The 60,948-nt window shown below is 55.6% G+C and overlaps 2 protein-coding genes across 4 annotated transcripts in view; both read right to left on the reverse strand.

Annotated features, from left to right (window-relative positions):
* PEF1 (penta-EF-hand domain containing 1) overlaps nt 1-2,456 on the reverse strand; it is a 17,347-nt gene extending 14,891 nt beyond the window's left edge. Inside the window, exon 1 of the mRNA XM_058553501.1 lies at nt 2,142-2,456. Within this exon, the coding sequence (XP_058409484.1) occupies nt 2,142-2,165 (24 nt within the window). The 5' untranslated portion in view covers nt 2,166-2,456. The remainder of the gene's footprint in view (nt 1-2,141) is intronic.
* Nucleotides 2,457-9,385: 6,929 nt separating this feature from the next.
* On the reverse strand, nt 9,386-59,688 carry COL16A1 (collagen type XVI alpha 1 chain). Of its 3 annotated transcripts, XM_058553503.1 has the most exons (72): nt 59,365-59,688; nt 57,651-57,757; nt 55,622-55,696; nt 55,398-55,515; nt 54,477-54,600; nt 53,901-54,167; nt 53,212-53,292; nt 52,916-53,041; nt 52,070-52,123; nt 51,755-51,781; nt 51,162-51,197; nt 50,085-50,111; nt 48,922-48,984; nt 48,628-48,669; nt 48,459-48,503; nt 48,325-48,360; nt 47,877-47,939; nt 47,455-47,499; nt 47,274-47,369; nt 47,052-47,090; nt 46,375-46,419; nt 46,181-46,216; nt 45,561-45,671; nt 45,118-45,153; nt 44,860-44,895; nt 44,673-44,783; nt 44,267-44,311; nt 42,386-42,421; nt 42,197-42,241; nt 41,773-41,904; nt 40,974-41,009; nt 40,661-40,768; nt 40,224-40,346; nt 40,064-40,117; nt 39,817-39,858; nt 39,451-39,486; nt 39,312-39,365; nt 39,075-39,143; nt 37,120-37,173; nt 37,004-37,030; nt 36,168-36,227; nt 35,935-35,982; nt 35,750-35,803; nt 32,299-32,352; nt 32,058-32,090; nt 29,862-29,978; nt 29,734-29,775; nt 29,554-29,640; nt 28,681-28,725; nt 27,713-27,757; nt 25,916-25,969; nt 25,272-25,325; nt 24,684-24,737; nt 23,081-23,125; nt 22,912-22,965; nt 22,553-22,588; nt 22,148-22,210; nt 19,972-20,043; nt 19,715-19,768; nt 19,040-19,084; nt 18,779-18,823; nt 18,407-18,460; nt 17,905-17,958; nt 15,769-15,819; nt 15,332-15,421; nt 13,786-13,821; nt 13,134-13,178; nt 12,011-12,199; nt 11,586-11,652; nt 10,680-10,856; nt 10,456-10,533; nt 9,386-9,735 (listed from the first exon to the last, which is right to left on the reverse strand). In XM_058553503.1, exons 2-72 carry the CDS (start codon nt 57,721-57,723, stop codon nt 9,533-9,535), a joined length of 4,878 nt encoding a protein of 1,625 aa, XP_058409486.1. In that variant the 5' UTR covers nt 57,724-57,757; nt 59,365-59,688; the 3' UTR covers nt 9,386-9,532. The 3 variants fall into 3 exon arrangements, with proteins under 3 accessions (XP_058409486.1, XP_058409488.1, XP_058409487.1); XM_058553505.1 differs by lacking the exon at nt 35,935-35,982; XM_058553504.1 differs by lacking the exon at nt 27,713-27,757.
* Nucleotides 59,689-60,948: the final 1,260 nt, after the last annotated feature.

The following is a 60,948-nucleotide window of genomic DNA, read 5'->3' on the forward strand; positions in this document are numbered from 1 at the left end:
TAAAATGTAGACACCTGGCCATTCCTGGGTGCAGAACAGGTCTGAGGTGGAACCCAAAAGTGTGTTTTCAACAAGCTTCTAGGTGATTCTGACGCAGGCTGACTGTTTCCCCAGTGTTCCTCAGGAATACTAGTGTTACCGAAAAATGACCAGACATAAAAAAAGGGAGGAGGAGGGAATTCCATGGTTGGTAAGTTTAAGAAATACTGCATATTCTATCCCTTGTTAGCAGATTTACAATGTATATTGACAAATCAAGAATTCTGAGATGACCTATGGTGAACCAACTTATTCAGCTGTATTTAACAGAGTATTTCCCTGATGCATTTAACCACAAAAATCCTCCTCCATTAGCAATACCTATCAACATCTCACAAGACTCAGCAAATGGAACGGAGCTTGGGAAACACTGCTCGATTATACTTCTTCCTAACCCTCGCCTAGGCTGGCCTCTCTCTTTCCTACCCCTGCTAAGTATGCAATGAAAGGATTTCTAAGTTCTAGCCCGGGCCTCACCCCCTCACTTGCTATGTGTGACCCTGGGCAAGCCACTTAATCTCTCTGGGCTCGTTCCTCAGCTATCAACTGGGGGTAATAATCCCTGCCGGCATGCCTCCAGGGCTTCATGATTGAGATAATGGAGGTCCAATACCTGTACAAAAACTGTACAGGGCTACACTCCCTCAGAGCGCTCTTGCCACATCCTTTGCCATGTGACTGTACTCATCGACTGCTTTGTAATGTCCCATACAATGTTGTCTTCCAATTTTTCCTGCATGGGTTTTATCTCCTAAATTAGCATGATCTTGGGCAACTCAGTAGCCCTCTCTGGGCTTCAGTTTCCTCCTTTTAAAATGAAGGGAGTGGGCCAGCCCCGCTGCTTAGTGGTTAGCTGCTGGCAGCCTGGGTTCGGATCCCAGGCGCGCACCGACACACCGCATCTCCGGCCATGCTGAGGCCGCGTCCCACATACAGCAACTAGAAGGATGTGCAACTATGACATACAACTATCTACTGGGGCTTTGGGGAAAAAAAGGAGGAGGACTGGCAATAGATGTTAGCTCAGAGCCGGTCTTCCTCAGCAAAAAGAGGAGGATTAGCACGGATGTTAGCTCAGGGCTGATCTTCCTCACAAACACAAAAATAAATAAATAAAATAAAATGAAGGGACTATTCTGAGGGCCCTCCCAGCACTGACCTTCTAAGAATCTGGTAAAAATCAAAACACTGAGAGGTAACACCTGTTACACTCTTAGTAGTACCAAATGCTTTACAAGCATCACTTCATTACTCTTCCCAACAGCTCTATGAGGTAGACTCTATTATTTGGTCCTATTTTACAGAGGAGTTAACTTCAGCTCAGAAAGGCAAAATACCTTGCTCAAGGGCTCCAAACTAGTTAAGTGATGGAGCTAAGATGTGAACCTTCCTCTGACTCCAAACTGCACTTACCCCTCCACACTTCCGTCACCCAGCAAAGGATTCTGGCCACAGAACCACCTCGCTGCGGTGTTCTTGGCTGGATCGAGATGGGTTGGCAAGTGGGGAAGAGGCACTGGCTGACAGCTCTGGGTTCTGCTGCCTAACTGCCTAGTCACTTCAGCTAAGTTCCGTGTCTTCTCTGGGTTTCATTTTTCCTATGTGTGAAAGGAGGCGGGTGTTGGACGAAGTCAGTAGTCAAAGAAGCTCACCTGTGGAGCCTGCTAAGCCACAGAGGCTCCTGATTATTCGGATGCAGTACGTCTGGGGTGTATTTTTATCCGACGCCCCAAATGATACCGACGGAACTAGCGTCTAAATGTTCTACTGGCGTTGATGACCCCGCTCAGGGTCCCCGCCGGAGACCTGGGAAGGTGTGGGGCCAGGCCGAGCCCAACCTGGGTCTATGAGATCCAAGTCCCCCAAATCCTCCCGTGCGCCACGTCAAAGGGGGCGCGACACGACCTCCCCGACGTGCAGTCCTACGTGACGTGACAGACGCGACCGACCGTCCCCTTTCCCTTCTCTTCCGCGCGAGACCTCGCTGAAGCCAACCGCAGCGTGGGAAGGGCGCGAAGAAAGCGGGGAGAAAGGAAAGCGAGGTCCCGAGCCCGGACGTAGCGAGGCCCCTACCTGGATTCCCCCGCCCCTCACGCACTCACCTGCCCATAGGGATAGCTGGCCATGGCGACTCTGACGTAACACGTCGACGAGGGGCGGGGCTTCCTGGTTTCAAACCCGTCCCTTGTCTGGGCCTAGGGGCGGGACCGCTTTCGATTGGATGTCCGCGACTGTCAATCCTGGGCGCATGTGTCGACGGAAGTGACGGTATAGGGCGGTGGTCGAGTGACTCCGGAGAAGCGGGAGGGGCTTCTCCTGAACGTCGGCGTCCTGTTTCCGAAATTTTGTTCGTTGTGTTGGCGCGGATGTTTCTCCCACTGCTGCCCTAGAGTAGGCCACAGGGCTGGTCAGTCCCGGATATTTAGTGAGAGGCTTGGGTGGGTGTTGCAGCAGTGGCCATGTTGTAACCTGGCAAATGGGACGCATGATAGTGGCGTCGTTGCTGTCGTCACTTCAAGTTTCCGCCGCCGGAGGGCTTAGGCGGTTGCCCTGACAACGGGGAACCGCCTGAGGCCTCGTGGAAAGGCTAGAGGCAACAGCGGAAGTACAGATGTTCCTCTTATGATGAGGAACCCATCCTAAGTTGAAAATATCTTAAATCAAAAGTGCGTTTAGGGCCAGTCGTGTGGCGCAGTGGTTAAGTGTGGGCGCTCCGCTGCTGACGGCCTGGGTTCGGATCCGGGCGTGCACCCACGCACTGCTTGTCAGGCCATGGTGTGGCGGTGTCCCACATAAAGTGGAGGAAGATGGGCATGGACGTTAGCTCAGGGCCAGTCTCCCTCAGCAAAAAGAGAAGGATTGGCATGGATGTTAGCTTATGGCTGATCCTCCTCATAAAAAAAAAAAAAAGTGCGTTTAATATACCTAACCTGCGTTTAATATACCTAACCTACCCAACATTGTACCTTACTTAGCCTAGTGTACCTTAACCGTGCTCAGAACACTACAATTGGGCAAAATCGTCTAACACAAAGCCTATTTTATAATTAAGTGTTGAATATCTCATGTAATTTGTTGAATACTGAAACTGAAAAAATAGAATGGTTTTATGGGTACAGAATGGTTGTAAGTGTATTGGTTGTTTACCTTGGTGATACCATGGCTGACCCCTTTGACTTGTGGCTTGCTGCTCCTGCCCAGCATGATGAGAGAGTCTCATACCACGTATCCCTAGCCTGAAACAACATCAAAATTCTAAGTATGGTTTCTACTGAACGCATATCACTTTGGCACCATCGTAAAGTCGAAAAATCATTAGTCAAACCATCCGAAGTCGGGGACTGTCTGTACTTACTCTCTAATGTTGACACCACATGCCAGTTAGTACCTTTGAGTAAGATCTGTGGTCTTTGGAGAAGAAAGTACCACACCGTCAGAGTGGGAGGAAAGTTAGATCATCTAGGGCCTTTTCTTTCATAAATGGGAAAATTGTGGTCCAGAGAGGCTTGCCCCGGTTCGCAGTGGGTTAGGGCAGAGTGTGATCTAGAACTGAGGTCAATGGATGCCCGGTTCTCAGCAGAGTCTTGACTGGTCCCCAAAGTAGGTCAGATCCTGGTTACAAGTGACCTCATAGTCAAGTACTTAACTTGCCTCTTGGTAATTCGGGCTCTACACTTATTTGAATGCTTATTCGACTATTTTGTTAAGTTCTTTCATGTGGGCACAGATTGTGTCTGTTTTTACTTGTTGTTATATCCCCAGTACCTAGTACAGTGCCTGACACTGTATTTTTTAAAAATAAGTAAGTGAGTAGTGTTATGAGGTGTTATCCATTCCAGCCCAACTTTCTAACCATCTAGCCAGGCGCTTTCCAAAATCACAGAACCAATCATGATGCTTGCCCACTGGACAGCCTGCAATGGCTCCTCTTCATCTCCACCTAGAAAATACGGCCCAACCGCTTTATTCTGGCACTCCAGGCCCTTGACCTTTGGCCCAACCTCACATTTCCAAACTTATATCTTACATCCCCTGCCCGTCTTCCCCTCTGTACTCCTTTGTTCAGTTCCACCATCCAGCACTCTTGCTTTGGAGTGAGGATCTTGATTTACTGCTTTCTAACTGTACGACCATGGGCAAGTTATTTAACCTTTGTGAGTCTCAGTGTCCTGGCTGTCAGAACAAATATGTAAAGAGATTTGAAAAAGAGGCTTATCACACCTGCTCATGCCCAGGCTTATGCCCAAACCACTCCTTTCATCAGATCAGCAGCCTTCACATCTCCAGTCTTTCAAAGCTCAGTTCCAACCCCACCCCGCAACTACCCCTCCCTCATTCCCGCAAGTCCAGAGTTAGCCACTCTCTTGCCTGCCTCCTTTTGCACTTGGTACTGTCACTGTGCTATATTCCAGCCTGCCTTGTGTAAGAGTTCTCTTTGATATTTTTCCCAAAATCCATTCCTCTCCATCTCAGAAAATCCACCCAGTCTCTCAGGCCACAGACCTAGGATCACTCTTGTGTGGTCTCTGTTTTTCCACTAACTTCCCCACCCCCATTTGGTCTAGTTCAGAAATAGACCCTGCTCTATTTCTGAAATAGTAATACTAGAAATAGTAATACTAGTAACTAGTATTACTAATACTAGAAACTAGTAATACTAGAAATAGTAACATCTGCTCTTTTCTCCCTGTTTGCGCGATCACCCTAGCCCAAGACACCATCCTTTACGGCCGGGATCACTACAATAGCTTCCTGACCCATGGCCCTGCTTTCACTTTCCCCCACACTCTGTTCTTCGTAGGGCAGCCAGAGTGATTGTCTTAAATGTAAATCAGATAATGTCATTCCTGGGTTTAAACTCCTCCAGAGGGTTCCCGTAACTCTTATAAAATCTAAACTCATCCTTATGACCTTCATGGCCCTATATGACCAAGACCCTGCCTGCGTCTCTGCCTCACTTCCTGCCACTGCTGTCCTCCTCAGTTCACTCCAGCTGGCCTGGTCTCCACACCAAGCTCATTCCCACCTCTGGATTTTCAGATTAGCTCTTCCCTCTGTCTAGAATGCTCTTCCCTAGGCACTTCACTGGCTGGCCCCTCCTGGCCATCCAGGTCTCAGTTCAACTATCACCTTCTTGGGGGAACATTCCTTGATACTACGTCTAAAGTAACATAGCCCCCACTGCCACCACATTCTAGTTGTCATATCACTGTGTCTCATTTTTTCATGATACTTGTTGCTAGTTGAATTGTCCTCTTTAAAGTTTACATGTGTATTGTAGGATTGTCCTTTTCTTATTCACGCCTCTATCTCCAGTGCCTAGAATAGTGACTGGCATGAATTCAATAAATGGTAGTAGTTATTATTATTATTATCCTGTATTGAATGCTTACTAGGTGCCAGACATTGTGCTAAGTACGATGTGTTGTTTCATTTTCACCACAGTCCTTTGTGATAGATTCTATTACCCATTATAATGAGGAGCTGAGGCTGAGAGAGACTAAGTGACTTCCCTACTATCAAAAAGATAATAGAGAAGTCAAGATTTGAACCCAGGTCCACAATCTTTTAACTGCTGGGTACTTAGTAGGTCTTGTGTTCTTTACTTTTGTAACCACCTCCCCTCCAAGTCCCCAGAATAGGTGGAATCGAATTGCAAAATCTCAGAAGGGGAGAAGTCCTGCAGTCTGGGCTGACAGTCAAGGGATATTTGCTGGGAGAGAGAATAGTGACACTTGGCCTGCAAACTGGGGTAACATGATGCACATTCATTTTATTCCACAAACGTATTAACTTAGTGAGTTCCCATCACTTGCCAGGCTCTGTTCTAGGTGCCGAGGATTAGACTCCTATGAGAATTTCACACCCCAGCCCTCTCTGCTCAGCAAAGGGCTCTTAGGAGAGCGTTCTGTGGGATATCTGTGCTCTCTGGGGGCAGGGCATCCCAGTCATCTCTCGGGCAGTCAGAGACCAGCCAAAGCCAACGTCCTGGGCTACACCTCTGAGGACCTGTGGCAGGCCCAGGTGTGTTTATTTTGGAGAGGAGTGGAAAAGAGGGAGATGGGGATCTTCCCAAGACTGAAAAACAATCAACTCATTTCCAAAACCTCAACTACCTGAGGCCGACAGAGGTGGGTGGGGAAGTTCCTGTTATTGTTTCATCTTTAGCCAAAGGAGAAAGCTTGGATTCCAGCCCTTTTTAGAGCACAGAGCACTTTCCTGAGTTCATGGAAGCACTGTGGTTGAGCCATTAGAGGGGAGGCAGAGCTTGGTAACGGAAGCCCCATCCCCTGGAAAACATCGCCTCCCCTAGAGACATACCATTCCTCCCAGGCATCCTGGCTCAGCACCAGGCTCCAGTATCGCTTATTGAGAAGGAATACCAACACCCACTTAATTATTATGGAATTAATTCTCTTTGATTCTGACTAGCTCCAGTTCTGAAATTTAAATTCCAGTTGGATGCTTTGGATCAGAGGGTGATTTGCAGCTTTCCACAGAACCAACAGAAAAATGAGAACAGCAGACATGGCAATTTGGCTGCACTCCCCTTCCATTATGGGATCATATGGAGAGTACATTGATATGTTCTATTCCCAGAGATTATTCAGGACAACGACCTTAAGATCTAGCCTTTTAAGGGGTTAACAGACCTCATGTGAAGAAAGAGTGTAAATAGATTCTGTTGAATTCTGGTGAAAGGGGAAAATATTATGACAAAACGGAAGATTTAAATTCCAGAAGGCATCAAATTTTGGGATTTTTGTTTGCAGAATAAATATGCAGCAATTTCTCCATCTTACAGAGTAGAAGGTCTCTTCAAATTAAGGACCCTCCAGTCCACTCTTCACACTGTCGTCAGTGAATTCTCCATTAGGCAAACCTGACCCCACACGCCCTCTCATAAACCTGTGCTTCCCACTGTCCCCCTGCTCACGCTCCGCATTCCGACTGCACTGTCTCGCATCATCCAGCACGCTGTGCTCCATCATCTCTGGACCTTGGCATGTTGCTGTTCCCTCTGCCCTACATCAATTTCTGTCTAGACAAGGTTAGGACCCTCAGCTGTGTGCTCCCCTGGCGCCTGTACTGCCCCATCATCCCACTTTATTGCAAGTGCTTATTTAACTCTCTGGTCTCCCCATAGACACTGTGGGGGCAGGGACCATAGCTGTCTAGTTTGCCTCTGAATCCCCAGAGCCTAGTACAGTCCCTGGCACAAAGTACAAAGAGGAAATAGACTCATCAAGTTAGACGTTGCCAATCTGAATGATCGGCGTGTTGCCTTAAAAGCCCGGAAAACGCTCGGAAGTGAAGACAGAAGAATAACAGGGCGGGAATGTAAGAAAGCTACCTAAAAGGAGTGGAAGGTGTGCACGCCTCCTTCCTTTCTCTTCAGCTCACCCAGCTCCTGAACTTATGAGCAAAATCCATGGATTTTTTTGCTGACCACAGTAACAGAAGAGACTATAACGTTCAGCTTTCCATCTGGTTCTTCATGGTCCAAGAAAATAAAGCAATTTCAAACTCCAGGGAGACAAGCACTCAAATCATAAAAGCTTAAACCTCGTCTGTCGTAGAATCCCCTAAGAGCAGTATGAATTTGACTCAGGAAGAAAGTGAAAAAAGCATCATTTGCTCTGGAAGGCTCTTTTCCCTAGGGGTCCTCAAAGAGGATGAGTTTGATGTTTCCTCAGTGATTTTCCCCTCTGGCCTTCGAAGCCAACCCACTCAATTCAACAGCTGGTCCTTGCTTCTCTTTCTTTCTACTTGCGCCAACCACTCCTTACCATGAGGCCCATCATTAGTTAGCACTTCGCAGACTGGGCTGAAAGAGAAAGCTGGCCTTCCAATGGGAGCGCTTTAACATCTGTCCTCATCCACTGTCCAAAACTGGCTGCTACTTCAGTGCAAAGATGATGCATTTGCTTTTTAATGTCTTATGTTAGAACCAGGGTTAACCGAGAATTGCTGGTGAGAGATAAAATAAGAATTGACTCCTCCTTTATCTAAAAACATCATCTGAGACACCCAGGCATGTTCAGGAGTCTGCCTGATTTCACTCCCCTGGCCACCGGGACACCTGCGCTCCTGGCAGGAAAAAAATAGGGCAAAGGTTCTGAAAAGCCATCACTAGGCTGCTCTCCTGATATTCAGGGCCCAAGCGGAGAGGGGGGTTTTTAGAACTGTGCTGGAAATGCCAGCTCTGGAGAGAACTGACAGCCAGTTTGATGGCTTCGGGAATTTTGGATAAGCATCTAGACTTCGTACATTTCTGAGCCTGCTCTGTGATCCCTTTGAAGTGTATCCAACTTGAATAAACTTTCCAGAAAGCAGGAGCCAGTAAAAAGGCTTTCTTTGGAAGTCCTCTGGATGTGCCCTATTGCTTTCTCACGGGGCAGCCAGGCCATCAGGACAAGAGATCTGAAAAGTAGAGAAAGAAGCAGCTTAAAATGAAATATTTCTATGATATTCAACTTGCTGTCTTTTTTTTCATAGTCTTTACATATGGAAAAGGAGACAGCAGGTAGATCGCCAAACTCCTTGTGGACTTTGAGGAGCATGAGCTTAGCTCTGATTGTGGCTTGCCATAACCCCTTGGCACCGATGCAGCCTGTCCTTGGAGGGCCAGGCTAAGATGTACAGAAAACTACACATGTTGGATCAACAAAGAATAACAAAAGATGCCGTTTGCAGTCCAGGAGAGCTGGTGACAGGGCCATGCATTGGTACAGACAGGAGGTTCCATCTCATTTCCCAGAGAAGCATTCCCTGGTTGCCTAGGCCAGGGGTTGGAGCCGAACTTTCCTCCTGTTGGCACAGGCTTTGTAATCACAGAATTACTAGAGCAGCAAGAAGAGACTGCATGCTGGGAGGTGCTGCCAGGCAGATGAACATACCTCAGCACTGAGAGCCATTTCCCAAGGTGCGACCTGGATTGGCTTTGGGTCACTTTAAGAAGCAAAGAGGGTGGGCAGAGGATGGGTGCGGTACCAAACACTGATTTCTTTAGGGAAACAACTAGGGAGGGGGTGTTATGAGCTGGAAGTGAGATCTTCAAACCTGCTTTTGGCCCATATGTGGGGAGAGGCTGAAGTGATGCCCCTTCTCTGACACTGTGCCATGAAGGACAGGACACAAGGTCCAGAGGACTAAAGGATGACTCCGAAGCATCTGGAGAGGGGAGCTGAGCTGGGGGCACCCTATACAGCAGCATCCCACAACTCCACTGGGTGACCACAGACAACGAGGGAAATGCCCTTTCTTGACCCAGGGACCAAATGACAAAAGGAAGATGACAGGGAGATGCAGCTGCAGCCTCAGACAAACCCCCTGGAAGTAGGATTACAGATAGTTTTGTTTATTTATTTATTGATAAAAAAATATTAATTGCAATTAAAAAAAAAACAAACATTCACAACCCATCACAGAGTCCTGTAAGGTTTAGCCATTTGTGCCCAGTGGAGTCCTTCATCTAACGGAGATGGTGATTTCAGCCAAAAGGCCCCTTCATGTTTTTCATGGGTGGGTACTGCTCCTCCATTGGCATGGCCCCAAAGCAGTCAGATGGGCTACAGTGGCCAGCCTTGCCTGGCTGGCCCATGGGGCCTGGGGGGCCAGGAATGCCAGGAATGCCTTGCTGGCCCATCGGTCCCGTTGCACCCATCTTGCCATACCCTGGAGGACCCTGAGGACCTAGGGAGGGAGGAGTCAGAAGAGGACAATCAGGAGACCCAGATCACAAGAAAGGAAGAAATAACGGTCACAGTAAAGAATACCTGACATTTGATGACTGTCTCTCAGGTTACAACATGTCTTCATGAAGACCTGATCTGATCCTTACATTAATTTGACAATAACAATACTACTGGCTAGTGTTACTGAGAGCCACCCTGTGCCAGGCACAAGGCAAGTGCTTTTTATGCATTATTCATTGACTCGTCACAACAATTATGTGGGAAAGGAACTAATCTCATTTTGGAGACGAGGACGTGGGCTCAGAGAGGTCGCACATGTGGTAAGCAGTGAAGCTGGGTCTTAGACCGAGGCCATCAGGCTTTGGTCATTCTCTTTTAGGCTACATAGCCTGGCTTAAGTGACCTTGTCAAGGTCATACAGCCAGTGAGATGCAGAGCAGGACCTGAACTCACATTCGCTGGCCCCACCACGTTCTGCTTTTGTCCACGGCGTCATGCTAGCCCAGTTTAGGACTTGAGGGCAGGCCCTGAGTCTTCCACTGGCCTGCCTCCCCACATGCCCTAGGAGAGTGTCTTGCACACAGCGGCATTACTATAAGTGTTGGTTGATAGGCCTGTAGTTATTTGAGGGTCTACACAACTAAGTTATTGAAGGAACATAAAGAAAGGAGGTCTCTGCTACTCTAGATTCATGGTCTCACATGTTGGCTTTTCCTACCTGGGGGACCGGGGAGACCATTTTCTCCTGCGATGCCAATACCAATGTCCCCCTTTTCACCTTTGGTACCGGGCAATCCTGAGACAAAAGAAATAAAATAAGAAGTCCTATCCTGGAGCAGAAAATGACAAGCCCAGTCAGATTATTTGAAACACACACATACACACAAATATCATATTCACAACAGACCTCATGCAATGCTCATGTTTGCCCCAAAGAGCTACCTCTCACTCCTGGCAAGCCCTGCCGTCCTTCTCTGCCAATCTGACCAGGGAGCCCAGGAGATCCTGGAGCGCCTGGCCGGCCCGGAGCACCGTCCTTCCCTGGGGGCCCTGGTCGTCCCGGAGCTGCCGCCATCTCCATGGGGAACTGCATCCTGGAGGTGTAGTAAGCCATCCTCTCTGTAAGAAAGGACAGGGACAAGTCACAGCGTGGCCCAGGGACTCAGAATGACTGTAGATGCTGCAGACAGGCCGCCAGCTTGAAGTCTGAAACAGCCTTTCTTCAGAGGGACATCAGAGCAAGGAACATGGGGGTTGATCTCCTAAGTGGTCTCATGTGTCCTCGCCTCCACATTGCTTTCCACAGTGATCTTTCTGAAGCACAGATCTGATTATGGCCTCTCTCTTCTCCAGCACCCTTCATTAGTTCACCACTGGCTTCAGAATAAAGACCAGACTCCTTGCTTGGCATTCAAGGTCTGCTCCCCAAGCAAGATGTCTAGCGCCTTCAGCACAGGGTCCCTGCTTCCCCCAGTCCCTAGCATATCACTGCTGGATGAACAAACGACAGGAAGAAAGCCTAAACTGAAACCACACCAGCCATCTTACGGCTGCTGCTCGCCCCTCGATTTAGAGCTCGCTCCATGCAGACTCATTTGATATCAATTTTCTTGTCTGTCTCCTTTGCTCCAGTGGGGGCTCTGGGAGGGCAGGAGGGAATCATTTCATTTCTGAAAGAGCAGGTGACAAGGAAGGTCTGAAGTATAACTGAACATATGCCTGTAAGTGAGGGGGCGGGTGAGGTGGGGGAGGATACTAAGCTTTAAGGAAAAGAAGGCCAGGGCGGGGCGCGGAAGCAGCTGGGCAGGGCAAGTGGCCCCCACTGCCACCCAGCCGGCTGCCAATTACCATCAAACATTTTAATGATCTCTTGTCTGATGAACCTCTTGATTTCATCATAATTCATCATGTCTCCCTGAGGAAAGAGAATAAAACCTGACTCAATTATACTTCCAAGCCTGGTGCTTTCCCCTGGGAATAGACTTTACGGAAATAAAGGATGGGGAGAGGGGTAAATGTCCCAGGAGCCTCCCACAGATACTTAAAGTCCTAACCCCCCTGAAATGGTACAAAAGATTTTGTGCATAAGTGCATTTTTCTGGAGAAAGGATCCCCAAGTCCCCCAACCTCCCATATACAATTAAGAACCACCCATATGGGGGTCATGCTCTTTCCCACAGAATGTCAGCAGGAGCTTCTAAAACGGTCTGTGCTGCACCCCTCATGCCTGCTCTGTGGGACTGTGCCCATGGCTGCCAGCCCCCACCCCTTACCATGGAGCCAGGCACCCCAGGCAATCCAGGGCTCCCCGCAGGCCCCGGAGATCCAGGGTGGCCTCTCTCTCCTGCAGGACCCGGGGGCCCCACAGGCCCCATGGAGCCACTCTTGCCGGGCCCACCAGGCATGCCAGCTCTTCCCTTCTCTCCGGCCTGGCCCTTCTCTCCTGAAGGTCCTGGATCACCCTACAAGGACAGGAAGTCACAGTCTAGCATTGCCAAGTACTGCCAAGTCTACCTCATGATGTCTCAGCAATCTGCCCCTTCCTCTCCGTTCCCCCACCACACCCCCAGCATTTCCCTTTGGACTACGGCGACAGCATCCTGACAGGATGCCCTGCCTCACTGCCCCCCAGAGCGGTCCTTCTAGAAGACAGCTCTCATGGTGTTACTCTCTGCTTAGAAATTCTGATGGTTCCCAAATGCCCTCAGGATAGAGACCTAATTCCTTGGCCAGGCATTCAAGACCATTCATGATGTGGTCCTGATCACATCTTCTCCAGCCTCAGCTCCCTGCAAGGAGGTCTCCAACCAGACCTCACTGGTTATAATTCTCTGATTCGGCCATGCTGTGTTAGGCCTCCCTGCCTGGAATGCCCTTCCCCTCCTCTCTACCCCGGACACTCCTCCTCCTCAGCTGAAACGTTCCTATTCTTTGTGCAGCCTCCCTGACTCCCTAGGCGGAGATGAGGGCTCCCTATCTCTGATCCCACAGTGCTATGTCTAACCTTCTTCTGGACTTGCCATGCTCTAGGGTAAATGTGACTGGACTAAGTAAGCACTGATTGTTCAGGGACCTCTGTTTACCCAAGGCTAGGACAGAGGGCCTGGAAATGGAAACAAGATCAGGCAGATGCTTGCATCAATGAATGAATGAATGAATAAGTCAATCAATCAATGAGTGAATGAACTGGAGATTTCCATTCTCCCAACCATAGCTAAGAACCCTGAAACAGCCCCATGTGAATTTTCAGAGATGAGATTACTCCACATTCTGCCCACTTTTTTCCCTGCCCAGTGGCCTTCTTTTGTCTCCCCTCCATGGCTAAAGTCATTGTTCGGAGCTGGGCTTAACCAACTCATGAGCTTCCCCTCTCAAACCCAGCCAGTGCCCACTCACCTTTGGACCAGGAGGTCCATAGAGTCCCTGTTTTCCAGGGGGTCCCTAGAGGAAGGCAAAAGTCAGAGGTCAAGTCTAGGCAGCATCTCTGAGCTGTCCTGGGGAAGTAGGTGCCAGTGAAAGGACCACCTTCCACAGCCCCAGGCCCCCAGGCTGTGTCCAGCTGGGCTCTGTGTGAGAAAGAGCGACAGCCTCCCTGCCAGCGGAGGGGTTGACAGCTGGAAGGGAGAATGATGTCCCTAGAGCATGGCCTTGTGTGATCATGTTGGTCAGGTCTCTTGTCACAGGCAAAAAGAAGTGAGAAGTCAGAATGAAAGGGCTAGTCTGTGGCATACTGGAGGGCCTGGCAAGAGCTGGTGCCAAGGAAACGTTTGTTTGGAATTTTTTATCATCATCATCATCATCATCGTCATCATCTCTTTCTCACCAGGTACATGGTAAAAAAAATTAGTGAAAAACGAGTCTCGCTCTCATCCCTGTCCGCTAGTCCCCAATTCCTCTCCCCAGGGACTAGTAATTTCCTGTACATCTGTCCAGAGCTAGTCTGTGCATACAGGGAACATTAGCTGAATGGACAAAGAGGGGTCAGGGCAAGGGAGGAGCAAAAAGAAGCATCCCCAAGTGGAAAAGGAGAAGCCCAGCACATCGGTACCTCTTTTCCAGCTGCACCATCCGCTCCAGGTTCACCCTGGGGAGTAGAGAGCAATGGAGATACGATGAATGCCAACCCAGCGTCATGTCAAGCACCTCACCTTGCCCACCAGGCATGCCCAGCCCCCTGTTCCACCAAGGAGCCACGATCCCCCACGCCAACACTCTGGGCACAAGCCATGGAAACTTAGGCCCCCATCCCTGACTCCGGCCTGGTCCCAGGGCCCCACACTGACAGCTCCTGGCCACCTCCCTGACTGAGCTCTACGAGGGAAGAGCAGACTGTGCCTGCCTTGCTCCTTGCTTGAGACCCCAGCATCTCACACACTCCCTAGCTCTGAGTGCATGTTAAATGTTTGCTGAATGAAGGCATGAACTGTGAACCTCTGAAGTCAATGAGGTCCCCAGATGGGCCAGGGCGAGCCTGAGCCTACTCCCTCCCCAGGACAGGAGAGGCTGCTCCTGGGCCCAGCCCACTTCTGGTGGGATGCCGGGCAAGAGGAATCTGGGACTGCAAGGCAACGGGCAGATTCATCCAGGGACCCTGGAGGCTCCTGAGCCCGTAGGCAGGGAAGGTAGAGGGTTGGAGGGACCTGCCTGCCCAGGTACCATGGCAGAAATCAGAGTGAATGAGAGGCGAGACTTAGCCTTCCTGGCAGATGGGCCCACCGCTCACCCCTGTACTGGCTGGAGTCATCCACCCCATTCCAGGCCACCAGCCCCAGGGTCATTCCTACTGCTTTCAGAACAAAGTCTGCTTTGGTGGAAAGCACCCTGAGCTGGGGTTTAGGAGACCTAGGTTCCTGCCTCAGCTGCCCAGCAGACTTTTCATCCCTGAGACCGGCAGTCAGCTTCACCTGATGTGGTTCACCTGTCTGGAACCTCTGACAGAGGCAGTACTGCAGACTGGCTAAGGACACGAGTTCTAGAATCAGCCAGGCTCTTCCACTCACTAGCTGTGTGACTCTGGGCCACCTACTTAACCTTACTGAGCTTTGGTTTCCTCTGTCAAATGGGGACAATCCAACCAACTAAATAGGGTCGTGGTATAGATTAAGTGACAAAATGTCAAGCACTTAGTGGACCATTCAGCACGTGGTCCGTGACCCATATATTATAGCTCTTAGCGTTCAACACTAGCTGAGACCAAGGAGCGGTTTCTGAGTTGCTGAGGGGGCTACGGCAACGGCACTGCAGTTATGGTTCCTGACATTTACAGAGTTTCTGTGGTCACCAACGAGCTCCCCTGGGGAGGGGGCGGGGCAGAACAGGGCCCGGTCTCGCCTGTCTGACATCTAGTGGAGGGCCCTGCATGAGGGGAGCTGGCACGTGGTCAGAGGCAGTGGCCTGGTGTACAGTTGGCACAGTGCTGGCTTACAGAGCTTGTCTTTTCTTCCAAATATGACGTGATCCTCAGGCACAAGCCCCATGCTACCATGTTCCACCCAACAGCCTCTCCTTCCCTGGAGACCCCACATGTGCAGTGCTGTGCTCCAAGCCAGCTGGCCCTGTACCCCAGGGCTGTGCCGTAAGATGTAGGGTCTTACCGGGGGGCCAGGGTGTCCAGGTGGGCCAGGCTGGCCTGGAAGGCCTAAAAGGCCCCTTTCTCCAGTGGCTCCTCGGTCTCCTTTGAGGCCCTAGAGAAAACGAAGGGGGATGGGGAGAGCGCAGGGGAGAGGGAAAAGTGAACCCACACACAGCCAGAGGCAGATAACCCATCGCATACCAGGGCCCATGGCCCCCACCCCCAGGCCCCACAGGAGGAGGTGGCGCTGCCTGAACTTGGGGCAGGGCCCCGGAATGGCCTCTAGTCCTCTCTGAAGGCCTTCACCATATGCTGGTTGTGGAGATCTCTGGAGGCAGAAGAGGCCGATGCCAGGGAAGCAGGAGGATGTTCTCCATCCCCCGGCTCCCTCTGAAAGGAGCCCACACAGAGCAGGGCCAACCTCCCGGGAGGGATGGATGAAGGGAGCATGTCACTTACCACTGCAGAGATCCCAGCTGGGCCTGGCTGGCCTGGAGGCCCCGGTGGCCCCTAAAGAGAGATGCAGTCAGTGGGATGGAAAGAGGCTCCGGTAATAAGGCCCCTGGGAGGCAGCGAGGGACCAACAGCAGGATCTAGCCCTAAACTTCGGCAGCTCCGTTCTCTTCCCTAAATCCTCCTTCTCTTCCGGTCTCGCAGTGGCACTTCTGCCAGAAGATCTGTGCCAGAGCTGAGGCCTGGCGTCCCTGAGTGCACAGGACCCTCATGCCTGCCACATGCCAAGTGGTACACCTGGGACTGTGCTGAGGGGATGGCCTGAGAGCTATAACCAGAGCCAAGTGCAGAGGCCAAAGGCCCACAGGAGTTAACTATGTGGGCTTGGGTTTCTTCTGAGGCCCCCCCTTCCTTCTGTTCTGTGGGAGGAGCAAAGATGGGGAGCTAGGGCTCTGCATGCAGCATGGGGAAAGGGCCGGGGGGCTCAGCACCAACCCCAGCGTCCACAGGATAAGCTTCCAGCTCCCAGCCGGTGCCCAGGCCTCCCTGGTCTCCCGTGGCTCCCCTACCGGAGGGCAATGAGACTAACACGCAGCAGTGCTCCCGCCCCACCTGGGCTGGGCTGTGTCTGAAAGCCCTCCCCTATCTCTTCACATCCGCCCCTCTGAGGCACAGCTCCAAAGTCACCTCCCTGGTCAGAGCCACACCTTCTCTGAACCCCAGGGCACATAGGTCTCTCTCAGAGCACTTTCCTCCACACTCCCAGATGGAAAGTTCCGGAGGCATGGACTCCGTTCTAGTCATCTCAAGTCTCCTGGGGCAGGAATGTCCAGCATGGGGACTGGCACAGAGCAGAGGGCTGGGCTGGACGGACAGAGGTGAGAAGAACCCTGCGCCGCCCTCATCCCCAGCCCCTCAATGAGCCTGCAGTGGGGACACAATTCAGAGTGTATGACTCCTTTCATCTGTAACACGAGGGGGGACTGGGCTAGACCTGGGGTCCCCAATTCAGGACCTCTGGACCCCCTGAGATCCATAAAAATAGTGAAGAGGGCCCAAGAGTTCCTTTTATTGGCCATGAACTATTTTTAACATTTCCAAAAGCCTCCTGGAAATTGTACAGCCAGTCACAACACGTCTGCAATAAAATGCCAGCGTATTCGCTTCTCTGGAACCCCACCAGCTCAGCGCATCACACTGATCAAAGGCACCCATGGCAGTTGTCTACGTTACTGATGAGGAAAGGAGACGGGAAATCCATTATTGCTGAAGAAATATCCTCTCCAAGGGACCTTATCTCAGTAAATACGCCACCCACTTACCCAGTTGCTCAAGCCAAATGCAGGAGTCACCCTTGATTCTTCTCTTTCTACACCTCCCGCCCCCTCTACCTCCAAACACATGCCGGGTGTGTCCACTGCTCCCCTGCTCCCCCACCACCATCCTCCACTGCTGCAAATGTCTCCTGGTCGATATCTCTGCTTCCATGTGCCCACCGTCCCCCCCTCCCGACCACGCCTCCAAGGTCCTCCACCATCTATCTGCATTACGTCCTCTCTAAGCTCAGCTTTCCCATTCCCACACTGACCTTGGGGTTCCCCAAACACACCAAGCCCCTCCCTGCCTCAGGCTCTTTGCATCAGCTGCCCCCCACCCCACCCCAGCTGGCTCCTTCTTATCATTCAGGCCTCAGCTCAAACGCCACGTCTCCAGTAAAGGTTCCTCTAAAGTCACCTCCCAGTCCCTCCCTGTGACATCACATCACTGCCTGATGCTTTCACATTAATTCTTTGTTTGTTGTGCCTGCATGGAAGCTCTGGGATCAGGGGCTTGTCTGTCTCACTCACTGCCATAGCCCAGTGCTTGGAACAGCGCCTGGCACAGAACAGGTGCCCCACAATTGTTGAATAACTGAATGATCTTTGTTTGATAAGTAAACTTGAATGTGCCCAGAATATAAGAAAATGGCGAAAAGCCTGGGAGCCACTGGATTGGGTGAGCCCAAAGCCCCTTATGGCTCCACGTGGCTGTGGCTGCTCCTGTGGCCAGTTCTTTCAGGTCATCACCAGCCTGTCCACCACCACCCAGGCCCAGTGGAATCCTAACTCTCACAGAGGCAGAGAAAAAAGCGGTTTAACTCACAACATGGCCAGGGGGGCCAGGTCGTCCCTGGGGTCCCATGGCACCAGGCTCACCCTGCAGGAGCCAGAAAAAGGAAGAAATGACACAGAACAGACTTACACAGACGGGCTGTTAGGTGGGAGAAGGCTGAGCAGGGCAGGGGGAACACCAATGGTCAGAGGAGCCCAGCTGAGCCCTGGCCTCCAGGCCTAAGCCTTCCAGGGCCTGGGGACCAGCCCCGCCCACGAGTCTTGGTGGAGAGAGAAAGCAGAGCCCCAAGCCTGAGCAGGCCAGGCCCTGCCCTTTCAGGTTAGTGACCCAATAGCCTGGAGGGAGGGGAACCAGTTACAACCCTTAACAGGAGGAAGAAGGTCAAGATGCGCAGGGTTGGGCAAAAGCTCCCCCGGAAGGCCAAGGAGAGGGCAGCCACTTTGCCAGTGAGCAGGAGGAAGTGGCTGCGTCCCAGACTCAGCAGAGCCCAAAGGCTGTCTACAGGCAACACGTGCAGACCCCAGGCCCTTACCTCCGCTCCCGGCCGGCCACTGCTGCCTGGGGGACCTGGCTTTCCACAGTCACCCTGCAAGAGAGAGAGGCAACCGGAGCTCCCCAGACCTCCACTTGGCTCCCGCACCCCAAGTTGACCCCACATCAGAGGGGTCCTGCCACCTGCCCCAGCTCTGGCCAGCAGCCCTCTGATGTCCCCAGGCTGGTAGACGGCGAAGCCCTGAGCCAGGCTACCCAGCACTGGTGGCCTCAGGAGGCTTGGAGGCTGAGATGGCATCTCAGCCAAGGGTCAGGTGGCACATCCACTCCAGGTAGGCTGCCACGTCTGCCTGGGGTCAGGCCTCAAGGAGCACCAAGAAAACCTGCTTAGCAGATGTCACCAGGCTCTTACCTTTGGCCCTGGAAGGCCGGGATGTCCTGTTTTTCCCTTGAAGCCCTGGAAGAGAAAGCAGGGAGCTGCCACATCCCTCGCCTCAACCAGAGTCCACTTCCCACTCCTCCTGCCTCAGGCGAAACAAGTCAAACCATCCAAAGTCACAGCATGGTCCACAGGGGACCTGGATTTGAGCTGCTCCACCCACCAGGGCAGAACCTGCACCTGCTCAGCTTTGGGACTGCCGAGCTCCCCGCTCCTTCCTGCAGTTCAACTTACCGGGGGGCCCATGAGTCCGGGCGGGCCAGCAGGACCAGGGTCCCCCTAGGGAGAGAGACCAGCGGCACTGAGACAGGAGCTTTGTCCAGCTTGTACCCGACTCATTCACCACTGTCTTCGCCTTTCTCCAGCCCCTCCCCCAGCCATCCCAGGATGGAGGGAATGTCACGTGGGGGCAGAGGGAAGACTCCCAGCTGGGCTCAGCCTGGCTGCCTGCGAGAACGCTGAGTGAATCCCAGGCCCTCTCCAAACCTCAGTTTTCCTTCTTTTGGGGACAGAAGGGGGTTGGCTTTGATGCTCTGCCCTTTGCCATGTTCCATCCCACTTAGATTCCCCAAGAAAATCAGACCCAAGGAGCCAGGGCCGCTCATGTCCTTCCATGTCTGCAGCCTGTTCTTCCTGACACCAGCCTAGTTTCTTTAGTTGCCTGAGTTTCTGGCTATAAATTTACTCCCTTCACTGTCGTGCATGGTGAGGCCCAGGTCATCCAACCTTGCTAAGGCTACCAGGACAACTGAGAAACCAAGGGGCTCTGGGGCCATCAAGGAGGTGGGATATGATCAGAGCCAGACTGAGGGAAGCCGTGGGCACTTGCTGACAGAGGTGGGGGGGTTCCCTTGACTTTGGAGAAGGAAGGAGAAGGAAGGGGATGCCCTCCCGGGCCCATCATCTCACCCTCAAGCCAGGTTTGCCGTCCTTCCCATCCAGACCATCCAGGCCAGCGGGGCCCTGAAAACGGGAAAAAGGCATTTGCGCAAGCCTGCGCTGGAGCCCTGGGGGGCCGGGGACCTGACCCAGCCCCTCCACCTTCTCTACCCCACACCCAACTCCCACCCCTAGCAAACACAGCCACAAGCACACCCACGCATGCACATACATGCACACACACACACCCCCCACACACCTGTCAGGCTAAGAGGGCACACACTCACCTGGATCCCAGGAGATCCTAGTGGCCCAGGGGGACCAGGCATGCCTGTTGGGCCTCGCATCCCTTCGCTGCCCTGGAAGTAAGCCCCCCAACAAAGTCAGCAGGGCCTTCCCCGCCCTTTAAGATGAGGCCCTGGGCCAGAGGTTCTGGTGACTATCAGAGGTCAGGACAGCTGGCTTCTAACCCCATCAGAAGCCTAACTGGATACATTCCACACACCACAGTTGAAGGCAACGCAACAGTCCACGTGTTCTGTGTGAATAAGGGGCTGTGGGAGTTCAGAGGAGGGAGCGGCTCACCGGGCCGGGGTCAGGGAAAGTGTCACAGAAAAAGAGTCACCAGATGCTGGACTCTGAAGGCTGTCTGGGATTTGGGCGGATGGAGGAGGAGAGAAGGGCACGCCAGAGGGAAGTCCAGAGAAGGATCAAGATTTGGCAGTGGTCACGTGCCTGGCCTAGCCAGGGTATGTGGGGAGCCCCTGTGATGGGCAGGGTGGGAGAGGAGGCCTGGTTGGGGTGGGCTCTGAACACCATGCTAGAGTTTATCAAACAGACCAGTGGTTTTCACACTGTACTTCTCAGAGCCCTTGAAGAGCCTCGGAGACGGGAGCATGAAGTGGGGCCCAGAGGGTGGGATTCCAGGACCCCTACCCTTTCCTTAGCCAGAACAGCTCCACTTGCATCTGTTTTATAGATCGAGGGTTTACATGAGCTTCTGTGTGATGAAAAGGCTCAGGGACTACAAAATAAAATCTGAAAACCGCTGCTACAGGCACTGGGGAGCCACTGATGGTTCAAAGCAAGGGAATGATGAGAACAGATGAGTGAATTAGAATGTCTACTAGAAAAGGGGGGAGGAGGCAGGCAGATTAGTGAGGAGGGCTGCCGCATTCCCCAGTGGGGAGACGGTGGCTGCCCTGGAGCAGTGGCTGTGGGGGTAGCCGAGGGGAAGGGTTCCAGCTAGAGACCCCACAGAGAGGGAAAGAGTCCTGGGTGGTATTGCAATGCAACCAGCTACCAGGAGGGGTCAGCACAGCCCCAGGAAATGTCAGCCCCACAGGGAGTGGGGATGGAGAACCACTGGCCAGAGGTTTGGGATTCTCTGCAACTACAGGCCCAAGGAGAACAGGCAGCACCGGGGTATAGAGCCAGCACAGAGGGTTCTGGCAGGGGCTGCCACCTGGCGTGCCCACCGAGAAGCGAAGAGAGGTGGCACCCACCACTGCCTCAACCATGGCTGATAGGCACTGGCTCTGGGAGGCAGCAAGGGCCCTGGGGGCTCTCCCAGGCAAAGCGGGAAGTCTCAGCTCTACTGCTAACTTGCTGTATGCCCCTGGGAGGCCCCTGACCTCTCTAGGCCTCAGTTTCCTCACCTAAACAGTGAGAAGTTAGACCATGATGATGCTTCTATAATCCCTTCCAGCTCTGAGAGGCTGTGCTGTGTGCATCCAGAGGAAAGAGGCACCCTCGAGGCTGTAGGCCTCCTGCCCCACCCTCTGGGCCATGATCTCCCCCTATCCCAAGCTCAGAAGTTAATCTTAGGGCCTCTTACACCACCTACCCATCATATTTGGGGGGCCCAGAGGTTGGGCTGAGACAAGCAGGGCAGAGCTAGTCTGCAAAGTTTATCAAGCCAAGACTGCTGCTCCTTCCCACCCTGTCACCAGGTCACAGGCCTTGCCTGCCCTCTCTGGGTCCTTGGGGACCACCTGAGCACAGCTGCCCGGGAGGCCCTTTCCTGTGTTGTCAAACGCCCAGAGCTCCTCCTGCCACAGGGCGTCCCGGCTTCCCAGTCTCCACGGGCTTCCCTCTGTCCCTCAGCTCCTCGCCCTCCCCTCAAGGAGATGAAGCTGGCCTGGGCTGGCCTGTCGCACTCTAGTCTCGCTACACCCCTCTGCCTCCTCCCCACCCACCTCTCCCAACAGGTGAGCCCCTCAGCTGCACAGAGGCCGGCGGGCATCCTGGGCCCAGCTGCCATCCCTAGGGGCCCACTGGTCCTCCCTGGCCCTGTTGCCCTACGGCAGTTGCTGGGCCCATCCTGGGGGTCTCTTTCCCCGCCCTTGATGTAACTGAGTCAGTGCCTGAATTTCCAAAGGCCTGATGCGGGGGGGTGGGCCAGGGGCATGGGACCTGCCTGGCTCAGGTCTGCGACTGTGGCCAACTTGGGGTCCTGCTCACCTTCTCCGCTTGGGGGCCGGGTGGCCCAGGTGCTCCAGCTTTGCCTGGGAATCCAGGGGGACCCTACATCAATAAAGGAGAAGGTGGGTATGAAAGGGGGGCTGGAGCGGGAGCTCCCCTTCCTTCTTCCTCCTGCTTTACTTGCTAATGGGATGCATTTTGACTTCCTAGAAACACCAGCCAGGAGCGTTAAGTCTGGCTGGCCTGCTGGGCTGGGGACCACCCAGGAGGCCCTGCTCTCCAGGTCCCGGCTCCTGGAATCAGGCCTGGCCACCCAGGGCGTTCCCCCCGTGCCTCTTGCCTCGCCTCCCCTCCCCAGGCCCCTCCTTGCCCAGCCTGGCCTGGTCAGGCCTGCCCCTCCCACAAGGGATCGCATCAGACAGAACTGGCTTTGTGTTCACTCACCGGAGGGCCTGGAAAGCCTGGCTGGCCTTGAAATCCCTAGGGGAAGAAGCAAGGGACAGTTTGCTGTGCTGCCCCCTCTCCTGCCTGGCTGCCCAAGTGGAAAGAGTAACAGGGTGAGGCTGAGGCCGCCTCAAGCCACGTGGCCTTGCCCTCCCCTCTGCCCAAGATGGCTGGCAGATGAGGCTCTAGGCATGAGGTGGAAGGTCACAGCTCAAGGATGGGTGGAGGCTGGGAGGCTAGAGCTGCCACCCCTCCACACAGGAGGGTGACCACCAAGGAGAGGACCCAGCCCCTTCCCTGCCTCCCCCCGGCCATCCACTGTGGTCAGGACGGCCAACCAGGTCTCTGTCGCCACTCACCTGGTCACCCTTCTCACCCGAGTTTCCTTGGGGTCCTCGTTCTCCTCGGGGACCCTGTCACCACAGAGAACAACGCAGCTGGAACCCAATCTTCCTGCCCTCAGACCCCAGGGCAGGACCAGGACCAGAGGTCCCAATGTCCACATCTCCCTGTCACTCCCTCACTCACCGCTGGGCCTGGGGGACCGGGGAGGCCTTCGGATCCTGGGGGACCCTGGGGACACAAAGGAGCAAAATCAGTCACTGACTGGGGGAGGCAGAAGATCAGGAGATGGGGCAGGGGAGGGGCACAGAGCAGAGGCAGGGGACATGGTGGGAGGCCCTCTAAGCCGGCAGGATTCCTCCCCCTACTCTGCTCAGGCCTCCCTTCTCTTGCTTGAACTACCGACGCAGCCCCTTAACTAGTCCTGCCACCTCCTGGCTCACTCCTCCAGCTGGCAACTGGCTGCCACCTTCTCTTCATCAACATAGCTCTGATTGTAACACTCTCTTGCTCCAGAAACTTCCACGGCTCCCCTGTGCCAATTGAATGAGGTGCACACTTTCCACCAATGCTGGGTTTTGAGGCATCCTATAATCTGGTACCAACCACCCTTCCCGCTTCACTTCCCTCTCCCTTTCTTATCTTCTGCCTTGCTTGGTCAGACTGCTATTCCCTGAACACACTCTATACATCCATACCCCTGGGCCTTTGCACAGCTGTCCCCTCTACTCAGAATGCCCACCATTCCCCCACCCTTTCTAGGTCTCTTGAAACCTTACCAAATCATTAGATGGCTCAAATCTGTTCCTGAGGTGCCCCCATGCATGGCTTCTCCCTCCCAGATTCCCCAGTACAGACAACCATGTGCCTCCCCAGCCCTATTCAGGTCTCAGCTCAAATGCCACCTCCTCAGAGAGGTCTCCTTGACCCCTGTAATAGTGTCCTGCACACCACTCCACTGCTCCAGCCTCTTATCCCACTGTATTTTCTCCATCGGTCTTATCTCTCACAATTTATATATATTTGTTTATTATCTGTAATCTGCCTCCCCCACTGGAATGTGAGCTCCATGAGGGCAAGGGGTACAAGAATGTTCTATTCACCACAGCATCCTCAGAACGGAGCTTGGCACCCAGCAGGCCCATGGGAGACATTTTTTATTGAAAAAATGCGCAACAGGGTTTGCTGCATCCCACCGGGGCCTCACTGACAGGTGTGAGGGGAAGGTAAGACTATAAGGTTTGGAAGGTTTGTCACAAAGGGACTTCAAGCGCAGGTTCCACCCTAACTCACTAATGAGCTGTGGAACCCTGGGTGAGCTTCAGTGTCCTCACCTGATAACAGCCCAGCTCCTGTGCTCAGCACACCTGGCACACCCCGGCTCTGCGAAGGCCAGCTCTGGCCTTGCTGGGCACAGGCCAGGGGCGATCTGGGTCTGGAGTCCCAGGCCCGGCTCTCGCGGGCCCGCCCCCGCCCACTTGCCTCCATGGGGGAAAAGGAGGAGATTCTGCTGCCTACTGACTCTCGGCCCCCCTTCCCCTTGGCACCCCCACCAGCCAGTCTCCACGAAACCCGCTGGGATTCTCCTCACAGCTTCCACCTCCACCGCAACCACCGCGCTGACTGCTCGAGACGCAGCTGGAGCAACTCAGGGGGCAGGGAAGCAGGGGTCATGTCTCTCCCTTCACAGGCTGCTGGGAAAATCTCCAGTCTGCGGGAGTGGAGGTGATGGGGCAGGGACCAGCTCCTTTGAAGCCCTTCCTCCCGCCCCCGTGCTGATGCGACTCACCGATTCTCCCTTCTCTCCTGGGGCCCCAACGTAGCCACGCTCCCCCTTGATGCCCTGACAAGCGAGCAAAGAGAGAGCAGAGTTGGCCCCGTGGCCCACCTGTCACAGCCTTAACGCGAGGGGTGGAGACTGCAGCCGCCACACACACACTGGCACTTAGAGGCAGATGGCGCCGAGGACGAGCGCTGGGGAGGAGAGAGCTGGGCTGCTCCCCACCCGCCACTGTGGCCCTCAGTGGAAAGCAGGGACACACTCACCCAGCAGGCTCCTGCAGGTGGTGGCGCCTCCACACTGTCCCCCTCCCAGCTCTCTCAGCCCCCACAGAGGCAGCTCTCAGTCCTTGCGGGGTCTGGGGCTCTCAGGGTGGTCTAAGAGTCTGGCCCTTGACGTGCAGTGACTGCAGTGGGTCCCCCAAAGCCACACTACCCAGGGAGCTTACAGCGGAGGCTCTGCATGGACAGCCTGGCAGAGGCACGGGCCGAAATGCTTGGAAAGAAGGGAGCCCGCTGAGGGATGTCCAAGCCTGGTCCTGTCCTGACCACCACCCCAAGGCTCTGGTACTTCCAGAGCCAAGGTCCCCTTACTCACAGGCAGTCCTGGGGGGCCCATGGCACCTGGGTAGCCAGGTTGCCCTGGAGGACCCTGAAAAGAAAGGTAGACATGATGGACCATCCCCCCCACATATCTGTTCCCCTCTCCCTGGGAAAGGATGGCCAAAGCCAGAAGGTCTGAAGCTGCCACTCAGCAGGCACCTGCCCGCCCATCCACCCCAGTAGAGTCACCACCTTTTCCTCCAAGGCCCAGTTTCCCTTAGTCATGACCACGACCACAGGCCTGGTGACAAGCACCAGCCTGACCAGAACCCTGTGAGCTGAGCCAGAGGAGAAGGTCCAGAGCAGGGGAGGCTGAGGACCAGGGAGGGGAGTGGAAGGGGCCTGCTGGATGCTGCAGGAAGAGGGAGGGAGGGAGAAAAGCCCCCAGGGACGCTGATGGAAGCTGGGGGACAGGGGTGTTTGCCCCATACAGGGAGTAGGGGCACATGGAGATCAGCCTCCTTTGATCCTGAGGAGGTGTGAAGACCCCCATACTGAGGGAATCAGGGCTGAGGGGCAGAGAGTTTCAAAAGAAGGAGTCCACTTCCCATCTTCTACTCGGCAGCCATCCCTGAGGGCCCAAACTCTGTCTCCCCAGGGCTCTGCATCCATCTCCATCCCCTGCCAGCCTCCTCTTACCGGTTCCCCTTTCTCTCCCGATGGGCCCCTGAGGCCTCGCTCTCCTTGAAGACCCTTGGAGAGAAAAATCATGAGAAACTGCCGGGGAAGGGCAGTCCTCACCCAGTCCCTGACTCCGTCCCCCTGCCCAGCAGCCCTCTGTTCCTGTTCCAGGCAAAGGTGGGGGTTGCTGGTGGCCCCCCTAGTGTCCCCAGCAAGGTGACCATAGAGGGTGTGCCCTAGAAGGGCAACTGTCAGAGATGTAAACTCGCACATATGGGTGCCTCTCAGAAGCAGAGCCCCCAAGACAGGGACCTACAGAGATATGCCCTCCAGGTGGAAGACTCTCAGAGGGTATTCCTCAGGCAGGTGACTGTCATTGGTGTGCCCAACTGGTAACTGTCTGGGGTGCACCTTTAGGAGGGTGACACAGGTGTGCTCCCCGAGGGACAACTGTCAGGAGAGGTATCCCTAGAGTGATGCTTCTCACCAGAATGTATCACTGGATACCCAACACTTACCTGTCCAAGCCCCTCCCCCTCCCAGCCAAAAATCACCTTCTTTCAGGGAGGCTGGGGAGAGACATGGGAAGGCTCCCTCCAGAGCAGTCCCTGTCACGTTTTAGGGTGGAAAGCAATATCAATTTCAATCAAAGCCAGAGCCCCCACCCCTCACTCCTCACCCTGGCCTTTGTAGATTCACCACGCCATTGAGGGGCCGTGTCTGCCCCTTCTCCCTCGTGCCCTCAAGAGACGGCGCCCAAACCTTTCCATAACACAAGACAGATGGCTAGACGGACAGATGGCCCCTTCACCCAAGCAAGCAGAAACAGACAAGGTCCGGCCAGGATGAGGACGTGGGGACAGATGGGGCTGTGACAAGGAGGGGCCCTGCTCCCTGAGCCTCCATCACCAGGCCTGGGAGGAGAGGAGCCAGGCCCCAGGAACACGAAATCTGACAAACAGGAGGTTAGTTTCCGTGACCCAGGAGGGAGCAACAGTGAGGATGGCGATGATTGAAACACACTGTGATGATGATGAAGGCAGAGCAATTAACGACACCTGGCAGAAGGAGCAGGCTAAGATGCGGGGCACAGAGGGCCAAGGCCCCACGACACCCAGAAACCCAACTGGCTGGCATCACATGCCCAGCCTTGGAGCAGACTGGGACTGGAGCCAAGGAAGAGGAAAGGAAGAGGAGGAAGCTGAGAGTTTCCTCTAGGACGATGGGAAGGGTGCGAGCATGGCCGCCTCCCAATTCCTGGGGTGCCTCTGGACAGCCCTGCCAAGCAGCAGGGCAGCAAACCTGTGCCAGCCTGCAATGTGAAGCCCTAAAGCTTTAGCATCTCTGCTGGGCTCTGTGCCAGGTGCCTGGCAGGGTCCCAAGAACTACTTTCAGCAAATCTTCAGTCAACACCAAAGGTGGGAGAAGCAGGAGGCAGAAGGGAGAAGGGAGGGATAAAGAGACCCCTAGAGGCACCAGCTTAAAATAAGAAGGTAAAATAGCCCTGGAGGACTTAGTGGGGGTGACGTGCGATTGTGGGAGAGAAAAAGGAAACGGAAGTGGGGAGAAGAGAGAAGATGAGAGAAAGAAAGCAGGAGAAGAGGGAGATGGGAAAATGGAAAGAAGTCAGAGACTGGGAGGATGTCCAAGCTGCTGGGACTTCAGGGAACCTGTGTCGTTAGCTACGGTGCCTGCAGGGGGACAATGACAAACACGGAGGAGGGAGGCGAGGGCACAACTGGGAGGGAGACAAGCAAAAGCCACAGAGACCTGGCTGGCGGGGGGAGGGGAGGTCGAGCAGTGCTAGGTTCTTACAGGCAATCCGGGGGAGCCAACAGCACCAGGAAAACCTGGGGGGCCCTGGTGGGAGAAACAGGCAGGTCACATCTCACAAGCACGGTCACCCTGGGGCACAGTCTGGGGCTGGGGGGTCGTGGGAGAGGAGATCATGGGAATGTTTTCAAGGCAGCTGGAAAAAGAGATTCATTGCAAATCTTGGCCCAGAAGATGTCTGCTCCTCCCCTTGGTTCCAGGAAGAATGGCTCTGCCATCAGCAGAGATGCGAAACAGTCAAACAGCCCTTCCCGAGTCTTCCCCAGTCTAACTGAATGCCCTTGCTGGAGGGGAAGCTCTTTGTGCCTGTTACCTGACCTCCATATGCCCCCAGGTGGGTGGCTCCCTGGTTCTAAGATGGCTCCCACCAGCCATTTTTTCCTCCAAAGAAAGCATGTTCGGTTCTTCCCGTCTTTTCTAGTCACTTCTACTTTCCTGCCATATCAACACCACAGAGGACTCCAGGGTAGACGTCCCTGGTCTGGCCTTTGTAGGCTTGTCCTAGAGATGGTACTACAGAGCAATGGAGGGCAGCTCCACCTTAGCTCCTGGCTCCTGTAGGGACTGGTGTCACAGGGGCAGGGAGAGATCTGGCCAGGCTGCCACACGCCTCCCTGGCTGCCAGGACCATGAGCCAGAAGCCTAGGCCCCCTGCCCAGGGCAGCCCGGGCCCACCGTGCAAAACCCAGCAAGGATGTGGATGGGGAAATAAGGATGCGTCCCTAAGCAGCATCACAGACAGAGCGATGGGGAGCAGGCCAGTTCCAGGGGATTCGGTGGTGGGAGTCCACAGTCCCCGCAGATGCTCTGACGAGGGAAAAGAGAGGGCAGTGGAAGTTCCCTCTTTCTGCCCTGCCCAGCTTCCTGGAGACAAGGCAGCAGACTGATGTCTGAGCATTATGATGCCTTTGCAAGCTTCTCAAGTGGACCAGGAAACCAAAGATACTTACAATAGGGCCTGGAGGACCCGGGGAGCCCCTCATGCCAGGTGGACCCTGCAAAAGAAGCCAAGAGAATGGATGAAGAGGCTCCGGCCCCAGAGAGCCCCAGGGTCTAGCAGCCTTCCTCCCGGCTCACCGCAGCCAGAGTCAACAGAGGGCGGCTGATGTCAAGCAGGCGTGATGTGAAAGCTCACGTTAAACCTTTATTCAGTTCATTTGATCACCAAGCAAACATTTAGTGAGCAGCTATTATGTACCAGGCACTCGTCCAGGTGCTGGGGACACAGCAATAAAGAAAACATGAAAATGCCTGCCTTGTGGCCCTTACACTCTAGGGGAGAGGTGGACAGCAACAGGCAGAACAGGGGCCGGCACATGGTGCTCAGGAGACACCTGTGGAACGTTCCTAACTGAAGGACATACACAGTATTCAGAGGGTGATGAGTGGATGCAGCGAGCGGGACTGGGGGTTCTAGGGTTGGGGTGGGGGTTCAATCAGAGAGGGTGGTCAGGGAAGGGCTCCCTGGGAAGGTGGTATTTGAGCAGAGGGCTGAAGGGGTGAAGGAGCGAGCCCTGGAGAAGAGCTGCAGGCAGAGGAAGCAGCGAGGCCGGGGGAGGAAGAGTGTCCCATGGATGGAGAGCAGCGAGGAGGTCAGTGCGCCAGGAGAGCCGATGAGGTCAGAGCAGTAAGAGAAGCCAGGTGACCTGAGGCCTCGAGGCCTCTGAAGGACTCCCAAGAGACAGGGAGCCACCAGAGGGCCCAAGAGGACATTTGGCAGGAATGAAACTGCCCTCAGGAACTGAGGTGGGGACTGCCACTTAGGTGGAAACACCAGCCCCCTTGGGGCCCTGCCTGGATAAGGGCCTGGCCCCTGGTCTTACCTCTTCTCCTCTCTGGCCGGGCAATCCCGGAGGACCGGGCCGGCCGGGGCTCCCAACACAGTCTGGGTCTCCCTCACTGTTGTCTCCCTAGAGTGGGATGGGGATGGTGAGAGTGAGCAGCTAGGGCCCCTCCTGTATGGCTCAGGGCAGGGGGCGAAGAGGAGGCGAGGGCCCACTCACCCGGGCCTCCTCAGCTCTCTGGAGCTCCCGCTCTGCAAAGCACTGTGGAAGACAAGGAGAGGCTCTGTCAGGTGAGGCAGCGGGGAGCTCTCCCTGCACCCAGGCTGCCCCTGAGCCCAGCCTCCTACCCGGGCACAGCTGTCAAATCCTGGCACGCCCGGGATGCCCTGGTCTCCCTTCTCTCCTTTTTCCAGGAGGGCCACTGGGTGGGCCATCTGCCTCTGGACACAGTCCCCGCAGATGCTCTGAGGAGAGAAAGGGGAGGGCAGCGGGTCTTGGGTCTGAGAAGGCCAGGCTGGGCCAGATGGGAGAACCCCACTCTGAACTCAGCCAGGGGCGCCCTGCACGGCAGTCTTCCACCCACACTCTCTCTTCCCCTGCCACATGCCCACAGCACCTCCGCTCCATCCTCAGGGGACCCCATCCCAATACTGGCTTTGAGTTTTCTCCAGGAAGCAGCTCTGGTAGGGACAAGCCAAAGCCACTTTCCAGACAGGCGTGTGGGAGGAGGCGGAGGGGCCTGTGGAGGGACCATCTGTCCCGGCTGTTCCTGCAACCTGCACCCACTGCGAGGACCCGCCATGGGGATTTAGGCCAAAAAGGCTGGCTCCAAACACCAGCTTCTCTGCCCAAGGGAGCAAAGGCAGCAGCCGCAGGGGGAGCCGGGACGTTTGCAGACATCCTCTGGGATGGGGCCTGCCCTCTGTTCCCCGGTAGACCCTAATCGCACAGACTCCCAGTTCACTGGGCCTGAACAGTCTTCCCGACAAGAAAGCCCTCCTCTTACCTGGAGGTCTTAACCTCTTTGGGTCACAGACCCCTCTGAGAGTTGGGTGGAAGCGCTGAGTCCTTTTCCCAGAAAAATAAAACCCACTAGTGAAAACTGGACTACAATTCCAGAGGACTCGGGAGCCTGGAGTCTGTCCATGGGGGAAGTCTGTGGACCCCTAGGCAGGAGCCCCTGCCCTACCTTCACTGTTTACCGCGAAGCCCAGTGATAATGGTTGCCATTCACTCGGCATCCACGATGCCAGCCGTCATAACAGGCCTTTGCACATTATCACATTCAATCCTGACAGTGCAGCGAGACAGGTCGTCTTATAGGCGTTCTGGAGATGAGAAAGCTGACGCTCACAGAGACAGCGTCCTTGTCTAAGGTAAGGGGGAGCCTGGAGGCTTCCTCCAGGCTGTGGGCGTATGTGGTGGCTGGGGCTCCTGGTCAGCACCCCCTGGGGCACCATCTGACCCCTACTCCAGACCACACATTCCTGTTTGGGGCCTTCTGTGGGGCACTTGATTAAGAAACCATCAGATGAAACGTTACACAGAGAAATGCCAAATTCTGCGTGTGGAGTCGCACATCACTTGTCCAGGGGCAGGACTTGGGGAAAGCTCGGATTGCCAGAAGCCTAGGGGAGGAGAGCTGAGGTTTCATTGCCACATTCCACTGTGATCCAACCTGTAACTGCTGCCAGCAGGTTAACCAGACCTCAGGCTGCTTCTGGAGATGTCTGCTGTCCAGAGCAGGGGCGGGGCAGGCATGTCTATGCTCTGTCCTGACCAGCACCCACTGGGGTAGTGGGAGGTCCAGGGCACTGACTAGCCAGTGCTAGACAGGGGTGACTAGGACAGGGGGGCTTTGGTGGCCAAGGCATGGGAGGGACCCCAGAGGATGCTGAGCTGGAGGACAGAAGAGTCCAGGTCTCAACTCTAGAGGTGACTGAGCAAGTAAGGACTGTGTCACTCTTCACGCCCACCTTGGGAAGCCAGACCAGGCCACAGTCCTCATCGGCAGGCCCTGGCACAGGCCAACTCTCTTAGCAGGCCCCAAGTCTCCTTCGTTGCAAATCCCATGTCCTCTCTGGGTTCTTTCTGGATTAACCAGAGGACGGCTGAAGCCTTCTTCCAGGCCCTCACCCAGTTTCATCATAGAACATACCCTCTGCAGCCCCCTACCTGAGACCCTACAATGCACTTTTGCCCTCCCCACTCTGCTTTGGCAGCTGCTGGGCCCTGCCCCGGTGTGACCTAGGTGGTGCTAGGCCTCACTGGCGGCTGCCGCGGGCAGGCTTCAGGGTTGGAACTGCTGACAGCATCCACCACATGGGTACCTTCGCAGGATTCCTTCACTCATTCAGCAAACAGTGAGGGTCTGCTATCAGCTGGCACTGTGCTGGGCCTTCTTAGACAGATGCTTAGAACGCATATTCCCACCAAGAGCTCCATCTGCAGCTCCCTCTGCGGGGCCACGCGGCTGAGTGCTTACGACACTCCCTTCAGGGGACACCCCCGCCAGTTCCTATTCCCTCCCTTTACCCTCTTACCTTCAGGAGGTGCTGTTCAATGGGTAAGGATCCCTGCAAGAGACAGACAGAGGGCTCAGACAGAGGAGGGCAAGGGGGATGCAGACTTACAGCATCCAGTGGAGCCTTAGGAAGCCACATGCCACCCAGGTTTCTCCCAGCCTCAGAAGAGGGAGGGGAGAGGGACCCCCACTCCAGCTAAGGGAGCTGAAATGGCAAGCTGAGCCCTGGGAAAGGCAGGGAGGGGCTGGCAGGTACCTACCAGTTCTGCAGTTAGCCCAGGCTCTCCTGGCAAGCCATTGTTCCCAGGCACTCCCTGCGGCCAAGGAGAGACAGACACGAGTGAGTGGACTCCTCTCTCTAGCCCGCAGGTCACTCACCAGCCCCACTGCCTCCCCCCTCATCCCGCAGAGCTGAGAGCCCTGGCTGGCACAAGGCTGACACCTATTTTTAGCTCAAAATCTCTAGACCGTTTGTAGGGAAAGCTGAGGAGGCCCAGAAGGGTGACCCCCAAAACCGGTTAGACAGAGAGTTTTTCCCCACATGTTATGGGGAGGGTCAGAAATTGGGCAGAGGGTCTTCTGTATAGTAAGTAACTATGGTTTCTTTCTGCGCTAAGTACTTTTCTTATTCTCTCATTTAATCATCACAGTTATCTTGGTGAGTGAGGCATTGTTATCTTCACCTTAAAAACAGAACAAAAAATGCAGAGAGGGTATGTAACTTGCCAAAGGTCATAGGATGAGCCAGGCACAGAGGTGAGATTCAGAGCGAGGACCACTAGATTCCGACTCCTCTCTTAACCACTAGTTCAGCATCACCCCTCAAAAGACACTCCCAGAACATTCACGTACACAGCAAGGTGTGTAGACAGCAAGGTGGAGGCTTGGGAGTCATACCTATCTAGGAGCAAATCCTGACTACCTGCATAAATGATGGCAGGTTACTTGGGGGAAAAAAATCTCTGTGCCTCAGTTTCCTTATCTGTAAAACAAGGATAGCCTATGGTGAGGCTTAAAGGAGATCATGGCTGTAAGGAGCTTGGTACAGAGCCTGGCTTGCGGGATGCTCACGGTAAGTCTTTGCCCCCCCAGACTCTCTGGTCCCCTTGCAGACTCACAATGCATATTTGCATATTAAATACTCCATGGAGGTAGGGAGTATGCTCCATTTTAAATCCCCGGTGCCCCACACGGAGGAGGCACACATTAAATACGTATTCAGTGAACGCATGGCTGCTCACCCTGCTCTCCCCACACGGGATTTCCTTGGCCCGCTCTGAGAGCCGGCCTCCCTTCAAGTCCCAGCTCCCAGCAACAGAACACACCACCTTCCCCCACCTGGAGTCAGCCTCCCCACGCCCCTTCTGCACCCCCACACGCTGTCACCCTGCCGGCTTCATTCTGCGTCCTAAATGAGTTAACAAGGTAAAGTGCTTAGAACAGCGACTGGCCCGGGGAAAATATATTGAATGTGTTCCTTATAATTATGCCCCTAAATTATTACTCACCCCCTGCTCCACAATCCATTGCCTGGGTGTTAATTCAAGCCTGATACTTGGTGATTTTCTTTGCCTGATTTTCCTCACAGAATTAAATATCCCATCTGTCGTTCTGTAGAAGTGAAGAGCTACCAACTCACTATCTGCTAGCTATCTAGCCTCGGGCACATTTCTTAACCGCTGTGCCTCAGTTTCCTCTTCTGTGAAATGGATGAGGATTACACGAGATTATATTACTCCGGCAAGTAAGGGCTGAATATCTGAGCCTGTTTCTGCGCCTGAAGAGAGTAGCTGCTGGGTCCTCCCTTCCTTGAAAGAACTGCAAGAGATGACCTGGCGCGGAGGATGTGCACCCTGCCTGGCACGGGGCCGGGACCGTTAGCAGCAGCCTCGGCTTGGTCTCCGGCACTGGCACCAGATGAGGACTCTGGTGCCCAGGACCAGACTCGGCAGTCACTCTTTTCTGCCTCATTCCCCAGTGTGTTTTGGCAGGGTTCACACTATATCAGCATGTGCTTGTTAATGGGTCACTTTGAAATGACTCTCACGCTTCCCCAAGCAAACTGCAAGCCCCCTGCAGACAGAGTCCTGCCTCCTGGCAGTGCAGCAGGAAGCCCGGACTCTTGGTACACGTGTGGCTGGCCCATGGGGGACCAGAGTTGGCTCTGTTCTGAGCTCTCGAGGAGACAGAGAATTAAGATCCCGGAAGAGACTCCCACCAGCACGGGGGCTCCCCAGAGCAGATTCTCAGCCCAGGTGGCAGTGGGGGGAGGGTGTATAAAATCGTCAGGCCAGGGGGACTAGTTTGTAAAAAGCTTCCATGTGATTCTGCTCTGCTCCTTCAGATGGAATCACTCTTCCAGGAACTGGGAGCCAGACATACAGAAGCCACTGTCTGTGCCTCCTGGGACCTCTGGGAAATGTGGCCTGGCATGCAAACCATTGGAAAACTGTCCTGAAAGGCAGAAGAGGGGGGAAGAAAGCCTTCTGCGTAGGGAAACCCCAGTCTAGAGCTGCCAATTCCTATCTGGATGACCTCAGACAAGATGCTTCAGCTCTCAGAGCCTCAGTTTGCCCAGCTGTGACATAGGGATAACACCACCCTCTTACTGCAGTTGATGTAAGGCTCAAATGAAGGAGAAAATGGGCGTAAAATAATAATAGTCATCGTCCTAATGATGGCTAACGCCTTCTAAGCATTTACCATGTGCCAGGCAGGGTTCTATACAATTTGCATGCATTAACTTAATATTCACAAAAACCCGGTGAGACGGGTGCTGTAATTACCTCCCCTTAACAGATGAAAGAACTGAGCCACAGAGAGGGTAAGTAACTTGCCTAGCACCACACAGCTAGCACACAGCAGAGCTGGGATTCAAAGTCAGGCCGCCTGGCTTTGCAGCGCACACTGCAACCACAATAGCACGTGGATCTCATTTCCTCCTGCGCTCCCCTCTCTATCTCTGGCCTCCTCACTATCCCCCAAACTCGCGGCCACATTCCCACCCCTGGCCATTTGCACCTGCTGCTCTCGCTGTCAGGAATATGCTCCCTCACAAGCTCACTACTCATTTCCTTTAAGTCTTGATTCAAATGTCACCTTCTTTTCAACCCTTTTCTCAAATATCTTCCCTGCCCTCCTCCAATTTTTCATCTCCACACCCTGCTTTATCTTTCTCTTTAGGATGTATGACTTTCTAGCATACTATATTTTATTTATTTATCTTGCTTATTGTCTGTCTCTCCTACTAGAATGCAAAGAGGACAGGGATTTTTATTTGTGTCCACTGCTATCTCACCAGCACCTAAAACAGTGCCTGGAAAATAGCAGATGTGTAAAAATTTTTGTTGCATGAATAATGTGGAACGCTGCTCCAAAACAGTGGAGCTCTGTACTGCTGTAGAGGATTTTTATCTGACCCAGATTCTGGGTGCCTGACAGCTGACCAAGGCCTGAGCTTGGCACGGGTGTCAGTGGGGTGCCTGGGCTAGCCCTCAATAGGACATTCCTCGAAAAACGGCTGGGAGTGCCCACAGCCTGCCCTAAGGGGTCAGTGGGTCCTCCACGCCATGCCGCCCAGCAGGAGCACAGGGGGGTGAGAAATGATATGCGCGTTTGTGGGGTGGGGGAGCGGCACACTCAGGGTCCTGCACACCCGGAGCGTGAGCCCTGCCCCCCTGCCTCCCATACTCTTTCTCTCCTCCCCTTTACCTGCAGCCCAGGCACTCCAGGGGGGCCTGGCGGTCCGGGAACACCTGGAGGACCCTGAGGGAGAGAGGAAACAGTCAGACCCAGAAGAAAGCTCTGCCCCATGGCTGGGGGCAGTGGTGTGAGGGTGGGCAAGCCGTGGGTGCTGGCGAACAAGAAGAGTGACAGAGGAGACAAGCGACACACACCTGCGGGCCCGGCTGCCAGGAGCTGCCCATCCAAAGTCCCGGAGCACCCTGGGTGGGAGTGGGGGTCGCAAAAGAAGGGGAGAGGTTATAGGCAACGTCCACACCAAGCGCAGGGCTGCGTGGGGGGGCAGCTGGCTGGGGTGCAAAGCCCTGCGGGGCCCTTGCATGGTGGGCTGAGGCAGGAAGCCAGGCCTCTCCCCCGGGCTGGGGGGAGGGCTCTCAGCACCACTTACCGGCATGCCAGAGAAGATGAGGTCTCCTCGAGAGGGGCAGGAGCACTCCCCCGGCTCACCCTGCAAAGACAAGAGCCTTTGTCAGAGGGGGCAAGGATGGAGAACCTTCTGGAAACTGATATCTGGAAGGCAGCGTGGGCTCTGGAAATGGAGAGGCCAAGGTTTAAATCCAGGATCTGCCTGTTATGATTGTACCTTTGGGCAATCTGTTCAACCTCACTGAACCTCAGTCTCCTCATCTGTAAAATGGGGATAATTATACCAAATGCACAGACTGTCAAGAGGATGGAATGGATTAATGTACATAGTTTCTGGCACACGGCAAGCACTCAGCAAACAACGGCTAGGGCTGTTACTGTGTTTTTAGTTTCATTGCCGTCTGCTGCTGCACACGTTTCCCGCCTCCAGTACAGTCAGAGCTCAAACCAGCTGTGGCTCCACTCCCCTTGGGCCAGCCTGGTTCCATGCCCTTCTCTCCCGGTCCCACTCATCTCTGTCCCCTCACCACTAGTCCTTCCCAACTCAGTTTCTGCCCCTGTCTTCTGACTCAGGGCCCACTTGAAAATGCAGCTGACCCCCATGGAGGCCTTGTTGCTCTCTGGGTCTCTGGGAATCCTGGTTGAGCCCTGGGCCTGCCACCAGGTGAAGTAGGAAATGCTTGGGGCTTCTGCTCCCTGGATCCAGGGAACTGGTGGGTGGCAAGAAGACCAGGATGACTCCTCAGTTCCCATCCTCTAGTCCAGAGCCACTACCACGTGCATAGGTTCCCCTGGGTGGCGGGGCTACAAGGGCTGCTAATTTCCCCAGAGTATTGGTCACAGATCCTTGGGACTTACCTTCTCTCCCTGAGATCCCTTTTCACCCTGCAGGGAATAAACAGGGAGATGAGTAGGTAGGGGTGTGCAGGCAGGGCCAGATGTGGCTTCCTTCCGCCCTGGGACACTGTACTCACTGGCATCCCTCTGGCTCCCGGAAGTCCAGTCTGTCCTTTCTGCCCCTCAGGGCCCTGAAGGGAGAGAAGCCAGGGTTAGTCATCAAGGTTGGACAGCAGCCCGCCAGCTGGCCCGCCTGCAGGGGAGGGCAATAGGACAGAGAGAAGCAGCGCCAGGCTCCCCTGGAGCCTGCGTCCTGGCGCCCACGTTCTAGAGGAGGAAACTGAGGCACAGGAGACAAGGAGAGGAAGAAGGAAGAAGACTGGCACTTCCTGAGCACGTTTGGAGTGTCAGACACTGGGCCACACGCCTGTCAGAAACCACGGAATGAAGTCCCCATTCCTGGCCCTGCAGGACGGTATGGTGAGGAAACTGAGGTTGAAAGAAATTTTGTAACAGACCCAACAGCACGACGGCACCCGGGTCTGTGCGGTCCCAAGTCCCGCTCTCTCCTCTCTCCCTTTCATGCTTGACACACATTCTCTCTCTCACAATAGTTATGTCAGTTGACTCATTTATGTCAGGAGGAGAGACGAATTTTAGCCCCTATTTACCAACGAGGAATTGGAGACTCGGAGAGGCTGTCACTTGCCTAAGGTCACACAACTTGTGAGGGTGGGGCCTGGATTGGGAAGCCTCCTACATGCGACTCAGCTTGAGGGAAGAAGGTCTGGAGAGGTCAGCCTGGCCGCACAGAGGCATTCCGACGGCTGCCTTTCGATGGGGCATGCCACCTTTGCACACAGGACTCGAAGCTCTCCGAGGAGCAGGCCCACCTTCACCTTTACTCCTGATTGACCCTGGGGCTCCCTGGGACAGGCAGGGACCCTTACTGTCCAGCTCTGCTGGACAGTACAGGCTGGCTGCATGGACCTGGGCAAGTCCGTGACCCCTCTGGACTCGGTGCGCCCTCAGGAGGAATCCATCCATGATTCCCACACTGGAACTGGAATTTCTCTAGGGAGACATCAAGACAGAAAAGAAACGATTCCCTGGGCTATTTTCACATTACCAAAAGCCCAAGAAAAATTACACATTTGCCCATGACCTGGCACAGCACAGGCTGGCTGAAAGGCAGCATTTCTTTGATTTAGGCTAGAATTATATCATCTTGTAAAATTCTAGTGGGTTCATGTGGAGTAGAAGCTGACTATTACACAGTTCTTTGATGAATGAAAATGAGGAAATGCGTTTATTATGGCTTAATCTATGCAATTTGTTCAATAGGCACATCTTTTAAAACATGGGAATCATAGGTGGGACAGTAACAAGGGGAGGTCTTTGAGAGTAATGAGATTGGAAGGATTGCTGGTCCAGATAGATCTGTGCCGCCCAGAATGGTAGCCAATAGCCATATGTGGCTATTTGAAGTTAAATTAATCCAAATTAAGTGAAATTTAAGATTTAGTTCCTCAGTCACACGAGCTACATTTCAAGTGCTCAACAGCCACCTGTGGCTAGCGGCTAGTGCCTCAGGCAATACAAACAGAACATTTCCATCATCGTAGATAGGTCTACTGGGCAGCACAGTTTAGATGACCCCGAATGACTCCCAGGTTTGAAGCAGTGACAGGGAGTTAACATGCGGGCTTGGAGTCAGACAGCCCTGGATTCAAGTCCTGGCTCTACCTCCTTGCTCTCCGCCCTTCGGTTTCCTTATCTATGAACTGGAGGCAGTAATGGCTGTTCTCTTACAGGGATGTGGTGAGGATTAAGCGAATGGCTGTTTAGAGCTGAGCACAGGGCCTCAGCACAGTTACTGCTCAAAAGATGGTGGTGATCGGTATTGTCATGATTCAGTGCTCCCCCCCAAACAGTGCAGTCTTCTTCTCCAAGGCTGGACCAGGCTGAGGCCTCTCTCCTCCCATTCCCCATGCTGCAGGGATGGGCGGGGTCAGCCCTGTGACCTCTTCCCAGCAGCAACATCCTTGGTCCCAGCAACACTTCCAGCATGGAGCGCAGAGAAGACCCTTACCGGAGGCCCAGAGACACTAGCACCAGGGGATCCCACAGGTCCAATGGCTCCTTTTACCCCTGGAGATCCCTGTGGAAGAGAGGGTACAAAGGTTCATGGGCAATCTAGCAGGTAAGACGCATCAGACCAGGTCTTGGTCAGCCCCTGATGGGCATCACTCAGCTCCCATGTCCCCTGCGCCCACTGCCAGAGCACCAAAGCACTGCAGACCCGGGGCCCAAGGAGGCAGAGGCTCACCTTTGCTCCCTTCTCTCCAGCGGGGCCAGGTGGTCCTCGAGGTCCCGGAAGCCCCTGCAGATGGAAGCACAGTTAGTTATCTCTCTCCTAGAGTGGCCCCTTCCCCTGCCAGCCTCCTGTAGGCCTGAGGCAGACATACCTGAATGCCAGGCAAACCCTGAGCTCCAGGCTCCCCCTGCAAGTCAGAAAAGGCAGACTGGGCCACAACTGCCCAGACCAACCTGCCCCACTGGCAGACTGGTCTGGGGTGGGGTGTCTGCCAGCCCAAACTCAGGAGAGCTCCCCGAGGAGACACTGAAGGTCAGAGAGGTGGGGCTCACAGCCAAGGTCCCTGACAGAAGCATCAGCAGGCCAGGGCTGCTGCCCAATTCCTTATCCCAATGCCATGCCCTTGATCATCTGGGGGCAGGCAGAGCTCTGTGGTTTGGGGGGCAAATGGGAGTGAGCGGTTGGCTAATGGAAGTGTTAGGGGGGCAGGTAGGCAAAGTCAAGGCTGGAGACTCACCTCGGGCCCCTGGACTCCCATTCCTGGAGGCCCAGGCTCCCCCTGAAGAGGCAGAAGGACAATTCTTGGCTTGAGAGTCCCACTCACTGTGCACTCTTTCCCCAGCCCGCCTTATCCTCCTCCACCTCCACCGTCTCCCTCCTAATAGCTGATCTCCAGTTCCCACTCCAGGCCCACTGCCCCATGTGTCTCCCCACCTTCCACCTCACCCACATACCTGCAGTCCAGGGCCCCTACTCACACATACCTGTATGCCCTTCAGTCCCGGGGGCCCTTGAACCCCTGGTAGACCAGGCTGGCCCTAAAAGACATAGGTGGCCCATGGGTCTCCCAGGGGAAAGGGGGCAGGCAGGAGCAAAGAGAAGCCCAGGCAGGAAAGGATCAGAGGGCAGACAGCCAGAACTCACCGGTTTACCAGGCCGGCCCACGCCTTCAGGGCCCGGCTCTCCTTTGAGGCCCGGCTTCCCAGGCAGTCCCGCCATGTTAGTCAACGCCCCCTGCAGGCTGGGGCAGGCAGTGCAGCCATCACCCTGGTCAGAGATGGGCACAGGCAGGAGCTGGTGAGCCAGGACTGGCAAGGACCAGGAGGAGGCATCGGAAAGGGGGTCTTCATGCCCCTCTGGGAGTTCTGCCCCTCTGCCGCCCCCACCTCAGCCTGGGAAATCAAAATTGCCCCTGACACTCCTAGCTTTTCTCCCTGCCTCAGAGAAGAGCTGAGGCATCTTCACCCAGTATTTCTCGCATCCTGTAAGGCTCACAGCCTGACTCTGCAGTCCTCCCCCTCATTAGCTCTCAGCCTGATTTCTTTTTTGCTCGTGCAACAAACTGCCCCCGCCTGACTGACCTTTTCTCCTTTTGGCCCTCTGGGGCCCCGAACCCCAGGCTCTCCCGACAGTCCTGGCTGCCCCGTGGTGCCTGGCATTCCGGGATCTCCTGGATTCCCAGCAACACCCTGTAAGGAGTAGGGTTCAAGGAGGGCAGAGGTGACCCAGCTGGGGATAGGTTGTCCTCTTGGGACCTGCATGCACTCACAGCCCTCGCTGGGGCTGGGGGCTGAATAGGGAGCAGAGAGTGGGCACAGGGCAATCAGGAAAAGGAGGTGGAGAGGGCATCTAAGAGAAGGTGGTGCCCACCCATGCCCACCGAGGTTCTCTCACCTTCTGCCCCTTCAATCCACGCTCTCCAGCCTTGCCCTGAGGAGAAAGCATTTCCAACACCCATTCATTTGTCCCAGACACCCCTAAATGTCTGGCACTGTGTTAGACCCAAGAATACAACAGTATACACAACAGACCAGAATCTGCTCTCGTTCTAGTGAAGCAATATCACATAGATTAAGAAAAGAGACTTGAGCCAGAGTCTTGCCTGGGTGACCCTGGGCAAGTTACTTAACCTATCTGTGCCTCAGTTTCCTCATCTGTCAAATGGGGACGATAAAAATAGCATAAGCTTCTACCCTGTAGGGTTCTTGTGAGAGCAGACGAGCTACTATATGTGAAGCAGGGCATGGCACACAGTGCACGCTCTGTTCGTGTTCGCTGTGATCAGTAAAGCAGTAATAATATCATCACCACAGTGGGAACTATCATTTCCTGGGTGCCTAGCGTGTGCTGCTAATGACACACATCATTCCTGGGCTTCACAACACACCATGCACAGGAAACAGCGGCACAGAGAGCAAAAGGAACTTGCTCAAGTCCAAGAGCTAGTAAAAGGCAGAGCTGGACTTTGAACCCAGGTCTGCTGGGTCCCGGCTGTGCTCTGTCTGCATACTCTGCCATGCTGTGTCCCAGGATAAAGGCAGAGGCCTGTCAGGCCAGCTCCCTCTGGGGACAGAGGCACTGACCTCTCTACACACTCCCACCTACTCCCCACTGCCCAGGGAGCCAAGAGCCCCAGGTCCTCCCCTCTCGTGAGCCCTGCCTGCCTCCCACCCCCAGAGGCCCAGGAACTCACCTGTTTTCCTGGAAGGCCGAAGCCTGGAGGCCCAGGCTCTCCCTTCTCTCCGGGAGCGCCAGCCAAGGCCACCATGTGGCCGTCCCCATCCTGAGGCCTGGACAGGGTTGGGCATGGCTCACAAGGCTCCCCCTGCAGAGCAAGGACACAGGGTTGGGGGCCCCAGGCCAAGCTTGGAATCTGGGGCTGGGGTATGCAGCCAGCCTGACACAGCCCTGAGCAAAGGATATCTCAGGAAGATGGTGGGAGAACAAGTAAGAAACAAAGGTGGGGGCCAAGTCATCAGGGGTCTTAACTGCCTCGCTAAGGGGTCAGATGTTATCCACAGGCAGTGGGGAGCCTCAGAGAGTTTGAAGGAGGACAAGAGGAGTGTGTGTTTAGGAAGTTCACCCTGGCTGCAGCTGGAGAATGTCCCCAGACTCACCTTCTCTCCTTTGATGCCTGCTGGTCCCACTGGCCCTGGGGGCCCCTACGAGACAAAAAGCCACATGTGAGGCCTGGCATCTGCCTGGGCCATGCTGCGGCACAGTCCAGGCCTATCATCTTCCCGGCGCGGGCAGCACCTCCCACTTTGTCCTCCTCTAGGAGCTGTTGCCATCCAAATCACACTTACCACACTGCCGGCTGGGCCTGCCTCCCCGAAACTACCCTGAGAGCAAAGCAGAGACGTAGGGTCAAGGAGAGGAGGCATACGGGTACTAGGCCAATCCTAAACCCAAAGCTACAAAAGTAGCCCCAGGGGACCTCTAGGCTACCCCTCTCCCATTTCCTAGCTAGGGAAACTGAGGCCCAGAGAGGGAAAGGGATTTCCCCAAGGTCCCCAGGGGAGTCTATGGCCAGCCTGTTTCTGCTCCTAGCCTCACTTCACAGACTCACAGCCCCACCCTCAGCCCTGACCCAGCACACAGAGATCATTAATTCGTTTATCCAGTAGCTACTCCTGGACGCCTATATGCACCGCGCACCAGGCGAGGTGCTGGCATGTAACAGTGAACAGCATGCTCTGTGGCACTTACACACTTGTGGGGACAACAAGAACTTCTTAAATAATAGTAACTGTAAATCGCGATGAGTGTTAGGAAGGAACTAAACAAAGTGATGAGACAAAGTAAGCGGGGGAGGCCATTTCAGACAGGGTGGTCAGAGAAGTGTCAACGACAACTACCAAGAAGATGAGAGTAAGGCCAGCAGTGAATGAATGGGGGAGGACAGAGAGGAAAACGTTCTAGACAGTGGGAGCCACAAGTACAAATCTAAGAGGTGGGAACCATCTTGGCATAATCCAGAATGGAAGGAGGGCAGTACATCTACAGCACAAGAAACAGAGAGAGGAGAAAGAGATGAACCTGACAAGGCCGCAGGCCGGTTGTCCAGGGTCTTGTCAGGCAGAGCAGGACTTTGGCACAAAGTTGAGCCTTGGAAGGATTTTAAGCAGGGAAATAATGGTAACCTGAGTTCTCTTTACAAAGCCACGTTAGCCTCTGGATGACAGATGGACTGTTAAAGAGCTGCCGTGGCTGCGGGCAGTCCAGAAAGGGTGCTGTCAGCACCGTCCAGGTGAGAAAGATGGGGACCGAGACGACGGTGGCGGTCGTGGAGGTGGAGAGCAGCGGGGGGGAGTTGAGAGATGCTGTTGGCAGAACTGTCAGATGGAGGAAATGATGTGGGAAAGGGAGGAATCAAGGATGACATTGGGTTTGGGGTTTGAGGAGCTGGTTTTATGCCCTTTACTGAGATAGAGAAGCCTGGAAGAGGGAGCAGGTATGAGGCGGGGAGGCAAAGCTCCATTTGCGAAATGACAGGTGTGGTTTACCTGGCAGAGCTGGGTCTGAACACATATTTCAGTGTTTCTCACACTTGAACACTCTACACCCACAGAACCCCTCATCTGAGTCACATGGCATTCTAAGTTCAATGCCGTCATTTGTCTCCAACGTAATCATAAATACAAATGTTAACATGGGCACTGAAATCGAGTGACCGAGCCAAGGAGTGATTACAGACTTGAGCCAGACTTCCCGGGCTCAAATCCCAGTTCTCTGCACCCAAACACCTTTGTGACTTTGGGCAATTTACTTGGCCTTTTGGTGCCTCCATTTCCTCATCTGTAAAATGGGAATAATGGAGTACCTACCCCATAAGGCTTTGGGAGGATGAAACAAGTTAATACATGTACTTGGAACAGTGCCTGGCACATAACAAGTGGTAAAGAGTGATAAATATTATTATTTTATTATAAGGTTGTCTTGAATGTGCTTGTTTTAGATTATCAATAAATTAAAAATACAAAACCAAAGAATTTTCTTGGAGAACACGAGGGCTCTCAGAAATAAATTCTTTGACTCCAGCCTGTAAAACACTGATGAGTGTATTTCCCGTGGCTGTGCAGTGGGATCTCTTGTCTATGTTGTCCCTATTCCCCGTCCAGGGCCTCCGCTTCCCTGCCTCCCTGCTGAGAAGCCCTGGTGTCCCTGACATCTAACCCAGGTCTCACCTTCTCTCCTTTCAGCCCTGTTGGCCCTGGAGCCCCAACTTTCCCCTGAAAAACAATCAAGTCACAGTCACAGCATCTCCCCACTCCCACTCCTCCAAGACTCTGAGGGTCCCAGTGTCCACCAGAAAGAGCTCAGAATTCTGAATCCCACAACCCTGAAGGTAGCTGGACAGTTACTTCTGTGACACAGCTCGGCCCTCAGAGGTTCTACGAGGGAGTCCCCAGGGCAAGTGACCCGGGGCAGTGCAGGGATGGAGGGAGGGAGCAGGCTGCATGCCTGGGACACCCACCTCAGGGCCTCCCTCCTGGTCTCTGCCTTGAGAGTCGGGGCCTAAGGAGCCAAGGAGGCCATCAGTGTGGCAAGGATGGGCTGGACTGGGCTGGCTAGGAGGAAGCAGCCACTCACCGGCAGGCCTGGCAAACCGAAGCCAGGGGAGCCCAGGTCTCCTTTGGCCCCTGCAGAGGGCGCAAGATGCTGGGCCCCCACAGCCGAGCTGCAGGACAAGCAGGACTCCCCCTGGGGAAGGAAGAGAGGGATCAGACAGGCTCCCAGAAGTCAGAGGGGGGCAGCCAGGGGACCCGGGTTCCCTCACCTTCTCTCCTTTGAGACCTCGGATCCCAGGCTCTCCCTGCAGGGAGAAGAGGTTTATGGGCTGAGATCAGGAGTGTGGGTGCCACAAACTTCCTAGCCATATATGAGGACAGCAATGTCACACACCACAAACCCTTCAAACACCCGGGGGGGGTCCCAGGAGGTTCAAGGTCACCCCAAAGCCAGGACTCATCAACCCATGTAAGATGAAGTAACGAGGCCAGGCTAAGTCATCCCATGGGAAAGTCCCTGTACATACCCGATCACCTTTTTGTCCAACAGCTCCCAGGACCTCCTAAAAGAAAGGGTCCACGAGGAAGTGGGGTGGGAGTCCAGGCCAGGAACCTAACCCAGCCCTGCCCACCCCTTTCCTCCACCCCCAAACAACACCCAATCCCAGGAGGAGGGCACAGCCTTGCTCACTATAAGGGTTGGCTCCACCCCAGCTTGCCCAAAAGGCATCTTAGCCTCTGTTCAAGAACCATAGGAGGTTGCCATGGAGACCTGGGGTGGCCTTCTAGCCCAGCCCTAAACTCTATGGTTCAGTGCCCACCCCCGACCCAGGCAGCTAAGAGCCTAGACCCTCTGCCCACAATCTCTCTATGGCTATGAGAATTACCCAGTCCCTCTGCCCAACTCCTCTCTATGATCAAGTTCCAGGTATTTTTGTGGGGTCCCTCAATGGCCACCCCGGGCACTCACCCTGGCTGGTGCAGGATCACCCGGTTCCCCCTTGGGCCCTGGCTTTCCAGGGAGCCCCACGAAGCTCTGGAACCCTTCAGGCAGCGTTGGGCACACTTCACAGGGGTCACCCTAGCAGAAGGGAGAGACCATGAGTAGACAACGTGGGGTTGAGACCCTGGGAAGGCAAGGAGCTCTAGACATTGGGTGGGCCAGCACCCTACCCCAACATCAAAGTGGACAGCGGGAACACTGGAGGCGCTGTCTGTTCAAATGACATTCATTCAGCTTGTGATTCCTGGACATCGCAAAACGACATCCTCACAAGAAGCCCTAAGAAATGATTGTGTCCCATTTACAGATGTGGAAACCCGGGCAAAGAGGGAAGCTAATCCATCTACCACGTTCATAAATCATGTAGGGGGCCGATGCAGGATTTGAACCCAGCTGTGTAACTCCCAAGCCAGGCTCTTTATTTAGTAAGCACACGAGCATACCATAGGGACAAATGAGGGGTGGTGGAGGGGTCCCCTGAGGAAGGTCCAGCACCCCTCTGCCCAGGGCCTTTGATGCTCAGTGTCACCTTCAGAGAGGGGCTCCCACTCCCACCCCAACCTGGAACAACCAGGCCCGGGACTCACCTTCTCTCCCTTCAGCCCTGGCACCCCAGGCTTCCCCTGTTGGAGCAGAAGCAATGGCATTAGTGCAGGGCAGATGGACTGGTGTGCCAAGAGAGGGCCCGAGGACCCAGCCCCCTCCCTCTGGAGGCCTTGGGGAGCGGACCTGGGTGTGGTGGGCAGCGACCCCCCGCCCCCACCAGATTGGAGTCACTCACAGGTTTCCCACCAGGACCTTCCTTTCCCGGCGCCCCGGAGCTGCCCTGTGTCAGAAGAGGGGTTAAGGGGGAGGCTCCTGGCTGGGACCTCAGCCCACCACCCCCTCCCCATCCGGGTCCCTCTCTGGATGGCAGAACAATCTCTGCCAAATCTCCCATCTCCTCTTGATCTGTTTGGTCAATAAATACCCACTTCCTGTAGCCTGTCCTTCTCCACATCTAACCCCAGTCCTTCTGGTTGCAAAGGAAGGGAGGACACGGGGCCTCTGCGTACACCTTCCCCAGTGTGACAGGCTGGGAGGAATCTGGGTGACCCCAGGAACCACAGCAGACAGAGAGACAGACAGACATTGCCAGGGCTTTCTACTCATCAAGGCACAAGGCACTAAAATGGGCTTGGACCCTCCAGTTAAGGCCACTCCAGTCGTTACTAGACTTAGGCCTGCCTGTCCCTGTGCCTGGAACCCAGGCCAAGGGTCCCACGTCCGCAAGCACTGGGATGGGGACCCTCTGCACCGAGGGGCCTGGCTGAGCCGAGCCCAGCCTTCTCAGCCGAATGCCTGGCCCCTTCCCCGCACATGGCCGCTGCCCCAGCTGCCCCCGCCCCCACTCTCTTCTCTCCTCCCACTGAGCAGGGTGCTCCCCATGTGCCCACGCTCCTGCCTGTGTCTCCTTACCTTGTCTCCCTTAGGGCCTGCAGGGCCACCCGGGTCCCCCTGAGGGCAGAAACAGGATCAAGTGGCAGCTTCCCAGGGGCCTCGCAGTACAGTGAGATGGACTTGAGCCCCTTCCCACAACTAGGACCCCTGGGACCGAGCCTTATCTCCCCGACCCCTGGTGGGGTGGGCAGGAGAAGGATCTCCGAGGAAAGGACGGCAGGAGGGGCAAGGGGTACTCACCGGGGTCCCAGGAAGTCCTATCCCAGGGAGACCAGGGCGGCCGGGGGGCCCTGGTTCTCCTGCCAGCCCCTCAGGCCCGACAAAGCCAGGGTCTCCCTGGCACAGACATGAGGCAGGCGTGAGAGAGCTGCTGCCTCAGCCCCACCACCCGCTGTCCACCCCACAGACACCCACAACTCACCTTCTGCCCTTTGGGTCCTATGACGCAGACCTCTCCCGGCCGGCCCTGTGGAGCGGGTGAGGGTATAAGAATGGCCGGAGGCCTGGCACCTCCCTGGGGCAGCAGGCCCCTCTGGGATGGGTACATACCCACCTGTCCACCCTCACTGCCCCTCCCCAAAGCCAGACCCCACCCCGGTGCCCCAAGGTCATCAGATGTCAGCCTCAGGGTGTTAGAAGTCAGGGGCTCTTCGGCTGGGAGCCAGGAGGCCTGAGTTCAGGTCCTTTTCTGCCCCCTCCTTGCTATGCCTCCTGGCAAGGGGCCCCCACACAGCGCCCCCCGCCCCCCCGGTCTCCATTCTCCTGTCTGAGCAAGGGTAGCGGGTTCAGGATCCACACTGAGGGATGTGGGGTTATGGTGGGGAAGGGTCCCAAGTGCCATACATCTCGGCCTGGCTTTCCCGGCAAGCCCTTGATGCCTTCGTCTCCCTTCTCGCCCTTCTGGCCCTGAAGAAGGAAGAAGCAAAGTGACTGGGGTTAAAGGAAGGGGCTGGAAGAACGGAGGCAGTTCCATCTGGGGGAGGGATAGCTGCCTTCTAGATCCCTGGTCTCTGCCTCCTCAGAGATGGAGTGGCTTCAGTCACCATGGGAGGGTAGACAACAGGAAGAACTTCCCAACCAGCCAAGCCACTCACTCGGGGAGTCTGTGGCATTTCCCTCTAGGTCTGACAGGAATTTGGACAAGGCAGGATGACTGGGAGCAATGGAGGATACCACCAATTCTATGCCCAACCACACCATCCTCTAGGCAGCCTTTGGACACCTCCCTCCTCCTGTCTGTAGGACCTGCAGACCTCCCTGGCACCAACCCCTCGAAATCTAGGCCCATTACCTTCTGGCCTGTGGAGCCTGCGAGTCCTGAGGGTCCCTGAGATGAGGATGAGACACAAAAGAAGGGATGAGGAAAGGAGGGGAGGCTGGGCCAAGACCCCACTGCCCTTGCCCTATCCATGGTCCCACACTCACCAAGGCTCCCGGCTCCCCCTTCTCGCCCTTCGGGCCTTCTGCACACTGAGCAGGGAGACAGGTGTTGAGAGGGGCCCAGGGTCACCCCGTGGGCTGCCGAGGGCACAGCCCCTTCCCCAGGGGCTGACCCCATATTGGCCTTGAAGCAGGCCTCGCCTCCAGGTCCTACCTGAAGCGGGGCATCCGGGGAGATTCGGACACAGTCCTTGCCCTGCGGGGAGGGAGCAAGGGGTCAGAGCCGGGGCCCTGTTTTGAGGAAGATGGGCCCAGGAATCCCACAGGCCTGGTGCCCCTAGAAAATAGAGGTTTCCACACACCAACCGCTAGAAAGACTGGCCCTCAGCCCCCATGCGGGCCAGGCTGCAGGTTTCCAGCTGAGATGATGGGGTGATGGTTCACACCCAGCCCACCCCCAAGGCACAGCTGGGAAGGGTCCTGCTGTGGGCATGGCTGGGGTACTTACCCGGGCTCCCTTCTCTCCCTTGGGTCCTGATGGACCAGGGAGGCCCCGCTCGCCTTTCCCTCCCTGTGGATGAGACCAAAATGAGGGCTGGGACCAGAGGGGGCACATGGGAGCCTAGAGGAAGCTCTCCCCAGTCCGGTCTCCTCTACTCACCCACTACACATGGGTGTGTAAATGAGCACAACTCTGGCCCAACCCCCCACTAGGCACACAGCATATGGATTCCACACATATTCATCCCCATGTCTGTCCCCCACCAAAAGGCTATATTTGGCAAATCTACAGTCTCACACAGAGGGTATCTCCTCCCCCACACCCCTACCCAGGCACGCTAGCTCACACACAGCACACCCAGGGGCGCATGGACACACACATATGGAGTGACAGGAACCCACGGTGGTGAGTGTCCGGCTGCCTGAGTTCAAATCCCACCTCTACCATTTACTAGCCTATGACCCAGGGCAAGTCGTGCAACCTCTCTGAGCCTCAGTTTCCTCATGAATAAAATGGGATTCATGTCAGCACCTACCTCAAGGGGTTGTGGTGAGGAAGAAACATGATGCACTGGGCATAGAGCCTGGCACTCAGTCAGCACTCACAGGAAGGGGGCCCCAGGAATTACACTATGTACTCACGGGCACACACAAGTGCACAGTCTCACACTTGCACATGTGCTCCTACCCCAACACTCACAAGCTCAGCCATCCTGTCAGGCCCACAGGTATAGGGGTTCACTCCCACCACAGCGGGCCAGACACGTGCAAACACACGTCCCAGAGATACTGGCAGCCACACCCACACACATTCACTCTGACACAACCAGTCACACACATGGGCACAGCGGGGCCTCAGTTTTCCCTGGAGTAAAATGAGAGCTCCCACCCCACAGGATGCTTGAGGGGGTTCAGGAAGGTAACAGATGTGCACATGTGGCCCAGGGCCTGACGCACAGTAGGGCCTCAGAAAAGGGCAGGTCTTAACATTCTTGTACACCCACAGCCCCCTCCTCTCTCCAACACACACACATACCTAATCACCCCACAAACATACATACAGGCTCGGGTAGCCCTGATATAAACACAAAGCCACAGGGCCACATGCTATGGGATACGGTGGGGCCACCAAAGAGGGCAGGAGTGTCCTGTTCTCCATGTGGGACTCACCTTGGGGCCAGAGGGACCAATTGTGACCTGAGGGGACAGAGGAGAAAGCATTACATCTCAGGGAGGGAGAGGAAACCAGGGGCCCAGAGAGGGCAAGCAATTTAGCCAGGGTCACCCAACATGGTCGCTGGACCAGTAGCCTGAATCCTAGCCCCTGCTGTGCCTCCTAGGCCAATCAGCAGGCTGACTTTATATCCTAAGGCTGATAAACTTGCAGAGGGGTCTAATCTACCTTCTCCAACCCGCCTGGCTTTGGCTAGCACCACCCCTCTCCCCCACCCCCTACTCCTCACCCCATTGCTAGACTAACATGGCTGCTCAGTTGCCATGGTAACCCCTGCACATCTGGGGACTATCAGCCTTACCAGATTTGGTAGGGGTCTGGATGGAAAGAGGGGCAAGCAGCAGAAGGGTACCTCGTGTTGTCCCCCAAGGTCAGAGGCTTGGGGCTGAGAGGAGCCGGGGTTGTGCCCTTTGTGGACCCAATGTGGCATGTCAACTCAGAATGTCAGGCCATGGGAAAGTGGTGACTCATGCTGCCCATGGAAGAGGCACAGTTGAGTACCAGCTGGGCTCGCACTGAGCCCCTCTCCCTTCTCCTTCGGGACCCCCAGAGGGAGGCTGAGCCAGGGCCAGCTAGAGAGGGATAGGAGGGGAGGCCCCGAGCCAACATGTGTTTTGGGGGCCAGTGCTGGGCTGAGTTACCCTGACCCAGCCCTTCCCCTCCTCTAGGCCTCCCAGATGACATGGGAAACCTTCAAACAGAGCAGGCCTGAGTCCTCGAGGGGTGTGCAAAGCCGGGATCAGCAACCAACGTCCAGATTCTGCCTGTCCCCATTCCACCCTGGATCCCAATACACTGCCCAGCTCACAGGGCACGAGGCTTCCTTCCACACAGCCCTGGCTTGGCCAGGATGGGGGCGGGAGCCAAGCCCAGCTCTGGGGACAGGCAGGGAGGGAGGGTGAAGCTGCACAAAGACCCCCTTGTCTTTAACCAGAAAGCTGCCAAGCCAACCTCTAGGCAACACCCCTCCCAGCCCCCGCCCACCCCACCCTGCACAGCCTCTATTCACTCACATTGCTCTCCTGGGCTCCATGGACACAAGGTGGGCACTGAAAGGGAAGAACAGGCCGGGAGGTCAGTTCTGAGAGCCCGGGACCAGCCCTCTCCACCCCATCCCCCCACCACACACACCAAGCACACAGAACATCACATGTGCCCTGGGTGGTGTCTGAGGGAGCATGAAGATAGGAATTCTATCAAACAAGCCTTGCCTCTCAACTCCCACCAACCCCAAGCCAAGCCATTTCTCAGATAAGGAAACTGAAGCCCAGAGAGGAATAGCAGTGGGCTCTGGGTCACACAGCATGTCGGGGCAGAGTAAGGCCCAGAATCCAAGGTCCCATGGCTGAGGTCTGGGCTCTCCCCATAAAGCCCATGGCCATTTGCTGCCAACTCAGCAAGTGTGTCCAGGGCTAAACCCTTCCTCCCAAGGAGACGCAGCAGGCAGACAGGGCCCAGCATCGGGCCCCCCCAAGGAACGCTGGGAGCTGTGTAGTCACCCTGCACCCCCAGGCCCAGGCTCCAGCACCCCAAAGCCTTGGCCAAAGGGTTCATGCTGGCATCTCCTCAACCAAGCCCTCTTTGCCAGTCTAGATGGGAGGCTTACCTCATCAGCTGCTGTCTCCTGATGGACCTGGGAAAAGGGAGGGTATGGGAATGGGCAGGGAACAGAGGGGATGAAGCCCTGCTTCCAACACCCCTACCCAGGAGTGGGTGCCCTCGATAGTGCCAGGCGCTGTGTCTGTCTCACACCCACTCATCCTTCCTTCTCAGAGCTGGCACCTACATATGCTAAGCTCTGTCCAGGAGTAGGGCAGGTGGGCAGAGCAAGGGAGTAGAGTCTCTTACTCAAGGGGTTGACAGAGGGCATGGAGGGCAGACTGAGGGCAGCGCGGACTCCTCCACCCACCACCATCTCTACCTTTGTTCCCCTTTCTGCCTTCTGGCTGATGCTTCCCGTCAGCTGGGCATCCACCTGGGCAGACAGAGTAAAGGGAACTCCTGAGGAGGGGGCAGTTCAAGGGCCCATGCTGGAAAGGGGCAGCCTGGCAGGGGTGTGGACCCCAGGTATCCGCAGCCTAACGTCTGGCACCTCCCAGGGCATCAAGAGCCTGCTCAGGCCCCTGGCACCTCCACCTACCCTCTCCTTTTCCCCCCACCCACGTGATGTCGGAGAAAACAAGACCATGAATCAATGGGATCCTGTGTTCCTGCAGCCAGAGGCTGGGCATGACGCCCGGGTGGGCAGGGAGACTGCCTAGAAAGGGGGCGGGGCTGAGGGAGGAACTGGGCCTCCCTGCGACCCCTAAAGAACCTGAGAGCGAGCAGGGCAGCTGGTCATGGTGCTGGGTGGAGAACCAGCCTGGCACTGGCCAGGGCTGGGCCCAGGAGAGCAAGCAAGCCCCGAAGGAGACAGTGTGGCCTGGCCTCTGATGCCAGGTATCCTGACCCTGGAGAAACTGCCTTTGGGTGCACACCTGGTCGTGCCCTCACCAGAAGGGTCTGGGGTGTCATCAGTGAGGGTCTGGGTTGTGCCAGAGCTAGATGGGCACAACTCTCAATGCCAACAGGCAGACGGGCACAGGGTCACTCAGTGGGCTGCCTGCCTCCCTGAGTCCTCTAGGAATGGTACACAAACAGGCGGGGCTTCCAGTGCCCTCCCTTCCCCAGGCACAGCTGACCCTGGTGGCAGACCTCAGTCAGGTCAGAAAGTCGTACCTTCACCTGCGCCTGCCCGTGCCCGTGTCTACCTGCCCTGCCCACCCACCTTGCTGTTCTGAGGCTCCTCCAGGCAGAAGCAGCGGGTGTAGACCTTGCCCTCCGTCTGTGGACTGATCTCGATGAGCTCATTGTTCTGGGTGTCCCGGCGAGCCTTGGAGGTCTCTGGGGGACACTGCCCAGTGTAGGGGAAGGGCTGGGGTCAGTACAGAAGGTAGACCCCCTCCCTCACCCACTCATCTTAAGATCTCTAGGCATCCCCCTCCTGGGCCCCCATCTCCAACACACTGCGCCCCCGGGCAATGTCCCAAACCCTCCCAGCTGTGCTGGGGCCGGGCCACTCACCCCTCGCGGTAAAATCTCACAGCAGCCCTCCTCCAGCACAAGCTCCGGGTCACAGTAGATGTGCGCCTGCTGAAGGTCAAACTGCAGCGGACACACAAGTCAGTTTCAGTTCATTTTATCAAATAGCAACGTGTCCTGAGATGGCTCTGCCCCTCAGAGGGTTTCCAGTCTGGCCTGGGAGACCATCAAGAATGTAGCTGTCACCAAAAGTGAAACAAAACTGCACATGCAGGAAAGAGGGAGAGGAGGGACAGGAGGAAGAGGAAGGAATGTTCGCTTTGGCCCAGAGGAACGGGGAGGAGGAGGTTCCACTCAAGTTGGGCCTTGAAGGAGCAGTAGATATTCAGCAGATAGGTATGCAAGGAAAAGCATTCCAGGTGGAGGAAACAGCATATGCAAAGGCACGGAGGTGTGAAAGTACCAGGTGAGACAGATGACTGGGATGGAATCAACCAGAGCAGAGCTGCAGAGAGAGATGTAAGAGAAGATGATGCTGCAGACATTTATAGGGACCAGATCGTAAACGGCCCTGAATGCCAGGTTAATATATTTAGGCTCCACCTGGAGGGCAACGGGGCACCATGAGAGGATTCTGAGCCAGGGAAGGACCTGGTCAGATACAGATTCCGGGGAGCTCGCTCAGGCTCCCAGAGGAGGGAGCAGAGTCCAGACCCCGACCTTGCACTCACCAAGACGGGTTTGCCCTGCTCGGCATCCAAGCCCAGAAAGACATGGCCCACAGGCCGCACGGGTCGCCAGGGCCCCAGAGGCCGGGAGGAGGCTGAGGTGCAGTCTACATGCACAGAAGCCACACGCTCAGCCACGCTCAGCACCAGCTTGTGCCAACGCAGGTCGAAGAGCTGGGCCACTGGGAAGATGCAGGACACAAAGTCGCCATCTTGGCCCCGGGCCCGGAGCTCCAGGCTCCGCTCTTGGCTATTGACTTCCAGGGAAATCTGTGTGGAATTGGGAAAGGAATGGGACAGAGAATCAGAGCCCCAGAGTCACAGCATGGCAAAGTGGAGGGCCCTCAAGGCCCTTCACAGGAGGGGAAACCGAGGCCCAGAAAGGGAAGAAAGCTGACTGGGGTCACGGAGCGGTACCTCCTGAAGGAACGGGATGGGTGCTGGTGGAGTAGGGGTGGCCTCAAGGGTGGGCACAGGACGGAGCAGGGAGGCCCCAGAAATCACAGGCTGGGGTAGCAGTTGGGCTGGACGGGTACCGCTCCACACCCCAAGAGCAGTGGGGGTGGCGGGGGGGCTCACCTGTGGGTACCCATCTCCATCCGTCACTTGAAACAAATACCACGTGTTCTGGGGGGTGTGTTTCTTCAGCAGTAGAGTCAGCACCAGGACAAACTCCTCGGGGAGGCCCCGAGGGAACACTCGTCTGGGGGTAGAGCAGGGAGGGAGCCCTGAGGCTCAGGTGAGAGCCCACCTGCTGCCCACCCTGGGCCCTCAGGACTGTTGAACCCACACGAGACACGTGCAGGCCCACACCTCCAGACCAACACACGTACACACATCCACTCATTCTGCAGATATTCATTAAGTGCATTCTAGGCACCGGTGTGGGCCTGACTGCTGGGGATAAGGTGGGGAAAACACAGAGAAGGGGAGCCCTCACGGAGCCTTCAAGTCTGACGGGGGCGGGGGGTAAGACCATAAACAAGCCCCAGAATGACTATTTCCCTATCTCATTACAATTGTGGTAATCGTGCTTCAAGGACTCCAGGATGCCCTGGGGAGAGTAACTGGGCCTGGGGTAGGAGGAGAGATATTGAAAAAGATGAAGAGGGTTCAGCACAACCAGAGCAGCAGGAAAGCAAGAGGAATTGGGGAGATGAGGCAGGAGAGGTAAGCGGGGGCTAGGCCACCCAGGACTTGTAGGATTTTGGACTTTACACGTTGGCATGTGTGTGTGCACACACACACGACTCTTGCCAGGTTCCCACCCCCATCCTGGGGTCCTCATGGTGCCTGTAGGATGCAGACCTGTCCCCACCCACTGCTAGCTAGAGACAGGGCAGGGACAGAGGGTGGGTCTGCCGGGCACCTCTTCTCTGCCCACCCTGCAAGTCCCAGGAGTGGAGACCAGGTTGACTCCCGGATAAAATGACCCACTGGGACCCTGGGTTTAGGCCCCACTTCCAGAGTTGCTGGGGAGTGTCACCCCAGGGCCTTTACCGTGTGGGCTGGGTGAGGGGGGCCGCCCCCAGTCGCAGGATGAGAGGCCCCCTGGGGTTGCGGATCTTCTTGATGGCAGATGTCTTCGTGAGGCTGAGTCGGTGGATGAGGTTGAAGCCTTGGGGGAGACACCAGATGGAGCACTCAGCCGGGCAGGTGAGGCAGGGTACAGGCCACTCCAGGAAAACGGTGGAGGGGGACAGCGGGACGAGAGGGGCACTCACCAGTCACGTTGGTCGACACGTCGCTTCTGTGTTCCAACTTGAGTCCTTCTTGCTGTGAGGGTGGGCACTGCTCACCTGGAAGAGAAGTGGCAGTGGGGCCCTCGGTGGGCTCAGGCTGAGGCGGCCACACAGCCGGGCTCTTGGGGAACCCGGGAAGGAGCAAGTTTATAGTCCCCATTCTGGACCTTTAGTCAGGTCCTGCCTTGGGGCTGCTTTCACCTCTTGCCTTCTGACCCTGGCCACGCTGGCAGCCAGGAGGACACCCAGTACACAGATGGGAAGACTGAGGCAGAGACTGAGGCCTGGCCCAAGGCTACTAAGTGAGTTCACAGCACAGCAGGACCAGAACGCCTAGAACCCAAGTCCCCCAAGGCCCCAAGTCAGGGGCCAGGCCAGCAAGAGCTCAGATGGGGTGAGGAGCTATGTATATACACGTGGTCCCTCTATGATATACACCCAAGCAGGGGGCAGAGGAGAACGTTAGGGGTAAGGAAACATCAGGTTCACGCACACTCGTGTTACATACAAGTGCGTGCATATGTCTGCACATATGTGAGTTGTGGATGCTCATGCCACCAGGGATGCCATATTCTCAACAATGGGTAGGGTTCCACTTCCTGCGTCCAAAGCAGACAAGCAGGCCAGACACAAGTCTGAGTCAACAGACTGACTTGTCACCTGGATAACCACTTGTGAAACAGTGAGAAGAGACTGAGGGCCTGAGGAGACCACAAGCTCAAGGGAACTCCCAGGGTCTTGGGGCTCTAGACAGGGTATATTAAGGGCGTAAAGGCTCCCGGAGAAGAGGATAGCTTAATTCAGGTCTCTAAAACCCTGAAGGGACAGATGGGCAGCCATGGGCCTGCGTCCTCCCTAGGGCTGATTGAGCAGAAGTGTTGAGAGAGGTGCTACACCAGGAGAGATAGAGGCTAGGATCAAAAAGGCCTTCCCATCAATGCAGATGGGGTAGCTGGGACAAAAGAGTGAATACAGCTCCTAGAAGCGGGGCATTGGACTCCCTGGCTGCCTGACTGGAAGAAGCAATCCTGGATCCCTAGGCCCGGTGAACCTACCGGAATCTCCCTCCCCCAGGTCTGGCCAGAAAGACTATCACTGTCTTCAGCATCGGCAGCAGCAATGGGTGACTCACCCCTTGGCAATGGGCCCAGATTCCTTACAGATGTTGAAATTCTCTGTCCCATCCCCCAGGGACCCGGTGAGGGAGAGGAGAGCAAGGCACACGTGCACACATGCAGAAACTCATACGTACACACGCACCCCGCCGGCAGTCACATGACCCCGGGTGCATACGCCTCTCGCATCTGCACCTTGGTTCTTCTGCCTCCTTCGGCTGGATCTGGGTTCTAGGAGTTCTGTTTCTGCTGGGCCAGGCGGCCGAGTCACCAAGCCCAGAGGGCACCCAGCAGGGCAGGGCAAGCTGCCCAGTCAACTTCCTCTGGCTTCGGGCCCTGGAAAGCTGCACCCTCTGTCCCATCCAGTGTCTGGGCCTCGAGGCGGGCCCTTTATCTGAGCTCCAGGGCCAGCCACGGAGGAGGAGGAGCACGTGGCCTGGAGGAAGGATTCTCTACCACGGAAAGGACCGGAGGGGCCTGTGCTCTTTCACGATGCAGCCTCCTTCTGCAGGGAGAGTTCACCGTCCGCTCCTCCTCACCCTACCGGCCCTACCAGCACTTGGTGCACAGGATGGGTTTCTGGTTTGGGGAGGGGGGCGGTTCTCTCACACACAGAGAGACACAGGAATATGCACAGATGCAGAAAGTCACTCAGACGCAAAAACAGAGAGGCCCAGAGACACACAAACATGCAGGCAGAAACACACACACACACTCTGCTCACCTCACACCAGCTGTGTGTGCAAACACCTCAGGCCACCCTAAGCCCAGCCCGCAGGCTCTCCTATCAATGCCCACCTGGCCCAGGCACATGATCACATATGTGCACAGGACCCCAGCACCTCAGGGAGCCAGTCATAGGCCTATGGCACCCTGATCCTCACGTGCCATCTCACCTGTATCTGCCCCATGGCTGCAGGTGGCCCAGAGACCAAGCAGCCACAGGCCAGGAGCCCAAGATGCCCACATCCTGGTCCAGAGAGATCAGCCACAGCTGCAGCACCTGAAAATCACAGAGACCAGGAAGGTGGATTCCTGAGCCCACACAGCACAATTCCACCCATGGGCAAGGAGCAGCCAGCCCATGGGGCCCAGGCGCTGGTACTGGGGAGGCAGGAGGCCTGGCCAGGTGTCAGTCCCTCTCAGAGGCCCAACCACAGGCCTCGGGCTAGGATTTGGGACGGAGCAATATTCAAAATATTTAACCACCGGTATGGCATGGACACCGACCAGCCAGAGCAGAATGCTGGCTGGAGCACTGAAACAGAGTCCAGGCGGCATCCGGATGTGCCAGTGGATAGTTGCTGGATTGAGGAGAGATCTAGAGGGTTCTAGAAGGCTGGGTCAATTGGGATAGTGAGGGGCCTTGAGGCATAGGTTCAATAGGGGCTATTTACCAAGACACAGAGAAGGATTTCAATATTTTATCAACCTGTGCACTGTACTGGTATATACTAGCCTGCTGCCTGGCTAGCTGCACCCAGCTCAGCCAGGTGGCCCTGCCAGGCACCCACAATGTCAGGGGCTGACAGCTGGGTTGAGTCTCCTGGCAGGCATCACAGGGTTGTGTGGGGGCCAAGAAAGCTTCCCCCAGGGGTACAGTGGGCGGGAAAGCAGGTCACCGGGGCTCGGGACCTTGTTGCCAACCTCCTCTGCTGATGGATGCTCGTCTTTTAGTTTTATTAAACCCTGATGGATGGGCCCAGATAAATCAATGCAGACTCAGCAAGCGGCCAGCAGAGCCATACATCATCTGGTGTCCCCAGAGACAGGCAGCTTGCGTGCGCACACACAGTCATGCATGTGTCAGGATGACACACGCAGATACACAGACACATACACACACAGACACACTCCTGCCAGTGTGTGCACACAAACCTACCTGCACACAGGCATGCTCACAGAGACACGTATACACCAATATACCCAGACACACCAGCTTGCACATACACATGTGCACACAGCCAGCCTATGACCACCCCTCCAGTAGGCCTTCTTGTCGGGAAGTTCTTATGCAAGTCTGACCTCATTCCCTCCAGCTGTAATGGAACTCTATTTCCTCTCCCTCAGTCCTGGATAGGGAATGAGAGCAGGAAGGACCTCTCACCTCAATATATTTGGAGATAGGACCCCAATCTTCTTCTTCCTGGGGCAGAACTGTTCCCTCATCCTATTCGTCCCCCATTCTAGTGGTGTGCACATCCCATCTCTCAAACCCTATCCTGGCCTCCTCCTCCTGCTAGTCAATGGAAGGGCTGCCAGCTGTGGGAGGCACGTGAATGCATGTGGAGGCGTGAACATCCATGAGCTCCTGTCCCCTTCCCTCTCTTGATCTCTAGCCTCCACTCCCCACTGCCCCAGCCAGAGCAGGGGGCTACAAGGATAGAAGGAAAGGAGCTTCCAAGCAGCTGATCCCACCCCAATGCAAAGGCACAGATTTGGGGGCAGGGTGAGTCAGAACTGAGATGGAGTTGAGAGCTCATCCAGCTATAGGAAAGGCGACTGAGGTCCAGAGAGGGGATGCCACTTGCCCCAGGTCACACAGCAAGTCTGGGGCAGAAGGGGCCCTCAGCCCAGAGCCCTGAGGCAGCCCACTTCACCCGCACTTACCGTGGCTGGGGATCCCCCCACCTCACTGAGTAATCCAGGCAGCCCCCGGGCAGCCAGACAGGGGAAGCAGGGCCTAGCTCCTCGGGGCCCGCTGTGGGGGTTCTTGATCACTTCTGGCCTGCTGCGGCCCCCAGTCCCGGGCCCCGAGCTCTTGGGGCTGAATGCCGCCCCGCGCGCGCTGCCTGGGACTGCCGGCCGCTCCGGGTGGGAGAAGAGGGGGCGGTTCCAGGGGGCTGGGGACTCGCCAGGGCCGCTAATGGAACACAGCTGGACCCGCCCCGCCAGCGGCGGGAGGCGGGGAGGGAGGGAGGGCGGGAGGGGGCTCCAGCGGCGGCGGCAGAGGCGGCCCGACGCACAGCCCCGCTCCTGGCCTGGCCGCGCTCCGGGCCCGCCCCTCCCGCTTCCCCCAGGTGAGCGAGCGGGCGCGGGAGCAGGGCGGGGCCCAGCGTGCCCGGAGCTGCCCTGCCAGGGGGCTCCAGCGGCGGGCGAGGGGCGGGGAGGCCGGCCCTTTAAGAGCCAGCCCTGGAGCTCGAAGGGCCTCCCTGTGCCACCCCCCTCCCCTTCCCTGGCGGGGCCTCCTGAAGCCTAGGGGGGCGGGGAGACCCTCCTCCCCGGTTCCGTGGCACCCGTGACGTGGCTGCTGCCCAAGCCTCCTTGGTCAGCTTTTTCCAGTTTCTCAGCCTAACTTTCCCAGTTAGTCTGTTCCTCTGTCTGAACTGGGGGGAGGCCCCCCTACGGGGATGCTAAATTAACCCCTTCTGCCCTGGCCTTAGTCCTCCTTACTCCATGCGGTTAGACGGGCTCAAATCCCAGTCTCTTTGTGGCCTGAAACTTACTATTCAACTATGACTCCATTTTCTCATCTGTAACATGGGATAATGACCATATATACCTCACAGGGTTGTTGTGAGCATGAAACGAGTTCACGTCTGTAGAAGTGCTTACTACAAGGTCTGGCACAAAGGAGGAGCTCGATTATACTCACTGTTGTTATCATTATTAATGTGAACGTTGGCGAGAGGTGGGGGTAGGGTGAGGGGGTGAGGCTGAGATTCAAGCTTATACACCAGTGATGGAGAGGGGTGGCTTTATATGCAGGATCCAAGGAAGTGAGAAGAATTGAAGTTGGATGAGGGATTGGACTTCTCAAGAGAAAGGAGCAGGTAATGTGTCCAGTTCTGTCCAGAGGCAGGGGATGATCAAGGTGACCCTCCCAAGGGCATCCCGCTGGAGGCAGCCAGTTTCTGGGCATGAAGGCTGAAGATCTCCAGAGAAGTAGGTTCAAGAGGCCATGAGTGGTAGGAATGGATGGGAGGGGGCGGGGGAACAACTGGATTGCCCTGATCTGGGGGGGCAGACTTCCTGTAGAAGCAACATGATGCAGCCATTGCCCTGTGGCCCCATCTAACCCTGGTGAGGGTGGGGGCCAGGCCTGAGATTTCTCGCCTTCAGAGCCAGAGGCTCTGAGTCAGCGGAAACCCCAACCACGGCCACAGAGGCGCCCCACTGTGGTCCCTGCGTGGAGCCAGCCCAGATGTGGCTTCGACAGTGGTGGGGCCTGGGAAGTGCTGAGCTCAGCAGGCG

This window comes from Diceros bicornis, chromosome 13 (assembly GCF_020826845.1).
Source record: "Diceros bicornis minor isolate mBicDic1 chromosome 13, mDicBic1.mat.cur, whole genome shotgun sequence".
NCBI lineage: Eukaryota > Metazoa > Chordata > Mammalia > Perissodactyla > Rhinocerotidae > Diceros > Diceros bicornis.

Excerpts from the sequence above, each read along its gene's own strand:
- COL16A1 (XM_058553503.1), bottom strand. The coding sequence starts at position 57,723 with ATGTGGGCATCTTGGGCTCCTGGCCTGTGGCTGCTTGGTCTCTGGGCC. Across the intron at positions 48,985-50,084 it reads TTGGTCCCTCTGGCCCCAAG|GGAGGGAAAGGCGAGCGGGG; the intron begins GTGAGTCCCACA and ends TCTCATCCACAG. Across the intron at positions 23,126-24,683 it reads CAGGAGAGAAGGGAGAATCG|GGTCCCCCAGGATCCGAAGG; the intron begins GTGAGTCGCATC and ends TTGTGTCCCCAG.